The following is a 71,608-nucleotide window of genomic DNA, read 5'->3' on the forward strand; positions in this document are numbered from 1 at the left end:
CCTCTGTTTTGGTTGTGTTTTTTGTGTTTAATTAGTGTTTGTGCCAAGTAGAACCGTTGGGAAGACTTGGGGAAAGTCTTGTTGAACTTGCTGTAAAAAAACAGAAACTTTAGCGCTCACGAGAACTGCTGTCATTTTTATTTGAAGAGTGATATTTAGTTAATTCCTTTTTCATATGATTAATAGATAAATTACTCACGTCCATAAATTTATTTTAGAATTTTTGGGGTTCCGGATCTTGCGCTAGCTACAGATTACTACAGAATGTTCTGTTTTTGACAGATTCTGTTTTTCGTGTGTTGTTTGCTTATTTTGATGAATCTATGGCTAGTAAAATAGTTTATAATCCATATAGAAGTTGGAATACAGTGGGTTTAACACCAATATAAATAAAGAATGAGTTCATTACAGTACCTTGAAGTGGTCTTTTGTTTTATTTCGCTAACGGAGCTCACGAGTTTTCTATTTTCAATTTTGTGTTGTGAAGTTTTCAAGTTTTGGGTGAATTCTTTTGATGGATCATGGAACAAGGAGTGTCAAGAGCCTAAGCTTGGGGATGCCCATGGCACCCCCAAAATAATACAAGGACACCAAAAAGTCAAAGGTTGGGGATGCCCCGGAAGGCATCCCCTCTTTCGTCCACTTCCATCGGTAATTTACTTGGAGCTATATTTTTATTCACCAACATGATATGTGTTTTGCTTGGAGCGTCTTGTATTATTTGTGTCTTTGTTTGTTAGTATGCCACAATCATTCTTGCTGTACACATCTTTTGAGAGATCCATACATGAATTAAAATTTGATAGAATGCTCTATGTGCTTCACTTATATCTTTTGAGCTAGATAATTTTGCTATATGTGCTTCACTTATATCCTTTGAGCTAGATAATTTTGCTCTATGTGCTTCACTTATATCTTTTGAGCTAGATAATTTTGCTCTATGTGCTTCACTTAGATCTTTTAGAGCACGGTGGTGGATTCATTTTAAAGAAACTATTGATCTCTCATGCTTCACTTAAATTAATTTGAGAGTCTCTTAATAGCATGGTAATTTGCCTAATAATAATATGCTTGGTATTCAAGATTTGTGAAACTTTCCTTTGAGTGTGTTGAATACTAAGAAAAGATTGGAGCATGATAATTGTTTTGAGATATGGAGGTGATAATATTAAAGTCATGCTAGTTGAGTAGTTGTGAATTTAAAGAATACTTGTGTTGAAGTTTGTGATTCCCGTAGCATGCACGTATGGTGAACCGTTATGTGATGAAGTCGGAGCATGATTTATTTATTGATTGTCTTCCTTATGAGTGGCGGTCGGGGACGAGCAATGGTCTTTTCCTACCAATCTATCCCCCTAGGAGCATGCGCGTAATACTTTGCTTTGATAACTTCTAAATTTTTGCAATAAGTATATGAGTTATGACTAATGTTGAGTCCATGGATTATACGCACTCCCACCCTTCCACCCTTGCTAGCCTCTCTAATACCGCACAACTTTCACCGGTATCATACACCTACCATATACCTTCCTCAAAACAGCCACCATACCTACCTATTATGGCATTTCCATAGCCATTCCAAGATATATTTCCATGCAACTTTCCACCATCTAGTTCATCATGACACATCCATCATTGTCATATTGCTTAGCATGATCATGTAGTTGACATAGTATTTGTGGCAAAGCCACCGTTCATAATTCTTTCATACTTGTCACTCTTGATTCATTGCATATCCCGGTACACCGTCGGAGGCATTCATATAGAGTCATACTTTGTTTTAGTATCGAGTTGTAATCATTGAGTTGTAAATAAATAGAAGTGTGATGATCATCATTCAATAGAGCATTGTCCCAAAAAAAGGAAAGGCTAAAGAAAAAAAAGAAGGCCCAAATAAATAAGGGGCAATGCTACTATCCTTTTTTTCCACACTTGTGCTTCAAAGTAGCACCATGTTCTTCATATAGAGAGTCTCATATGTTGTCACTTTCATATACTAGTGGGAATTTTTCATTATAGAACTTGGCTTGTATATTCCAATGATGGGCTTCCTCAAATTGCCCTAGGTCTTCGTGAGCAAGCAAGTTGGATGCACACCCACTAGTTTCTTTTGTTGAGCTTTCATACATTTATAGCTCTAGTGCATCCGTTGCATGGCAATCCCTACTCACTCACATTGATATCTATTGATGGGCATCTCCATAGCTCGTTGATACGCCTAGTCGATGTGAGACTATCTTCTCCTTTTTATCTTCTCCACAACCACCATTCTATTCCACCTATAGTGCTATATCCATGGCTCACGCTCATGTAGTGCGTGAAGATTGAAAAAGTTTTGAAAAAGTTAGAGTATGAAACAATTGCTTGGCTTGTCATCGGGGTTGTGCATGATTTAAATACTTTGTGTGGGGAAGATGGAGCATAGCAAGACTATATGATTTTGTAGGGATAACTTTCTTTGGCCATGTTATTTTGAGAAGACATAATTGCTTTGTTAGTATGCTTGAAGTATTATTATTTTTATGTCAATATAAAATTTTGTCTTGAATCTTTCTAATCTGAATATTCATACCACAATTAAGAAGATTTGCATTGAAATTATGCCAAGTAGCACTCCGCATCAAAAATTCTCTTTTTATCATTTACCTACTCGAGGACGAGCAGGAATTAAGCTTGGGGATGCCTGATACGTCTCCAACGTATCTATAGTTTTTGATTGCTCCATGCTATATTATCTACTGTTCTGGACAATATTGGGCTTTATTTTCCACTTTATATTATTTTTGGGACTAACCTATTAACCGGAGGCCCAGCCCAGAATTGCTGTTTTTGCCTATTTCAGTGTTTCGGATAAACAGAATATCAAACGGAGTCCAAACAAAATAAAATCTTCGGAAACGTGATTTTCTCACCAGACGTGATCCAGGAGACTTGGACCCTAATGCAAGGGATCAAAGAGGTGGTCACGAGGGTGGGGGCGCCCCCCTAGGGCGCGCCCCCTGCCTCGTGGGCCCCTCGGTGCTCCACCGACGTACTCCTTCCTCCTATATATACACACGTATCCCTAAACGATCAGAACAGGAGCCAAAAACCTAATTCCACCGCCGCAACTTTCTGTATCCATGAGATCCCATCTTGGGGCCTGTTCCGGAGCTCTGCCGGAAGAGGTCCGTCATCACGGAGGGCTTCTACATCATCCTAGCCCCTCCGATGAAGTGTGAGTAGTTTACCTCAGACCTTCGGGTCCATAGTTAGTAGCTAGATGGCTTCTTCTCTCTCTTTGAATCTCAATACAAAGTTCTCCCCCTCTCTTGTGGAGATCTATTCGATGTAATCTTCTTTTTGCGGTGTGTTTGTTGAGACCGATGAATTGTGGGTTTATGATCAAGTCTATTTATGAATAATATTTGAATCTTCTCTGAATTCTTTTATGCATGATTGGTTATCTTTGCAAGTCTCTTCGAATTATCCGTTTGGTTTGGCCAACTAGATTGGTAGTTCTTGCCATGGGAGAAGTGCTTAGCTTTGGGTTCGATCTTGCGGTGTCCTTACCCAGTGACAGAAGGGGCAGCAAGGCACGTGTTGTATTGTTGCCATCAAGGATAACAAGATGGGGTTTATTTCATATTGCTTGAATTTATCTCTGTACATCATGTCATCTTGCTTAAGGCATTACTCTGTTTTTAACTTAATACTCTAGATGCATGCTGGATAACGGTCGATGAGTGGAGTAATAGTAGTAGATGCAGAATCGTTTCGATCTACTTATCACAGACGTGATGCCTATATACATGATCATGCCTAGATATTCTCATAATTATGCTCAATTCTATCAATTGCTCAACAGTAATTTGTTCACCCACCATAGAATACTTATGCTCTTGAGAGAATCCACTAGTGAAACCTATGGCCCCCGGGTCTATTCTCATCATATCAATCTCCATCACTTTTATATTGTTTTACTATTTACTTTGCTTTTACTTTTTTACTTTGCATCTTTATATCAAAAATACCAAAAATATTCTATCTATCAGATCTCACTCTCGTAAGTGACCTGAAGGGCTTCACAACCCCTAATCGCGTTGGTTGCGAGTAGCTATCACTTTGTGCAGGTACGGGGGACTTGAGCGTGAGCTCCTACTGGATTGATACCTTGGTTCTCAAAAACTGAGGGAAATACTTACGCTACTTTGCTACATCATCCCTTCCTCTTCGGGGAAAACCAACGCAAGCTCAAGACGTAGCAGGGCGCGTCCCCCTGCCTCGTGGGCCCCTCGTTGCTCCTCCGGTGTACTTCTTCCTCCTATATATACACACGTACCCCCAAACAATTAGAACAGGAGCCAAAAACCTAATTCCACCGCCGCAACTTTCTGTATCCACGAGATCCCATCTTGGGGCCTGTTCCGGAGCTCCGCCGGAAGAGGGCCGTCATCACGAAGGGCTTATACGTCATCCTAGCCTCTCCGATGAAGTGTGAGTAGTTTACCTCAGACCTTCGGGTCCATAGTTAGTAGATAGATGGCTTCTTCTCTCTCTTTGAATCTCAATACAAAGTTCTCCCCCTCTCTTGTGGAGATCTATTCGATGTAATCTTCTTTTTGCAGTTTGTTTGTTGAGATTGATGAATTGTGGGTTTATGATCAAGTCTATTTATGAATAATATTTGTATCTTCTCTGAATTCTTTTATGTATGATTGGTTATCTTTGCAAGTCTCTTCGAATTATCCGTTTGGTTTGGCCAACTAGATTGGTAGTTCTTGCCATGGGAGAAGTGCTTAGCTTTGGGTTCGATCTTGCGGTGTCCTTACCCAGTGACAGAAGGGGCAGCAAGGGACGTATTGTATCGTTGCCATCGAGGATAACAAGATGGGTTTATTTCATATTGCATGAATTTATCTCTCTACATCATGTCATCTTGCTTAAGGCGTTACTCTGTTTTTAACTTAATACTCTAGATGCATGCTGGATAGTGGTCGATGAGTGGAGTAATAGTAGTAGATGCAGAATCGTTTCGATCTACTTGTCACAGACGTGATGCCTATATACATGATCATGCCTAGATATTCTCATAACTATGCTCAATTCTGTCAATTGCTCAACAGTAATTTTTTCACCCACCGTAGAATACTTATGCTCCTGAGAGAAGCCACTAGTGAAACCTATGGCCCCCGGGTCTATTCTCATCATATCAATCTCCATCACTTTAATCTTGCTTTGCTTTTTACTTTGCTTTTACTTTTTACTTTGCATATTTATACCAAAAATACCAAAAATATTATATCTATCAGATCTCACTCTCGTAACTGACCGTGAAGGGATTGACAACCCCTAATCGCGTTGGTTGCAAGTAGCTATCGCTTTGTGCAGGTCCGAGGGACTTGAGCGTGGGCTCCTACTGGATTGATACCTTGGTTCTCAAAAACTGAGGGAAATACTTACGCTACTCTGCTGCATCATCCCTTCCTCTTCGGGGAAACCAATGCAAGCTCAAGACGTAGCACACCCCCAGGTGCAACCAGGGCCCATTGCCTTCTTCTGGCCCATAAAAAATCTCTGTAAAGTTTCGTGGCATTTGGACTCTGTTTGATATAGATTTTCTGTGATGTAAAAAACATGAAAAAAAATAGCAACTGGCACTTGGCACTATGTCAATAGGTTAGTACCAAAAATGATATAAAATGATTATAAAACATCCAAGATTGATAATAAAATAGCATGGAATAATCAAAAATTATAAATACGTTGGAGACGTATCAGCATCCCCAAGCTTAACTCCTACTCGTCCTTGAGTACGTAAGTGATAAAAACAGAATTTTTGATGTGGAGTGTTGTTCATCAAGTCATATCATATTCTTTTCTTTATAGCATGGACATTTGGACTTTTATGTGATTCAAAGCAATAGTCTAGTTTTGACATAATAATTTAGATACTCAAGCTTATCAACAAACAACCATCATGCTAAAACGTTGATCCATTCATGCTAAAACAAGTTATCCCTAGCCCATCATGCTAAAACGTTGATCCATTCATGAAACACACCCGAATATTAACTACACCCAATACTTGAGAACGATCATATTGCCTCCTTGTTGGTGCTTTTATGAGAGAAGATGGGGACTCAAATTTCAAAATAAAAATTGCATAAAGTAAAAGAAAGTCCCTTCGCAGAGGGAAGTAGGGATTTGTAGAGGTGCCAGAGCTCAAAAATGAAAAATTTGAGATAAAAACATTTTGGGAGGTGTATCCATCCCACCAATGAAAATGACTTACTGTTCCCAATACTTTCCATTAATAGATATATCACAGACAGTTCCCAAATAGAAAATAAAGTTTATTCCTTTTTCCAGCATAACTTTCACTTTCTATGGCTAACCGTATGCATGGGTGCCCTCCATACCAACACTTTCCAAAGAATTTATTATTTGTCAATATAAAGTAAGTTCATTTCTTTTTGCATTTCGGTACTGGGCATCCCTAATACCTTTGCCTTACTCTCGTGCAATGACAAGTGCATAAACACTCATCTTGAGAATAACACATCTAGCATGGAAAATATTAGCCACCCCTCACCGCTCCGCGAGCAAAACAAACACACAAAAGAGAAGTTTATTTTGAAAATTAGAGATGGCACATGCAAATTTTCTTAGAACGGCAAAATAATACCGCATATAGGTAGATATAGTGGACTCATGTGGCAAAACTGGTTTATGGTTTTTGGATGCACAAGTAGAGGTCATACTTAGTTCAAAATGAAGGCTAGCGAAAGATTGGGAAGCGACCAACCAAGAAACGAACAATCTCATAAGCAAGCATTAAGCATAATTAACACCGAATAATGCACCATAAGTAGGATATAATTTTCATTGCATGATTATTGACTTTCGTGCATGCATAGGGAATCACAAACCTTAACACCAATATTCTTACTAGAACACAATTACTCATCAACATAACTCACATATCACATCATCATATCTCAAAACTATTACTAAGAATCAAGTTTATTTTGTCCAATGATCTTCATGACATTTTCTTTTCTTTATCATTCTTGGATATCTATCACTCTGGCACTAATTTTCATGTGTTGCTTTTCATAAGCTCGAACAAATATAAGTGAAGATCATGAGCATAACAAATTTTCTTTCTCTCAAAATAATTTAAGTGAAGCAAGAGAGAATTTCTTAAAAAATTTACTAACTTTCAAACAAATCAAAGTGAAGCAAGAGAGCATTTCTTCAAAAATACTAAGCACACCATGCTCAAAAAGATATAAGTGAAGCACTAGAGCAAGTCCTAGCTCATAAAAGATTTAAGTGAAGCATAGAGAGCAATTCTAACAAGTCATGACATAATTTTGGGTCTCCCAAATAGGCGCGTCCAGCAATGATTGATGACTTAAAACACAAAATAAAACAAGCAAAGATACATATCATACAAGACGCTCCAAGCAAAACACATATCATGTGACGAATAAAAATATAGTCTCGAGTAAAATATCGATAGTTGTTGGAAGAAAGCGGGGATGCCACTCGGGGGCATCCCCAAGCTTAGTTGGTTACTTATTCTTGGATAATAGCTTGTGATGCCGGGGCATCCCCAAGCTTAGGCTCTTACATCCTACCTTCATCCATCGTAAGATAACCCAAAACATGAAAACTTCAATCACCCAAAACTCAACAAAGCCTTCATGAGATCCATTAGTATAAAAATAATAAACCACTACTATAAGTGTTGTATCAAACCAATTCATATTTTTCTTGTATTATATCTACTGTATTCCAACTTTTCTATGGCAAAAACTCATCAAGGAAAACCATAGAGCCATCAAAATAAGCACACAACACAAAGAAAACATAATCTGTCAAAACAGAACAGTCTGTAGCAATCTGACTATTTCAAATACTTATGTAACTCAACAAACTCTGAAAAATTAGGACGACCTAAAAAATTTGTATATTGATCTACTGCAATTGTAATGGGTATTTTATTGCTCTCTAGTAAAAAATGAAAATTAATTTCGTGAGCGTAAAAGTTTCTGTTTTTTCAGCAAGATCAAACAACTATTGCCCAAGAAGATCCTAAAGGCTTTACTTGGCACAAACACTAATTAAAACATAAAAACACAATCATAACAGTAGCATAATTGTGCTAACACTCAAGAACAGAAAGAAAAAAGCAAAAATTAATTTTATTCATTGGGTTGCCTCCCAACAAGCGTTATAGTTTTACGCCCTTAGCTAGGCATAAAGCAAGGTTCTAAGTTTTGTCATCTTTGGTTCAAGATCCATAAGATGCCCTCATGATTGATTCATAAGGTGGCTTAATTCTAGTTCTAGGAAAGTGTTCCATACCCTTCCTCAAAGGAAATTGGAACTTAATATTGCCTATTTCATATCAATCATGGCATCGATAGTGCGTAAAAACGGTCTACCAAGAATAATTGGACAAGACGGATTGCAATCAATATCAAGAACAATAAAATCTATGGGCATATAATTCCTATTTGCAAGAATAAGAACACACTACCAGGGAAAAGGCTAGCAGCAGCGCGGGTTCTAGGTATATCAGTAGCGCGGGGACTGGCGCTATTAATAAGGCGCTACAGCTAACCCGTAGCAGTAGCGCGTGCACAACCGCGCAACTGCTATACAAGTGTAGCAGCAGCGCGCTTCGTGGAAGCTCGCTACTGCTCATATCTCTAGCGCGCTTTGCCTGGACACGCTACTGCTACTGTGGCGCTGCTGCTAACTTTTCTCCAATCGCTACTGCTAATTTTAGTAGTTTTTGTTTTTTTGCATATTTATTTTGTATTTGAATAGGCTTGATACAATAATCTTTAGCATATGATACACATACAAATGGAATCATAGCATATGCATACAAATAGTCTCATCAAATCATGTCATCATCATAATGATCATCCAACACAAAGTGGTCTCTCGTCATCATCTCGAAAATAGCGATACAAATCTCGATTACTTGCAACTACATCGTCATCCATCTAAACAATGATATACGCGAGAAGAGCTATCACTTTGCGTGAACCTAAACTAACTATTGGCTGTCGCTCGGAAACCGGAAACCGGTACACCTAGGCCTGACATTCCGGCCACTCATCGTATACTCCTGGTGTAGCACTTCTTCACCATCGATGATCTATACACCTGCGTCGTCACATGAGACGATGATATGCAGCATATATAGTTGAGCAACAGAAAGAGACAGACTTGGCAAAAATAGAAGCAACATATCATAAGCATAAATAACAAAGTTCATCGTACCCAAAATGCCCTAACTAGAGTGATCTTCGCTAGTCGGTCTCAGTCCCCGATGCGACCGGTGGGCCCAGCAACAACATCGGTTGATCGCCGGCAAGGCTCAAAAATTCGTCTGCCGCCAGGTAGTCGTCATCGCAATCACCAGAACCCTGTCCTTCATCATTGCTAGCCATGTTTCCTACGATTAAATCTAGTCAATTAATTCTAAACCTAATAAAATGAATAATGACATAAAGAGGCCTATGTTTTGCAGGTACATTGACTCCTTCCCAGTGCGGCAAATCCCGGACACTCGATATGCCCTAGTTTGTAGCACAAGTCATGCCGAAATCACGAAAAAATTCGGCATGACTTTTGCTAAAAAGTGGACAAATCGAGAACCTGATATTTGCCGGAACGGAAATGAATCAACATTGCGGCAAAACATAGGCCACTCAGCTTCATTCCCTGGAAACAACAAAGCCACTTGGGCACAATCAAACCACTTCAATGAAAAGATATAACATGAGAAAACACTATTGAGGAATTTGCATATAACATGGCCACTTTAATGAAAAGATATAATCAACAATAATGGAATATGCAAATGAACATCAATGACATATATCATATAACAACAATCTTGTTTTCTTTTTACATAGCAACAATTAGTTTAACCAAGTTTTTGAAAAGAAAAACAATTCTGTTGTTTGTTTATAGCTAAATGCCATAGCTACTATTTTTTATTTATAGCTAAATACTTTTGTTTTTTGTCTAAAGCTAAAACTCTAGGAACTCCATTTTCTCTAACCCTTCTGACCTCACCGAAATTTCCACAGCAAGACCTTAGTACCTACATCCAATTTATTCAAAAATATTCAGGTCCATAGTCCAAATAATTCAAATTTCATTTGAATGAAATTTGGAACAGATTCAGGTCCATAGTCCAAATATTTTTTATAGCTAAGTGTTTTTTGTTTATAGCCTCTGTTAATTTAAATAAATGCTACTATTATTTACATACCCTTTATTAATTTAAAGCTAAATGGAATTACTATTTAGGCATTTTCATAAAAAAATTGCCCTAGCTAATTTCCTAAAAAATTGCTAATCATTTTTCCTAAATGCTAAAAAATGCCTACCGCCCTAAACAAATCTAGGGTTCATATGAACACCTAGGGTTCATATGAACATCAACACAACGTCAACATATATATGAATTGCCCTAGCAGAGAGAGAGAGGAGGGTAGGAGAGAGGAGAGGCAGAGCCTTACGGTCGGCGGCGAGGGCAGGCTCTGGCTCGGGCGGCGGAGGTCCTGGGCGGGCTCGGGCGGCGGTGGTGAGCTCGAGGGAGGCGACGGTGAGGTCGACGACGGCCTCGGGCGGCGGCTGTGAGGTCGAGGGCGGCCTCGAGCGGCGGCGGTGTGGTCGAAGGCGGCCTCGGGCGGCGGCGGTGTGGTCGAAGGCGGCAGGGCGACGACGGCGATGGAGCAGTTGGGGGAGAGGGGGAGTGGAGGGGGAAGGACTTAGCGAAATTTTGAGCCCGCGCGCCGGGGGTTAAGTCAAACTAGCAGTAGCGCGTTTTGCCGAAACGCGCTATAGCTAAGTTAGCTATAGTGTTTTCCAGCGAAACGCGCTATAGCTATTCCTTTCTGTTTTATTTTTATTTTTATTTTGTTTTCTTTACATTTTGTTTTTTATTTCTCCTTTTTATATTTCTTTCATTTTCATTTACTTTTCTATTTATTTTATTTTCCATAGCAGTAGTGCTCTACAGCATAAATGCGCTGCTACAAAGTTTTTAGCAGTAGCGTGCTTCTGGAAGAACCGCTACTACTATTCCTAGCCTACCGCCACCAACAAGGGAATTATAGTAGTAGCGCTTTTCCGCGCAGACGTGCTACTGCTACAACAATGGTTGTAGCGTGCTTTTGTAACAAGCGCTACTAATAAGTAGCAATAGCACCGTGTTTTGACCAGCGCTACAGCTATACCTCTGTGTATAAGGTTTTCCCTAGTAGTGTACATCATTAATTCTTCCCATAGGGTTTTTAATAGTAGAATCCTCCAAGTGCAAATTCAAAGAACATGATTCAGGATCGCTAAGACCAAGCACATCACATAAAGATTTCGGAATTGTAGAAAAACTAGCACCCAAGTCACACAAAGCAAAACATTCATAATTTTTAATCTTGACTTTGATAGTAGGTTCCCAAATCATCATGCAATATTCTAGGAATTGAAACTTTTAATTCCAATTTCTCTTCAAGAGCTTTCATCATAGCATCAACAATATGTTTAGTAAAAGCTTTATTTTGTTCATAAGCATGTGGTGAATTTACCATGGATTGGAACAAAGAAATACAATCAATCAAAGAGCAACTATCATAATTAAAGTCTTTGTAATCCAAAAGAGTGGGTACATCACTAGCTAAAGTTTTGACCTCTCCAAACCCACTTTCATCAATTTTCTCAACAAGATTTTCACCCTCCAAAATATTGGGACGCCTTCTGATACGTCTCCGTCGTATCTATAATTTTTGATTGTTCCATGCCAATATTATTCAACTTTCATATACTTTTGGCAACTTCTTATACTATTTTTGGGACTAACATATTGATCCAGTGCCCAGTGTCAGTTCCTGTTTGTTGCATGTTTTTTGTTTCGCAGAATATCCATATCAAACGGAGTCCAAACGGAATAAAAACTGACGGGGATTTTTTTTGGAATATATATGATTTTTGGGAAGAAGGATCCACGCGAGACGATGCTCGAGGGGCCCACGATGTAGGGGGGCGCGCCCCAGGGTGTCAGGCGCGCCCCTGACCCTCGTGGCCACCACGTAAGGCGGTTGGTGTCCTTCTTTCGCCGCAAGAAAGCTAATTTCCGGATAGAGATTGTGTCAAAATTTCAGCCCAATCGGAGTTACGGATCTCCGGGAATATAAGAAACGGTGAAAGGGAAGAATCTGAGAACGCAGAAACAGAGAGAGACAGAGAGACAGATCCAATCTCGGAGGGGCTCTCGCCCCTCCCGTGCCATGGAGGCCATGGACCAGAGGAGAAACCCTTCTCCCATCTAGGGAGAAGGTCAAGGAAGAAGAAGAAGGAGGGGGGCTCTCTCCCCCTCGCTTCCGGTGGCGCCGGAACGCCGCCGGGGGCCATCATCATCACCGCGATCTACACCAACACCTCCGCCATCTTCACCAACATCTCCATCACCTTCCCCCCTCTATCTACAGCGGTCCACTCTCCCGCAACCCGCTGTACCCTCTACTTGAACATGGTGCTTTATGCTTCATATTATTATCCAATGATGTGTTGCCATCCTATGATGTCTGAGTAGATTTTCGTCGTCCTATCGGTGGTTGATGAATTGCTATGATTGATTTAATTTGCTTGTGGTTATGTTGATGTACTTTGGTGCCCATCATATGATTGCGCGCGTGGATCACACCCTAGGGTTAGTTGTATGTTGATAGGACTATGTATTGGAGGGCAAGAGTGACAGAAGCTTCAACCTAGCATAGAAATTGATGCATACGAGATTGAAGGGGGACCAATATATCTTAATGCTATGGTTGGGTTTTACCTTAATGAACATTAGTAGTTGCGGATGCTTGCTAATAGTTCCAATCATAAGTGCATAGAATTCCAAGTCAGGGATGACATGATAGCAGTGGCCTATCCCACATAATACTTGCTATCGGTCTAGTAAAGTAGTCAATTTCTTAGGGCCAATTTCGCAACTCCTACCACCACTTTTCCACACTCGCTATATTTACTTTAGTTGCTTCTTTACCTTAACAGCCCCTAGTTTTATTTTCGTGCTCTTTACTTTCTTGCAAACCTATCCAACAACACCTACAAAGTACTTCTAGTTTCATACTTGTTCTAGGTAAAGCGAACGTCAAGCGTGCGTAGAGTTGTATCGGTGGTCGATAGAACTTTAGGGAATATTTGTTCTACCTTTAGCTCCTCGTTGGGTTCGACACTCTTACTTATCGAAAATTGTTGCGATCCCCTATACTTGTGGGTTATCACCTTCAACCTAATGTTGGCTCTTCTCCAGTCCCTTCTTCATCAATATTAACTTTACTAAACAAGGAATCAATAGAAGAAACACCAATCATTTTAAGATCTTCATCACTTTTGCAAGAATAATCACTAGAAAAAGGCTTTTCTAAAAATTCTCTTTTAGCTCTAAGAATAGCAGTTCTTTTCTTACTTTCATCCATAGAAACATAAAGAGCTTTAATTGATTCATCTACTTTAGGAACAAAAAATTTCATCTTGAGATTTTCCACATCATGAGCAATTCTATCAACACTTCTAGACAAATCATCAATCTTATTCAACTTTTCTTCTATGGAAGTGTTGAAAACTTTTTGTGTATTGATAAATTCTTTAATATTATTCTCAAGATCAGAGGTGTTCTTATTATTATTGTAAGATTGATTTCCATAGGAATTACCATAATTGTTAGAGGAATTACTAGGAAAGGGCCTAGGATTAAAATTTTCTCTATAAGCATTGTTGTTGAAATTATTGCGAGAAATAAAATTCACATCAATGGCATCACTATTTTGCTCAATCCAAGTAGACAAAGGCATATCATTAAAATCAATAGGAGCACTTTTAATAGCAACCAATTTCATAAGAGCATCAACTTTATCACTCAAAGAAGAAATTTCTTCAACCGAATGAACTTTTTTACTAGTAGGAGTACTTTCGGTATGCCATTGTGAATAATTTGCCATGATAGTATCAAGCAATTTGGTGGCTTCGCCCAAAGTAATTTCCATAAAAGTAGCACCCGCGGCGGAATCTAAAAGATTATGAAAAACAAAATTCAATCCCGCATATGATCATCCAAAGATTTAACCCATGAGTCAGGCAATTCCTTACCATCATTTTCATCTTTTCCCAAGATTGCGCGAAATGCTCATGTTCAAGTTTCTAGAAGTTCATGATCTGGGTTCTAAGGGAAATAATTTTTGCGGGAGGAAAATACTTAGTGATAAAAGCATCTTTGCACCTATTCCAAGAATCGATACTATTGCGAGGCAAAGAAGAGAACCAATTTTTTGCAGAACCACGCGGAGAAAAATGAAATAATTTAATTTTGACCACATCATTGTCCACATCTTTTTTTTCTTTTGCATATCACATAGTTCCACGAAGGTATTAAGATGGGGCGCGGCATCCTCATTAGGAGTACCGGAAAATTGGTCTTTCATAACAAGATTCAGCAAAGCAGTATTAATATCACAAGTCTCCACACTAGTGGCGGGAGGAGCAAGCGGGGTGCCAATAAAATCATTGTAGTTGGTATTTGAGAAATCACATAACTTGGTGTTCTCTTGAGTCATGATGACCACACAACAAGATTGCACTCAAAAACAGATCCGGCAAGAAAACAGCGAACGGAACAAGAGGGGCGAATAAAACAGCAAATTTTTGTGAAGTGGGGGAGAGGAAAATGAGAGGCAAATGGCAATTAATGTAAATTGCAAGGAGATGAGATTTGTGATTAGGAACCTGGTTATGTTGAAGATCCTCCCCGGCAACGGCGCCAGAAATTCTCCTTGCTGGTAGCTGGAACTACGTCGGTATTTCCCTGGAGAGGGATGGATGATGTAGCACAGTGATGGTAGGTATTTTCCTCAGTTATGAAACCAAGGTTATTGAACCAGTAGGAGAACCAAGCAACACAACATAAACGGCCCCTGCACACAAATAACAAGACCTCGCAACCCCACGTGTTAAAGGGGTTGTCAATCCCTTTCGGGGTACGGCACCAGAAATTGCGTGTTGACGGGAGAAGGTTGTAATAGATTGAAATAATAGATCGCAAATAAAATAAAGTGCAGCAAAGTGTTTTTGGATTTTTGGTTTAATAGATCTGAATAAAAATGCGAAGGAAAAGTAGATCGCAAGGCAAATATATGAGAAAGAAGACCCGAGGGACGTAGGTTTCACTAGTGGCTTCTGTCGAGAAAAATAGCAAACGATGGGTAAAAAAATTACTGTTGGGCAATTGATAGAATTTCAAATAATTATGACGATATCTAGGCAATGATCATTACATAGGCATCACGTCCAAGAGTAGTAGACCGACTCCTGCTTGCATCTACTACAATTACTCCACACATCGACCGCTATCCAGCATGCATCTAGTGTATTAAATTCATGGAAAATGGAGTAATGCAATAAGAATGATGACATGATGTAGACAAGATCCGTTTATCTATATGACGGTAGATATAGATCTCATCTTTTTATCCTTAGTAGCAACGATACATACGTGTCGGTTCCCTTTGTGTCACTGGGATCAAGCACCGTAAGATCGAACCCACTACCGGGCACCTCTTCCCATTGCAAGATAAATAGATCAAGTTGGCCAAAGAAAACCCAAATATCGGAGAATAAATACGAGGCTATAAGAGATCATGCATAAAAGATATAAAAGAAACTCAAATACTTCCATGGATATAAAAAGATAGATCTGATCATAAACTCAAAGTTCATCGATCCCAACAAACACACCACAAAAGAGTTACATCATATGGATCTCCAAGAGACCATTGTATTGAGAATCAAGAGAGAGAGATGAAGCCATCTAGCTACTAACTACGGACCCGAAGGTCTACAAAGAACTACTCATGCATCATCAGAGAGGCACCAATGGAGGTGGTGAACCCCATCCGAGATGGTGTCTAGATTGGATCTGGTGGTTCTAGACTCTGCGGCGGCTGGATGAATATTTCATCGACTCCCCTAGGGTTCTGGTATTTTGGGGGTATTTATAGAGCAAGAGGCGGTCCGGGGGGCACCCGAGGTGGGCACAACCCACCAGGGCGCACCTGGGCCTCCTGGCGCGCCCTAGTGGGTTGTGCCCCCCTTGGGGCACCCCCCGGGTACAACCAGGGCCCATTGCCTTCCTTTTGGCCCATAAAAAATCTCCATAAAGTTTCGTGGCATTTGGACTCTGTTTGATATTGATTTTCTGCGATGTAAAAAACATGAAAAAAACAGCAACTGGCACTTGGCACTATGCCAATAGGTTAGTACCAAAAAATGATAGAAAATAATTATAAAACATCCAAGATTGATAATAAAATAGCATGGAACAATCAAAAATTATTGATACGTTGGAGACGTATCAGGGAGCATCTTGGAATTGGCGATGGAGAAGGGTTGGTTATGACGAAGAACGAAGATCCCCCTCTCCAGAGCCCCAAATGGACTCCAGATCTGCCCTCCCGAGGAAGAACAGGGCTTGGCGGCGGCTCCGTCTCGTGGATCACGATAATTCTATCTCCCTCATTTTTTCTCCAAAAATAGGAATTTATAGCATTGGTTTTAGGGTCAGCGGGGCCACCAGGTGGGGACAACCCACATGGGTGTGCCAGGAGAGGGGGCACGCCCTGGTGGGTTGTTCCCACCTAGGGGGCCCTCTCCAGTAGGTCTTGGCTCCAGAAATTCTTATATATTATATAAAAATTCCTCGCAAAATTTCATTCCATCCCGAGAACTTTTATTTCTGCACAAAAACAACACCATTGTAGTTCTGCTGAAAATAGCGTCAGTTCGGGGTTAGTTTCATTCAAATCATGCAAATTAGAGTCCAAAACAAGAGGAAAAGTGTTAGGAAAAGTAGATACGCTGGACACGTATCACTCACGTGATGATCGGACATGGTTTAGTTGATATGGATCACATGATCATTTAGATGACTAGAGGGATGTCTATGTAAGTGGGAGTTCTTAAGTAATATGATTAATTGAACTTTAATTTATCATGAACTTAGTACCTGATAGTATTTGCATGTTTGTGTTGTTGTAGATCAATGGCCCGTGCTACCGTGCCCTTGAATTTTAATGCGTTCCTGGAGAAAGCTAAGTTGAAAGATGATGGTAGCAACTACACGGACTGGGTTCATAACTTGAGGACTATCCTCATTGATGCACAGAAGAATTACATCCTGGAAGCACCGCTAGGTGCAAGACCCATCGCAGGAGCAACTTCAGACATTATGAACGTCTGGCAGAGCAAAGCTAATGATTACTTGATAGTTCAGTGTGCCATGCTTTACGGCTTAGAATCGGGACTTCAAAGACGTTTTGAATGTCATGGAGCATATGAGATGTTCCAAGAGTTGAAGTTAATATTTCAAGCAAATGCCCGAGTTGAGAGATATGAAGTCTCCAACAAGTTCTATAGCTGGAAAATGGAGGAGAATAGTTCTGTCAGCGAACACATACTCAGAATGTCTGGGTACCACAACCACTTGACTCAACTGGGAGTTAATCTTCCTGATAATAGTGTCATTGACAGAGTTCTTCAATCACTGCCACCAAGCTATAAAGGCTTCGTGATGAACTATAATATGCAAGGGATGGAAAAGACTATTCCCAAGCTCTTCGCGATGCTAAAGGCTGCGGAGGTAGAAATCAAGAAGGAGCATCAAGTGTTGATGGTTAACAAGACCACTAGTTTGAAGAAAAAGGGCAAAGGGAAGAAGGGGAACTTCAAGAAGAATAGCAAGCCAGTTGCTGCTCAAGGGAAGAAGCCCAAGTCTGGACCTAAGCCTGAGACTGAGTGCTTCTACTGCAAAGGGACTGGTCACTGGAAGCAGAACTGCCCGAAGTATTTGGCGGATAAGAAGGATGGCAAAGTGAAAGGTATATTTGATATACATATTATTGATGTGTACCTTAGTAATGCTCGTAGTAGCGCCTGGGTATTTGATACTGGTTCTATTGCTCATATTTGCAACTCGAAACAGGGGCTACAGATTAAATGAAGATTGTCTAAGGATGAGGTGACGATGAGCGTGGGAAATGGTTCCAAAGTCGATGTGATCTCCGTCGGCACGCTACCTCTACATCTAATATCGGGATTAGTTTTAGACCTAAATAATTGTTATTTAATTTGGTGCCAGCATTGAGCATAAAAATTATATCTAGAACTTGTTTGATGCGAGACGGTTATTCATTTAAATCAGAGAATAATGGTTGTTCTATTTATATGAGTAATATCTTTTATGGTCACGCACCCTTGATGAGTGGTCTATTTTTGTTGAATCTCGATTGTAGCGATACACATATTCACAATATTGAAGCCAAAATATGCAAGGTTAATAATGATAGTGCAACTTATTTATGGCATTGCCATTTAGGTCATATTGGTGTAAAGCGCATGAAGAAACTCCATGCTGATGGGCTTTTGGAATCACTAGATTATGAATCACTTGATGCTTGCGAACCATGCCTCATGGGCAAGATGACTAAGACTCCGTTCTTCGGAACAATGGAGCGAGCAACTGACTTATTGGAAATAATACATACTGATGTGTGCGGTCCAATGAGTGTTGAGGCTCGCGGTGGGTATCGTTATTTTCTGACCTTCACAGATGATTTGAGTAGATATGGGTATGTCTACTTAATGAAACATAAGTCTGAAACATTTTAAAAGTTCAAAGAATTTCAGAGTGAAGTAGAAAATCATCGTAACAAGAAAATAAAGTTTCTACGATCTGATCATGGAGGTGAATATTTGAGTTATGAGTTTGGTCTTCATTTAAAACAATGTGGAATAGTTTCACAACTCACGCCACCTAGAACACCACAGCGTAATGGTGTGTCCGAACGTCGTAACCGTACTTTATTAGATATTGTGCGGTCTATGATGTCTCTTACTGATTTACCGCTATCGTTTTGGGGTTATGCTTTAGAGACGGCTGCATTCACGTTAAATAGGGCACCATCTAAATCCGTTGAGACGACACCATATGAACTGTGGTTTGGCAAGAAACCTAAACTGACGTTTCTTAAAGTTTGGGGTTGCGATGCTTATGTGAAAAAGCTTCAACCTGATAAGCTCGAATCCAAATCGGAGAAATGTGTCTTCATAGGATACCCAAAAGAGACTATTGGGTATACCTTATATCACAGATCCGAAGGCAAGATATTTGTTGCTAAGAATGGATCCTTTCTAGAGAAAGAGTTTCTCTCGAAAGAAGCGATGATGAGCCCAGATTCCACGAAATGGCTTGAGTCCATGAAATCTGAGATGGGATGCATGTATGAGAACAAAGTGTGGACTTTGGTTGACTTGCCCGATGATTGGCAAGCAATAGAGAATAAATGGATCTTCAAGAAGAAGACTGATGCTGACGGTAATGTTACTGTCTACAAAGCTTGACTTGTTGCGAAAGGTTTTTGACAAGTTCAAGGAGTTGACTACGATGAGACCTTCTCACCCGTAGCGATGCTTAAGTCTATCCGAATCATGTTAGCAATTGCCGCATTTTATGATTATGAAATTTGGCAAATGGATGTCAAAATTGCATTCCTTAATGGATATCTTAAAGAAGAGTTGTATATGATGCAACCAGAAGGTTTTGTCGATCCAAAAGGTGCTAACAAAGTGTGCAAGCTCCAGCGATCCATTTATGGACTGGTGCAAGCATCTCGGAGTTGGAATATATGCTTTCATAGTGTGATCAAAGCATATGGTTTTATATAGACTTTTGGAGAAGCCTATATTTATAAAAAAGTGAGTGAGAGCTCTGTAGAATTTCTAATATTATATGTGGATGACATATTGTTGATTGGAAATAATACAAAAATTTTGGATAGCATAAAAGGATACTTGAATAAGAATTTTTCAATGAAAGACCTCGGTGAAGCTGCTTATATATTGGGCATCAAGATCTATAGAGATAGATCAAGAAGCTTAATTGGACTTTCACAAAGCACATACCTTGATAAAGTTTTGAGGAAGTTCAAAATGGATCAGTCAAAGAAAGGGTTCTTGCCTGTGTTACAAGGTGTGAAGTTGAGTCAGACTCAATGCCCGACCACTGCAGAAGATAGAGAGAAAATGAAAGTCATTCCCTATGCCTCAGCCATAGGTTCTATCATGTATGCAATGTTATGTACCAGACCTGATATGTGCCTTGCTATAAGTATAGCAGGGAGGTACCAAAGTAATCCAGGAGTGGATCACTGGACAACGGTCAAGAACATCCTGAAATACCTGAAAAGGACTAAGGATATGTTTCTCGTTTATGGAGGTGACAAAGAGCTCATCGTAAATGAAGGAAATATGCCCTAGAGGCAATAATAAAGTTATTATTTATTTCCTTATATCATGATAAATGTTTATTATTCATGCTAGAATTGTATTAACCGGAAACATAATACATGTGTGAATACATAGACAAACAGAGTGTCACTAGTATGCCTCTACTTGACTAGCTCGTTAATCAAAGATGGTTATGTTTCCTAACCATGAACAAAGAGTTGTTATTTGATTAACGGGATCACATCATTAGGTGAATGATCTGATTGACATGACCCATTCTATTAGCTTAGCACCCGATCGTTTAGTATGTTGCTACTGCTTTCTTCATGACTTATACATGTTCCTATGACTATGAGATTATGCAACTCCCGTTTACCGGAGGAACACTTTGTGTGCTACCAAACGTCACAACGTAAATGGGTGATTATAAAGGTGCTCTACAGGTGTCTCCAAAGGTACATGTTGGGTTGGCGTATTTCGAGATTAGGATTTGTCACTCCGATTGTCGGAGAGGTATCTCTGGGCCCTCTCGGTAATACACATCACATAAGCCTTGCAAGCATTGCAACTAATGAGTTAGTTGTGAGATGATGTATTACGGAACGAGTAAAGAGACTTTCCGGTAACGAGATTGAACTAGGTATGGGATACTGACGATCGAATCTCGGGCAAGTAACATACCGATGACAAAGGGAACAACGTATGTTGTTATGCGGTCTGACCGATAAAGATCTTCGTAGAATATGTAGGAGCCAATATGAGCATCCAGGTTCCGCTATTGGTTATTGACCGGACACGTGTCTCGGTCATGTCTACATTGTTCTCAAACCCGTAGGGTCCGCACGCTTAAGGTTTCGATGACAGTTATATTATGAGTTTATGAGTTTTGATGTACCAAAGTTAGTTCGGAGTCCCGGATGTGATCACGGACATAACGAGGAGTCTCGAAATGGTCGAGACATAAAGATTGATATATTGGACGGCTATATTCGGACACCGGAAGTGTTCCGGGGAAGTTTCGGATAAAACCGGAGCACCGGGGGTTACCGGAACCCCCGGGAGGTTAATGGGCCTCATGGGCCTAAAGTGGAGAAGAGGAGGGGCTGCCAGGGCAGGCCGCGCGCCCCCTCTCCCCCTAGTCCGAATTGGACAAGGAGGGAGGGGCGGCGCCCCCCCTTTTTCCTTCTCTCCTTCCCCCTCTCCTACTTGGACAAGGAAAGGGAGGGGAGTCCTACTCCCGGTAGGAGTAGGACTCCTCCTGCGCGCCTCCTACTAGGGCCGGCCGCACCCCCCCCCCTTGGATCCTTTATATACGGAGGCAAGGGGCACCCCTAGACACACAAGTTGATCCACATGATCATATTCTTAGCCGTGTGCGGTGCCCCCTTCCACCATAGTCCTCGATAATATTGTAGCGGTGCTTAGGCGAAGCCCTGCGACAGTAGAACATCAAGATCGTCACCACGCCGTCGTGCTGACGGAACTCTTCCCCGACACTTTGCTGGATCGGAGTCCGGGGATCGTCATCGAGCTGAACGTGTGCTAGAACTCGGAGGTGCCGTAGTTTTGGTGCTTGATCGGTTGGGCCGTGGAGACGTACGACTACATCAACCAAGTTAACGCTTCCATTGTCGATCTACAAGGGTACGTAGATCACACTCTCCCCCTCTCGTTGCTATACATCACCATGATCTTGCGTGTGCGTAGGAATTTTTTTGAAATTACTACGAAACCCAACAGTAAATGGTTACGTCGATGCAAGCTTTGACACTGATCTAGATGACTCTAAGTCACAAACCAGATACGTATTTATATTGAATGGTGGAGCTGTCAGTTGGTGCAGTTCCAAGCAGAGCGTCGTGGCGGGATCTACGTGTGAAGCGGAGTACATAGATGCTTCGGAAGCAGCAAATGAAGGAGTCTAGATGAAGGAGTTCATATTCGATCTAGGTGTACTACCTAGTGCATCGGGTCCAATGAAAATCTTTTATGACGATACTGGAGCAACTGCCTTGGCAAAGGAATCCAGATTTCACAAGAGAACCAAACACATCAAGAGACGTTTCAATTCCATCCGCGATCAAGTCAAGGAGGGAGACATAGGGATTTACAAGATACACACGGATCTGAATGTTGCAGACCCATTGACTAAGCCTCTCTCATGAGCAAAACATGATCAGCACCAAGACTCCATGGGTGTTAGAATCATTACTGTGTAATCTAGATTATTGACTCTAGTGCAAGTGGGAGACTGAAGGAAATATGCCCTAGAGGCAATAATGAAGTTGTTATTTATATTTCCTTATATCATGATAAATGTTTATTATTCATGCTAGAATTGTATTAACCGGAAACTTAGTACATGTGTGAATACATAGACAAACAGAGTGTTCCTAGTATGCCTCTACTTGACTAGCTCGTTAATCAAAGATGGTTAAGTTTCCTGACCATAGACATGTGTTGTCATTTGATGAACGGGATCACATCATTAGAGAATGATGTGATGGACAAGACCCATCCGTTATCTTAGCATAATGATCGTTTAGTTTTATTGCTATTGCTTTCTTCATGACTTATACATGTTCCTCTGACTGTGAGATTATGCAACTCCCGAATACCGAGGAACACTTTGTGTGCTATCAAACGTCACAACGTAACTGGGTGATTATAAAGACGCTCTACATGTGTCTCCGATGGTGTTTGTTGAGTTGGCATAGATCGAGATTAGGATTTGTCACTCCGTGTATCGGAGAGGTATCTCTGGGCCCTCTCGGTAATGCACATCACTATAAGCCTTGCAAGCAATGTGACTAATGAGTTAGTTACGAGATGATGCATTATGGAACGAGTAAAGAGACTTGATGGTAACGATATTGAACTAGGTATGATGATACCAACGATCGAATCTCGGGCAAGTAACATGCTGATGACAAAGGGAATGACGTGTGTTGTTATGCGGTTTGACCGATAAAGATCTTCGTTGAATATGTAGGAGCCAATATGAGCATCCAGGTTCTGCAATTGGTTATTGACCGGAGATGTGTCTCGGTCATGTCTACATAGTTCTCGAACCCATAGGGTCCGCACGCTTAACGTTTGATGATGATTTGTATTATGAGTTATGTGATTTGATGACCGAAGTTTGTTCGGAGTCCCGAATGAGATCACGTACATGATGAGGAGTCTCTAAATGATCGAGATGTAAAGATTCATATATTGGAAGGTTGCATTTGGACATCGGAATGGTTCCGAGTAGTTCGGGCATTTTTTTGGAGTACCGGGAGGTTACCGGGACCCCCCGAGGAAGTTAATGGGCCTTAGTGGGCTTTAGTGGAGAGAGGGAAGAATGGCCACGAGGTGGCACGTGCCTCCCCCCTACCCAAACCGAATTGGACAAGGGGTGGGGGTGCGGCCCCCTCCTTCCTTCTCCTTCTCCCCTCCTTCCTTTCCCTCCGGTGGAAGAAAGGAAAAGGGAGGAGGGGCGAATCCTACTTGGACTAGGAGTCCAAGTAGGACTCCCTGCCTTGGCACGCCCCTCCTGGCCGGCTTCCTCTCTCCCTCCTTCCTTTATATACGTGGCCAGGGGGCACCCCAATAGCACAACAGACAATCTCTTAGCCGTGTGCGGTGCCCCCCTCCACAGTTCAACACCTTGGTCATATCGTCGTAGTGCTTAGGTGAAGCCCTGCGCCGATAACTTCATCATCACCGTCACCACGCCATCATGCTGATGGAACTCTCCCTCATCCTCAACTGGATAAAGAGCTCGAGGGACGTCATCATGCTGAACGTGTGCTGAACACTAAGGTGCCGTGCGTTCGGTACATGGATCGGTTGGACCATGAAGACATTCGACTACATCAACCGCGTTACTAAACGCTTCTGCTTTCGGTCTATGAGGGTACGTGGACACACTCTCCCATCTCGTTGCTATGCATCTCCTAGATAGATCTTGCGTGATCGTAGGAATATTTTTGAAACTGCGTTCCCCAACACTCACGAGCAGTTAAAGGAAGATTTGATTGAGCATCAGTGGGCAGTTAAAGGGGACAACGATGTTGGAATGTAATATTTGAACTTCTTTAAAATTTGAACTAGTGTTACATGCAGCTATTTGAACGTTTGTACTCTATGTATGCGGCTATTTGAACGTGTGGACTTAAAAAAAAGAGAAGCCGGATGTATGCGGGAAGTGTTGGATGGCCGCCTCCCGCATCCATGTCCGCAGACTGGTCCCCCTGACTGCGAACAGATGCGGGAGGAGATTTGCGGGTCACCGTTGGAGATGCCCTTGGACTTGCAAGAAAAAGGCTATAAACTTGACCACTTTGCTCCCATGCTTTGCTTTCTCGCATGTCAACATCATCTATTCAGCTAGCAGCGTGTGTGCAAGGGTCAGGGGTGATTAATTTTGTTGATTCCATTCATGTCACGTTGGCACTTTGCTTAACCTCTCTTTGCCATCAACTTTTTCATTATGGAAAACATAATCAGGAACCTAGTTTAATTCTTTGTTGGTAGCTTACCAAGCAATCAGGAACTTAGTTAACATATGTGTGTGCTTCTTGCTTCAAACAAGGTCATGCATTGGTAATTTGTGACCGCAATAGACAATCATACCAATTTTTTGATCACAGAAAACTCAAACCGGGTCATTTTATGGTACTTCTAATCGACATGGGCTATCCATTTCAGTCGAACAATAGACCAGATCAACCAATACTAGAGGAGTACAACACATTTCTTTAGTATTTAGACTCAGAACAAATCTTGCGACCCTAAAAGGTATTATGGAAAGCGAAAAACATGGAGTTTTGTACTACGAATGAAGGAGACTTGAGACTCCAGCGAATTGCCAGATCATTTTCCTAAGTAGACACCAACTCCACTAGTTACCTAAGCGAGATATTGGCTACACTTGGTTTCATCATGGTGACGACGTGGCGCCCATCTCCTTTGCGCCCTTTGTCCTCCGTCTGGTTAGACCGTCCCATCCCTCATCGTTCCAGGCTTGGCTTCTAGATCTCCAATGACGAGAGCATACCAATATTTGAACCCAACAACATATGTTCATAAATAGAAGGAAGCTGATCTACGAATACAAAGACCATTGCTTCACATTCACACATTCAGGGGAGACAAGAGACCTCATCTACATGAATCAATGAATCATGCTTGAAAAAACTGAATCAAACTGGTCATGCTTCAAGAATATAATGATTCAAGCCACGACCTTCTTTTAACACTGCAAATAATAAAAATAAACTGTGTGGTTTCAATTATGTGAAATGCCGACCAAGTTGTGGAAGGCAAACGACTGGCCGCATATATGCAGATGAAGGCGAAGTACGTAAAAAGTGGGGGAGCGCGATTGCGGCCTACGAACACAATAAAAAGAACTCCAAACACTGATGGAAAAATTACCCCTATTGAACCAAACATAAATACCTAAACCTCTCGACAAAATTAACCGTTATACTAAACTAATACTACACACTGATTTAGTAATAAGATGTATAGTAAAAAAATCTGTTTTTTTTTGGATGGTTTGCCAAATTTCTAGTATGAATGCGCCCTATTTTATACTCCCCCATTCCAAAATATAGTGCGGCTGCACTTCCCGAGGTTCAACTTTGACCATAAATTTAACCAATATATAATTGAAAACTTCTTTTGAATAAGAATTCACTGGTATAACTTTTGCTCCCGCCGTAGTCGGTCTCATTGGTTAAATTTATGGTCAAAACTGAAGCACGGGAATAGAGGAAGCACTATATTTTGAAACGGAGGGAGTACTAGTTTAGTTTACTTGCAAAATATTGGCACAATCATGGACCGACAAATCCTTCACTGAAATTCCGGTTGGCCACATGTCCAAGTCATTTGACTCAAGCTAGACACACCCTAAAATCTAAATGTGTACTTCATAATTAGCCTTTTGTGTATTACTACCAATATATAGGCGGTTGGCTGGAAAAAGGTTGATCTCTAATGTATATGTGGAAATGGAAGCGTAAAGCAGTGGTCCTTGAAGTTTGAGTGGCCCATGCAAGGATTGCTAGATTCCACTTGTCTATTCAGCTACGTGTGTGCATATGAGTAATTAATTTTGTTGATTCCATTCATGTCACATTACCACTTTTCTTAACCACTCTCTGCAACCAACTTATTGTTATGGAAAACAGAATTAGGGACCTAGTTAACATATGTTGTGCTTATCGCTTCAAACAGGGTTATGTGTTGGTAATTGTGACTTTAATAGACTACCATACAAAATAAAAAGTCACAAGAAAAAAATATGGTCCTTTTACAGTACATCTAATTTACATGGGCTATCCATTTTAGTGGGCGAATGAACCAGAACAACCAATACTACAACACATTTTGCATAGTATCTTCGCTCGGAACAAAATTTTCTACCCCAAAGGGTATTATGGGAAGCGAAAAACGTGGAGTTGGGACTACATGTGAAGATGGATACTCAAGACTCGACAAATCGCCAGATCAATTTTCTAACTAGACACCAGCTCTACTAGTTATTTACTCTCTCCGTTCGGAATTACTTGTCTCGAATATGGATGTATCTAGAACTAAAATACATCTAGATACATCTATTTCTGCGACAAGTAATTCCGAACAAAGGAAGTAGTAAAGAATTGAATCAAACCAGTCATGGTTCAACTAGCTGGAAAGAACTACGTGATTTCAATTATGTGAAATATCACCCGAGCTATGAAAGGCAAATGAGTGGTCGCGTATGCAGATGGAGGCGAAGTAGAAAATTGGGAAGCATGATTGCGACCTATGAGCACAAGGAAGGGTCAATAAAAAAGAATTTCAAACACCAATGGACAAAACACCCCTACTGAACCAAATAGGAAATATCTAAATTGCCCTACAAAATCAATTGTTATATCAAACAAATAGTACACATTGATTCAGTAGTAAGATGTACCATAAAAAAATCGCGTTTGGATGGTTTGCAAATTTCAAGTATGTCCGCGCCTATTGCACACTAGATTAGTTTTCTTGCAAAATAATGGGCCGACAAAACCTTCACCAAAATTCTAGCTGGCCAGGTATCCCAGTCATACGACTTAAATCATACACACCCTAAAGTCAAAATATGTACTTCTTCATTTAGCCTTTTGTGTATGTACTACCAATATATAGGCGGTTGGCTAGAAAAAAAAAACGGAAATGTTAACACCCACATGTGTGGGCGTTTGCATCTCGCCCACACGCGTGGATCCGCGTTCGTTCGTGAGTGCACGAATCTTGGCATGTTTCTAGTGCCACGTAGGATTGGCCTGGTGTGTGGGCGTTCAGCCGGTCGCCCACACGGCCGTTTCACCACACAGGAGGGGCTGCTGTGTGGGCGTTCAGCAGTTCGCCCACACGCCATTTTGCACGCACACACAAGGGCTAGTGTGTGGGCATTTGACATCTTGCCCACACGCCCTTCTCCTCTCCCATACCCAAGCTGCTAGTTGCCATGTGTTTTTGCACTGCACATGGCAACTGCCCCTAGTGTGCTTTTATAAGTAGGTGACAACTCTCTATTTTTACCCGAGTTTGCCATGTGTTTTGCAGGGTACACGGCAACTTCTAGTGTGCACGTAAGCAGATGGCAACTCTCTTTTACCGAGTTGCCATATGTTTTTGCATGATACATGGCAACTGCCCTAACGTGCATGTACATGGCAACTGCCCTAACGTGCACGTAAGCAGATGGCAACTCTTCTTTTTTACATGGCAACTGCCCTAGCATGCTTGTGAGCACATGGCAACTCTCTCAACTGCCTAGTGTTAGTATGTGGCAACTCCTAAAGTTATGAAATCATGGCAACTACATTAGATCAGACCATACATGGCAACTGCAGTTGAGCAACCATGGCAACTGCAGTTGTCCGACATGGCAACCGTAGTTCAGCGACATGGCAACTGCAATTAAACGAACATGGACGAGGGTCTGGACCATGGCAACTGCGGGCGCGCGGTGACCGTCACGCGTGGTGTGCGGGACCAGGAGGTACGAGGCCTGACATACGGGCGTGTGGGCGTTATCAACTTCGCCCACACGCACGCGTGTGAGAGGGATCGGGAGGAAAAAAAGAGGCGTGTGGGCGCTAATTGTTTTGCCCACACGTAGGATTGTGGGTTGTTCATCTTATACACCACACAAAATGTGTGGGCGGATTTCCTAACGCCTACATGTGTGGCACTTATCGGCGTTCAAAAAAAAGCTTGATCTCTATGTATATGTAGAAATGGAAACTTAAAGTAGTGGTCCTTGAAGTTTGAGTGGCCCGTGAAAAGATTGCTAGATTCCATGATGCCTCTACAATCTACTATATGATAGGACAAGGATTTTTCTGGTAAGATTTAGTATATTCGCGAGGCAATCATGCACAAGGAAGAATTCTTTGAAGCTAAGGTTGCAAGGTGTTCTACACAATCATGGCCGTTGATCATGTAATCCGATGATTAAGAGCAAGATGCCCGCGATTCATGGTTAGTGAATTTCCCTCTTGCTTTATAGTACTCATTCCGTTTTTGAATATAAGTCTTTCTAAAGATTTCACTACAGACTACATGCGGAATCAAATGAGTGAATCTACACTCTAAAATACGTCTATATACATCTGTATGTGGTCTGCATTGAAATCTCTAAAAAGAACTTATATTTAGGAACGGAGAAATAAAAAGAAAAGATGCTTTAGTTCCATTTAGCTAGGTAGTAGACAAGCACACACCAGCAAGTGTAGTGATCCTAACACACCCTCGATCATCCCGAAACTAAAAGGAATATTGTAACACATGGTCAAGAAAAAATAGATTGAGATCAACTCAATGCGTTGTATTCCCTTCGTTCCAAATTACTCGTCGCAGAAATAGATGTATCTAAAACTAAAATACATATAAATACATCTATACCTGTGACAAGTAATTCGGAACGAGGGGGCACCTCCATTTGTTGGGATATGACCGAAGGTGACGGCACTATTTTTTAGAGGATAAGAAAGTTAGACAGCACAAGGGTCATTACTTTGGTGGATAATATAATATGTCTCTACAACAAGAACCTTTTGAGAAAGTTATGGCCGGATTTATTATTCATTTTGCATCATGACATGCATGATATGACTATTCATTGGGACCATCTATACGTCGCGTGCCTAAAAGAAATAGTTGCATCAGTTACTTTCATTCTCGCCCATTAGATCTTCATCCAATGGTCAAAAACAGATTGGGGCACTGTTCACCTTCCAATTTCTTCTCCCGCACGTAGCCGCCGGCTAACTCAGCCCTAACCGCCTGCCTCCGCCCCTTGCGGTCGGCGGCTATCGCCACCTCGCCCCTTGCCCTTCCCTCGTCCTCCTCTCTCCCCCGCCCCGGTCCTGACCATCGCTGGCCACAACTTTAAGTCCCGCATCATCAGTGAACAATTCTGGCGATCACCTGCATCCCCCATCCCCTAAGATAGATAGTGGGTTGCTTCTTCTGCAGCGAGGTCCGGCCTCCCCCAGAAAAGTGACTGGGGCAACGATGATTTCTTTGTATCTGAAAAATAGCGAAGCCGCTATTCATTGCATGTAAAACTAGTGGCGCAAGAGTTGTACTAGTGTTGATGTAGAGAAACTGATGTGATAATCCAACCAAAAGGCTGACAAGACCGTATTGTAACTCCTATAGTTGTTCGCTGGCCTAGGAAATGGCACTTAATTCGCAAAAAAGAAAAGGAAATGGCAGTTAATCTCTTTTGATGAGAACATGGTTGGTGTGAGTAGGGTTCACCAATAGTAGACTGGTTGCAAGGACAATGTGCACGGCCGGATGACTAATACAGTACAGTTGCAGCGTCCAAGTCAGTCTATGATTATCGTCCAAATTAACAAAGTGCGCACGGGTGGAAGAGTCGGGCACTAGCTCTAGATTGATGTTCTAAATTTTGGCCAGTTTAACTAGGATATAATCTGTTGAAAAAACGAAAAGGGAGAAACCAACAAAGGAATGCGCACGTACGCGGCAAAGAGTTGTTAATTGCGGTGGCGGCGCCGCGACGATCACGAGCACACGACACGGCGACCCAATAATGCATGCGACCTCCGGCCACACGTACGTACACTCGAGAGAAGATGAGAGAGAAAGTGCGAACGTTTGGTAACAAATCGGAGCTGTCCCCCATCTACCTGATCACGGTTTTCATGTAGTATATCATTAGCCAGGAGACCACCAATCCATCAAGCGGAATAGTTTGACCATGATAGAAAGTGTGGAGCGATCGCAACCATGATCGATAAAAGTATGGACTGTAGCAAGGAGAGGCAAAGTGCAGATATCTTCTGGTAGAGTGGTGGTGGTGGCGACCGGCCGAAGGAAGGAGGGCAGGGACGTGGCGGCACGGGGAAAAGAGAGCCGATGGGGCAGACCACACTGTTGTCTGTTCTGTACTTCTGTTAAACTGTTGTTAATATCTCAAGACAACTTACCCGCAAAGTTTTTTAAGACAACTTCTCTAAAAAATAAATCTCAAGACAACTCGTCGAGTGGCTGCAGACAGTACTCCCGGTCGCATCAACATTTGTTCTCTGGGTGCACGCGATGCATGGGTGGATGAAACTCGAGAGACACCAAGGATTTTTTTTAAAAGGCACCACTTTTAGAAATCCTAGTTCATTTGATGGAGCCAAGTAGGGTCAGAGCCTCAGAGGACAATCAATCAGTCTGCATCCCTAGTCAGCTCACCGTGAATCAAAGCATCGGTCGGCCTGTCAAGGACGAATCAAGGCGAAAGCGAGCGTGGACACCCTCAAAAAAAAAAAAAAGCGAGCGTGGACGAAGAGACTGACTCATGAACCAACCGCCTAGACGCTCGCGAGCAATATCAGTCGATGGAGGAGAAGGCCAGAAAAGGCTACGCTCAGTTCCAGTAAGCCATCGCTTCACGGGAATCGATGACCTCGACGGCCTGAAACCGCAGGCGAAAACGGCGACACCCAGCCCCGGGTCAGCCGTGCCAGCAATGGCGACGTTGCTGCTGCCGCTGTGCCAGCACCGTCCGGGCTAGTGGCAGTGGGATTCGCAGCCTTCATGGCGCCCATGTAGATCGATGGCATGCTTGTGTGCGTGCGTGCGTTCGTGTACAGTGCTTGCTCCTCTAGAGTTCCCGTCCAAAGCAGTATGATAAGAGCTTCTCCAATAGAAGATGCAAATTTAGAGATGTAAAACAAAACATGTAAAAATTTACATCTCAAAAAGTGTGTTTTACATCTTAAAATAAGAGGCAACTTCAATAGATGATGTTTATTGGAGATGCAAAAGAGCATCTCCAATAGGTGATGCAAAAATGAAGATGTAAAAACTAGTGGGCGGCGGCACGGCAGCGCGATGCGGTTCAGGGCGGCGGCGTCGGGGCGGCGAAGGTGCTGAATCAGGACGGCGCCGTCATGAATTGGGGCGGCGATTCGAGGCGGAGAGAGAACGAGCGGCATAGGGCCGGCGGAAGAGCATCAAAGGGGCGGCCGGCTTCGCGTGGCGGGAAGAACGGTGGAGGCGGGTGGTGTGGCGCGCCTCCCCTACATTCTGCGATGGGTGCAGGTTAGGAACAAGCCCAACCCGTCCACGACCATGCCATGGAAGCCATTACGGCAGCCGAAGAAGCTTTGATTTGAAGCGACGACCGAAATCGAATTAGCAGCCATGGGGGGCAGTCGTAGCTACTCTAGTGAGGCAAGCGGCGGGCGACAGGCGGGCGGAGTTACGACAAGGTCAGAGGTAGGCAAGCGGGCGGCGGAGTCACGACAGGGTGGGACCAGGTTAGGAACAAGCCCAACCCGTCCACGACCGTGCCATGGAAGCCATTACGACAGCTGAAGAAAGCTTTGATTTGAAGCGACGGCCGGAATCGAATTAGCAGGGCAGTCGTCGCTACTCTAGTGAGGCAAGCGACGGGCGGCGGAGTCACGACAGGGGTGGGACCAGGTTAGGAACAATCCCAACCCGTCCACGACCGTGCCATGGAAGCCATTACGACAACCGAAGAAAGCTTTGATTTGAAGCGACGGCCGGAATCGAATTAGCAGGGCAGTCATCGCTACTCTAGTAAGGCAAGCGGCGGGCGGAGTCACAACAGGGTCAGAGGTAGGCAGGCGGGCGGTGGCGTCATCGATTTTGGATGAAATCGGCCGGCAGCGGAGTTGGGCTCCGGGTGAAAGCCGAATGAAGGCAGTTGGGCAGTTGACATGTGACCGTTATTTTTACATCTCCTATAGGTGAAGACGTATATTTGCATCGTGAGGTGTTGTATTTTACATTTTCGAAAGATGTAATTTTTTTCATCTACATTATTTGTTGAAAAGGGGGTTTTGGGGCCTCAGATATTCAAAAATTAGTTAATTTTTGCATCTACATCTTCTATTGTAGATGATCTAAGCCTTCCAAAGCTATGAACAGGGCACTAGAGAAGAGTGTACAGTGCTTGCTTGTCGATGGCGCGTCTACCCTCAACACTCAACTCAAAAATACATAAGCATTGACCCTGAACGCTCGACTCAAAAATGCATACGCATCCTCGGAAACGCTCAGCAACTCTAGGAACACACAAACGTCAGTGGAGAAAGTAACCGTGGAAACCCGGAAACCAAATTTTGTCCCTGGAAAAAGCAGAGTAATCCTACGGAAGTGCATCGACCCGGAAGCTCTTTTTTTTTTCTACAACGGATGTAAATAAAACCAAACTGAAAAAGAACGAGACATACAAACATACAGACACTGGACTGTGCGTTTTGCACGTGTGGTCACAAGGTAGAGAGGCCCTGTCAGCTGACGCACTTCCGGGCGTGAACGAACAGGGCAAGTACCTACTCCTACTTGGGCCATAAGTAGGCGAAACGGACAGCCCATCTCCCCAGACCGCCTGCCTCTTCACTAGCTCAGGCATACGCTGACCGGAGACGCCGCTCAACCTGCAGCGCCACGGTACAGAGGCCAGCAGGACAGCTCCCCGCTCTCCAGTTCCGGCGTGGTCCAGATCGATGCTGCACGAACACTGCAAGGACGGTCAATCAGATTGTCGCAAATGAGTACATCCGCTGCCATAGGAGCGAGATCATGAACGCTGCACAGTATGCATAGATGGAGTGAAACAGGGTAAATCTGGAGGCCACTTACCTTGGAGTAAGGCGGTGGCAAGTCTTGATGAATTCATGTTCATGGTGTCCACATGAGCCACCGTTCCGTCAAGTGCTTTGCCGCGTGCGCCATGAAGCAGACACCAACACAGTGGGCCTTTGGGAACCGCGTCACCACTGAAAAAAACAGCAGGACATTCAGTCTTCACAGCATTGTGATCTGTTAGAGAAGACAGTGGGCTTGGGTCCTTTTCAGTGTTATATAGTAGTAGGAATGGGAAGAAATTTGAACTACAAACATTGAAAGGAAATTAACCAGTTTCAGTTTCAGTACAATCCGTCGTCTCTCGCCGCATTCAGTACTGAAAGCTAGAGCAAACCAACAAATCTAGTACACCTGTGCACGCATATACCAAGCATGTATTGACAGGCGCTCTGCATTGAAGGTGGCGCTTTGAGAAATTCTAGAAGTTGGGCATGATCAAGCTGAGGCCTAGATCTATCAATCAATTCCGTAGGATACAATGAGAATGTGACACAACTCAATCATGTGCTGCAGAGCTTGGGGCATCTGTCTGGTCCAGTCGCAGGAGATGGTCACCACATAGATGCCTCTTTAATACAACCATCTTATAAATGTTCAAATACTGCCACAGCTACTTCTTATAAATGGCATAACTAGATGTTTATTCATATGTTGATTTGTGCTCAACAACCATGAATCTTACATTCTTATTGATTATTTATATGTTAATTTGTGCTCAACAACCATGAATCTTACATTCTTATTGATGTGGAAGAATCCTAATAGCTAGAAAATGTGAAGACTAAGAAAGTACACATAGAAAGGGTAACAAAAAACTCATGAGAGAAATGAGCAGTGCTTACCTCTCAGGGCTACAACATTTGATGAGAGAACAAATGTTTCGACAATGAATATAGCAGATGATGGGAACTCCCAAACCTGCAAATTCAGTAATCAGCTAGAAAGAAAACATTTGATAGATAAATTCACAGGAAATCGTCGACATAAGATTCTTCTATACCATCATTGTCAGAAGAAATAACTTGAAATAGCTTGAAATGATGACGGCTAACAGAATCTCTCGATACCTGAGTAATGAAGAATGCAACAGTGAGCCAAGTATAACACACAGATGTAGAACTATGACATGATTTAACCCTCTTTTTTTCATACGAAAACTGTAGGGGAGGCCCAACAGTAAACTCTTATATGATCTCATCCTCTTCGAAGATAGAAATGTACTACTATTACAGAATTCCTACTGGATAAATGATACTCCCTCTGTAAACTAATATAAGAGCGTTTAGATCACTAAAGTAGTGATCTAAACACTCTTATATTATTTTACGGAGGGAGTACATTGACAACACTTCACACAGAATGAAATAACAACAGGTGTATTTACTAGGAACGATAATTTTATTATGACAACTGAAAAGTACCACCTCAGAGGTATTCAGATATTTTAAAAAGGATACACGCATACAACGATACCTTGTAATGTCAAAAGAAAATTTGAGGATATATCGTACTCCCAGGAGTAACATGGCCGTAAATATGATGTTCCCTAACAATGCATCACCCAGAACCTGAAGAAAAGCAGAACACCCAATACACTGCTTAGTTGATGAGAAGTGGAAACATTTGTTATCTGAATGCAGTCAACTTTAATCACCTCGCTGCAATTGCAAATTGTGGACAATGTGCTCCTGGAAGAATCCCCATCAACTTTGTTGCTTTTTGAAACTGATATTCTGACTACATAGTTATGGGCAGCTTAGGTTGAATGTTGGAAACTACCAGAATTAAAATAAAAAATTTATAAATGAAAATGGATACAAGCGTCAAGAACGATATGCATCAGAATGAACTGGCACAGTATTCCCTGCAAACAAAACCAAAACAAGAGACATAAGAGAAAAGGCATATTTGGACTTGGCCACTGAATATAGTTGCGGAAGGCAGAAAGCAACATAGTATGACTTATGAGTGAGGAAAAAGTATACGAAGGCAGAAATTATTACAATATGAGTGCCAAGATGAAGTTTGAACTTAGATGAATTATGAATAGATAACTATATTTTCCATGTCATCAGATTATATGCTCTTGTTGGATGGACTGCCAAGGCATAAAAGGCTGAAGGTGTCGTATGATACAGGAACAATATTAACAAGAAAAATAACAGGCAGATCTAGGACAGATGAAACTTCAAATTCTCAAGCATCGGGACTCATAGGAAGTATTGAGTAAATCATGAAACTAGGAAAGTGTTGATGATGATAAATTGGTAACTGTTATCACCCTTTGTTGAGTAAAATGAGTAAAGTATATATGGCAAATGAAGTACTTGTGATATTAATGCAAAAGAGGAGCAGATTTATGATAGATGAAACTTCAAATTCTCAAGCATCAGGACTCATAGGAAGTATAGAGTAAATTGTAAAACTATAGGAAAGTATTGATGGTGCTAAATTGCTAATTGTTATCACCCTTTGCTGCTTCAAAGTAGATATGGAAAATGAAATACTTGTGCTATTAATGCAAAAGAGGAGCATCCAAGCAATTCAGCTTCCATATTTAGATAGAGTACACACTGAGTAAACTGCATAGTTTAACTCAAATGATGATAGCAACAAAAAGCATCACATCTATAACTTAACTGCTCTACATGCTTATAGCATTAGTATCTATTAAAAGCTCAGGAAAAAAGAAATATGTGGCGCAGAACGTTTTACGAGCTGAGTCGGCCTTAGGGAGTTTGAAAAGGCGGAACAGCACTTGTTTGAGGTTGCATGGTACCATAAGATTCGCACCTTGTCAATAGATGAACCAATGTGCAGCTTATTGAACAGTAGATGTCGGTATGCCCTGGTCTTGTGTAGAATCAGATCGATCAAGATAATCTACAGCGGGGTAAGAAGAGTAAGAGTTAAGGCCACGCAGCGCATCAGGCATGCAATAAATAGGTGTCCCAGGCATAGGAAAACGGCCCAATAAGGATGCAAGCGGCGCACACGCATAAGCCGCCAAATTGATCAGCCACTATAAAGTGAGCTAACCCCATCAAAACTAAAGCTGCAACTGATTTGGCCGATTTAGGACTACATAAGCAGCGCGCCACTTGCACCCCTACGGTCAAATCACACATATGGCAACAGTTTGAACCCATGCACCATTGATCATCATACCATACCATACCATGAATTCACACTCGATGTAGGGATCGGCGACAGCCTTGCAGACATCCTGCACACGAACAGCATCCAGGGTTAAAGCCGGCTTGCACGCAGGAGGCAAAAGGGCGACGCTGACGATGCGGCGGGAGGGGGCTGGGCTCTTACGCATTTCATCAAACGGATGTTGCCTGCGGAGTACTGCACGAAGAGCGTCCTCACGCGCCGGCCGCAGCCGACGCAGCGCGGCGCCTCCCCTTCCGCCCCGTCGTCCCCCATCACGCCGAACCCGTCCGCGCGAGCTCTGGAGACATCCAATCACAATTACAGCGAGAGCCGGGGACGACGGGAGTGGAGGCGGATCTAGGACGAGGAGAAAGTCGCCGGGGGTAAAACAGCGTGGCGTACCTGCAGCGCGCAGTGGGGGCAGGAGCCGCAGCTCGTAGGCGGCGACGGCGGCGGCGAGCAGAGCGGCGCTCGGAGGGGGAGAGGCGTGGCCGGCGGCGTCAGTGAGAAGCAGAGTGTGCTGCCGTCGTCCAACTGCGGAATGCAATCGATGAGCGGCCGGTGGCGATGCCAGGCAGCCTGGTGGGCTGGCCAGCAACAGAGCCCGATTTGTTTTCTAAGATGGGCCGTAATAGCCCAGACGGGCCTGGGTCTAGGGCTGGGCTGGGTTGGGCCGGCCGGCCGACGGGTCCTACCTGGGCACGCGGAGAAGATACTAGTCTCGGGTCGTTGGGTTTCGGTTCTGGTGTCTCCGACCTGCTCCGTCTCCGCCTCCGCCTCCGGCATCGGCACGGTGTCCTAAGGCGACGAGATCGCCGTGAGATCCAGAGCCGCCCGCCTGCGCCGCAGACGAATCCACTAGCGCGTCACTGCCTTCCGGCCCCCCTTCCCGGTGAGCAACTCATCTCGCCCGCCCGTTCCTTCCGTCCGATCTGGGGGAGGGTTGCCATCAGCCGGCTTAAATCCGACGGAGCTTGCCTCCTGCCCTCGCGCCCCGCGGCCGAGTCGTCGGGGCCTCTCCGCCGGACGCTTCGTAGGGGAGAATTTGGTACTGGTCTGTTGTATATTTGAAGAATCGCCGTCTTCTTAGGACTAGGAGTGCTTGTTCATGGAGAATTCCCGTCAAATCTGGAGTCTTCCGCTAGATTTTGTGCTGCCGCTTGCTGTGGCGTCTGACTGAGGTTGGTATGCTTTTGTGCCACAGCTGCAAAGATGGGGAGGATACCGTCTCTGAAGAACTTCAATGCGTTCCCGCACGCCGAAGACCACCTGCTGAAGAAGACTTACTCGGGTGCTATAGGTACATAGATTATGCTGCTTCGTGAACTGTTGTTCTCTGCTAATGGATGCTTATGTTTTTGGAGATTTGTGTTTAATTCGCGTCATCGTTGATATATGTTGGCAGTGACGATTCTCGGGCTAATTGTTATGGTTACACTTTTCGCGCATGAGCTCACGTTTTACCTTACAACCTATACGATGCATCAGGTACGTTTCGTTCTCGTTGACCTTTTCTTGTATGACTAGCATATGCAGCTTATTGTGATGTCTATGCTGTTCTGTCCATTCTTCCCCAACATTTATGATTGTAGTTTGTGTTGGGAATATGCCTGTGGATGATAGATATTTCTCCTGTTTAAGTTTATTCACTTCGACATACAAAACTAATCTGGCCAAGGAATTCTCATGATGACAAAGGATGCCTATGAATCGAACCGATCAATTACATTTATATAAAATAATTTGGTAGTTGTTATTTTCATATCATGGAAAACTCATTTGAACATGATAGTTTTATTTGCCTTGTTTTGGCTACCAGCATTAAGATCATGAACCTGTCTCAAGTTTTTCTTTTCAATGTCTGCAGATGTCTGTAGATCTGAAACGAGGAGAAACTCTACCAATTCATATAAATGTATCATTTCCTTCTTTACCATGTGAAGGTCAGTTATTGATTAAATATATCCAGTATCAGTTTTTTGTACAAGGTTCCATTTGGAGATCCCTTTGCTTAAGGTTCATGCTTTTGATATTTATTTCACTATCTTCTGTTGTCATACAGTCTTGAGTGTGGATGCAATCGACATGTCCGGCAAACATGAGGTTGACTTGCATACAAATATCTGGAAGGTACCATCTGATATCAAAATTTTGTTAATTTCAGTGGATGCAATTCAATATGGTATCGGATGCATATGCATGTATGCTCTACTATGACACTAGCTGCAGTAATAATTAATAGTTATGTCTATTGCTTGTGATTGAGAAACATTATGTAAATGCACATTCCTAGTTTCCTACCATCCGCGAAGCAGGCCCATACGCTAGCTTATTTTGGCCAGTTGTTTTCCTAGGTTAGTGTAGGTTGCAGGGAACATGCACTTTAAGCTGTGGTTCATGTCTTGCTCTTGTGCTGACAATGTTCTTCATACTTCCAAATATATTTTCTCAGTAAAGTTGCATTGTAGTTTCTTTAAATGGTGCATTTTTTAACTATTCAGTATATGTCTGTCATGTCTAATTATACTTTGCATCCTCCTTTTTCTGATGTATGCAGCTTCGTTTGGATAAGTATGGCCATATCATTGGTACTGAGTACTTGTCTGATCTAGTTGAAAAGGAGCATGGAACTCATGATCATGGTATATTCTGTTTCCTCTATAAAAGGAAAACCAAACGTAGCACTAGTACTAAGTTGTCATACAAAAGAGTCTCCTTTTCAATCCATATTATGCGTCCTTTTTCCTCACTATATAAAAACCGTGGCGGCTGCTAATCGTTAATTTCTGTTATAGTTATTATCCTTTGTATTATAATTTGGAAGTACTACCTCTGAAAAGAAATATAAGACTTTTTATAGGTCACTAAAGTATATAATTGAAATGGAAGAATGGATTATCGCTCACCAGTCTTGTTTATGATGAAAAAATGTCAATACAACAACATTGATTAATTTGATCAGCAAACATGTTGTGTAGTTAGAAATTTTATTTGTTGCCAACACATGATTTAACTAGAAGCCTAGAATATTCGATGTGTGCTGGAAGAAACCCAAACATGGGAATAGTAGTATCTCTGTATAGTTCTGGGCTTTGCCGCTATACTGTACACATGACCATGTACTGGAAAGATCAAAGATATACCAACAAATGGAGAAATGATTTCTGCAATGATCTCTCTCTCTCAGGTTATCATTGGTAGAACTAGGGCATCAGACATAGTTTCACACAGGACCAAAATGAGCAGTCAACTGTGTCCTGTACTTAGTAGTTGCAGCTTGTCGGCTTACTTCTTTGTTCATTCCGATTTTGATAAAATCACAAAGCTAATTGCTTTCTAGATTATTAAATAAGTACTTCCTGGGTTTTATGCGTTCTCAATGTGGTAGGTGTTGTTCTTTTTTCCTTCTGGAAAATTGGCTTGTTGTAAGATTATTTTTGTGTTTAGTTGTTCTGCATGTAATATGCTGATGCATTAAAGTTTAAATCAGACCATGGCCATGAGCATGATGTAGAAAAGAAGCCTGAGCACACCTTCAACGAAGATGCAGATAAAATGATTAAGAGTGTCAAACTTGCAATGGAAAATGGCGAAGGATGCCGAGTAAGTTTTTTCTCCACCAGTATTAGTTCATTTTACTAATGATATTAGTGCTGTGGTCATCAAGTATATTCTGGTGTTTTTAACGAGTTTTTGGCTTCAAACTTTACAGGTGTATGGTGCTTTGGACGTGCAGAGGGTTGCTGGCAACTTCCATATATCGGTGCATGGTTTAAATATTTTTGTTGCAAATCAGGTTATTCATCTAAAACTGCAGATACTTTAGTGCTGTTTTTTAAACTGTATATTTTCTGTTGTGAAGTATTTAAGCTTTTAGGAAACTAGCTAATTCGTAATGTATGAAACTGAGACAATTACTTACATTTTCTTCATAAGGTATCATTTAAGTTTTTAGTTGAGCATATATCCGAACTGTGGCTAGGTATAGTCATATAGGGAATTAGGCATCTAAATCCCTACAGAAATCACTGAAACAGGGCGTTCTCAATCTCATGGTAATTTTGCCAGTGGCATCATATGGTATTTCACATGGGCCTTTCATTGGTATATTCTGATGATAAGTTAGAATGGATCGATTTTCCTTGAGGTCTGTTTACATTTCTTTATGTAAGTGATTTTTCTTCTAATGAAACAAATCGTTGTTGTTCATTTTGATCTTTAAATGTTCACACACGGTCTTTGTTTTCTTCTCTTAAGTCTTGGTGCTGAGAATGCTCTCCCTGTGCTTTCTGTATATATTCTTGAATCTTTTCATTGCACTGTCCTTCAGCTTCCAGCTGATCATTTCCTATAGATGATTTTTATTCATCTGGTGCATGCAGATTTTTGATGGGTCAAGCCATGTCAATGTTAGCCATGTTATCCATCGACTGTCCTTTGGTCCAGAATACCCTGGAATTCATAATCCACTTGATGATACTTCAAGGATACTGCATGACACAAGTGGGACATTCAAATACTATATCAAGGTTAGTAGCCATTCATTCAGTAGTTTCCCCATTGTTGTCAATAATGTTCAGACGGCAGCTTGTGGTTGCAACATTTAGGGGAAATAATAAATAAGGCCCCTGCTGAAGAGAATATATCGATGAAATAAAATTGTACAAATATCCTTTTTATGCGAAGTCATCAGCAGGCCAAAAGGAAGTCTTCCTTTTTCCTGTCAACCTATATGAAGTTGGTTGACTGGATCTGATTTGTACACCAGATCAACGAAAAGATCATCTGCACCCCAGATGGAAATCTAACACTTGATATTCTCTGCAATCAGTTGCTTTTTGTGGGAGACAATGTTGCCATCTGTTATTCATATTTGATTGATATATGCAGGTTGTTCCAACCGAGTACAGATACCTCTCAAAGGGAGTGTTGCCAACAAATCAGTTTTCCGTGACAGAGTATTTTGTTCCCATTCGCCCAACTGATAGGTCCTGGCCAGGTAACCCCCCTCCCCATCTTGCTCTCGAAGTATGGTATGCTCATCTGGTTTTAGGCCTAATCTGTTTTCCTTTTGCAGCCGTTTACTTCCTGTATGATCTCTCACCAATCACAGTCACCATCAGAGAAGAAAGACGTAACTTCCTACATTTCATAACTCGCCTTTGTGCAGTTCTTGGGGGTACATTTGCAATGACAGGTTTGCATCCAGCACTACATGATTGTGCTTTTTATCTTATGCTGGTGTTAGGATTGGCTTCAGTAATACTTCTGTCGCATGATTTTCCGAGTTGCACACACGATGATCTGCACGTTACATGAACAAACAGCAAAATTGGCAAAATCTAGAGTGGCAAAAACAAAGTTTTCCCTTCTTCTAATTGGCATCGACTTTTCTGCCTTCGTGGTACAGGAATGCTTGACCGGTGGATGTACAGGATCATCGAGTCTATCTCGAGCTCAAAACCTAGAAGTGGGATGCGGTAACCGGGCATCCCATGCCGAAGGAGGCTACTAGCCAGCCTGGTGACCAGTCAATCAGTCGTCGACGATGTTGTTGTCTCAACCAAGTGATCAAAGCATGGTCACCCCCCTGCGGGCTTTCATGTTTTGTCCAGTCCATGCATCTATAACTTAAAAGATATGGTTTTAGTCTTATGATTAATCATGTTAGATTGGCACTAGTGGCAAGTATACAGTTTTGTTATGAATGATGCAACGGGAGGCGCCAACGATGTCATGTAGCTTGTACTTACCATGGTAAAAAGCATATCCTCAGTATGACAGTATGACAAATAGTATTAAATCAACTTTGAAAGGGAATTAAAAGCGTAAACGTTGGAGCTGTATTGCTATGTACTGACTGCATAATCTGTTAGCATCGGGGTGCGCTTGGTGGTTGGTCTAGGTCAAGTGGTTTTTGTTTCATTGTGTAACACTAACACCCTGGCCTGAATCCGCTTGATGCCCAAGTCCAACCCATCCGAGCGAATACCACATGGAACGCCCTCTCTTCATTTGCTCAAAGTCCAACCCATCTGTGGGTGGTACATAGTATCTGTATTAAACTTCCGTTTTCGCTTGTAGAAGGGTCGACTTGGAGATCCTACTCCCTCTGATTGGGTTTATAAGTTTGACACACGATTTTAGGTCTTCAATTTGACTACAAAACATGTTTTATATTTTATGAAAAATATATCTTTAGATTCATCGTCAAATGAAATTTCTAGCCATAGAATTTTTGTGGCTTATCATACATATTTTTATACTAGTCAAATCGAAGACATAAAACCCGTTGCTTGACCTATTTAAACCCAAAAGGAGGGAGTGTGACAGGCCCTAGAGGTGGCTGTCGCTGAATTTCTCACATGAACAGAGGAAAACAGACAATTTGTGTGGAATTTTGAGATCGATTCGTTCAGATCTGAAGCAAGGTAGCTAGGGTTTTGGCCAGCCGGAACACGGCGGCTACAAGGGCCAAGCCCGGAATAATCCCGAATGCCCTCTCCACAAGCCGGATGAGGGTTTATAAAGAGAAATTCAGAGCAAAAGTAGAAAGCGACATGTTCGACAGGTAAAAGTAAACGCGGTAACTTTTAAAAGTAAGTTATAATGATCTGAGCCATCCAGATGGAGATCAACGGTTGAGGGTGCCTCTCAGCAGCGAAGCGGTAAGTTCTTCCAATCGCCGTTGGATCGCAATTCGACGGCTGACACGCATCCAGGCAAAACGCAAAGGCACTGTGCCTCGTCAGGTGACCCACAACAGTTAACAGGCCTGACAATTGCCCCCGTCTAACAACAGACTTGCCCTCAAGGATGGAATTCAGGGAAGATCTTCTAAATGAAAGCCGCATCTTCCCAGGTTGCATTTTCCACTGGCAGATTGATCCACTTGATACGCCACTGCACCACTGGAATGCTAATGTCTCCCTGGACTCGTGGAATCAGTCTTCTTTCAAGCAGTGCTTCAGGCTGAATGAGAATGTGACCCTGTTCATCCAGGAGTGGCAACTTGGGGTTAGGTACAGCTTCAGGGCCAATGTGCTTCTTGAGTTGGCTGACATGAAAAGTGGGGTGAAGTTGACAGCCCTCAGGCAGGAGGAGCCGATAAGCCACAGCTCCAATTCTCTCCATTACTCTAAAAGGGCCATAGTACTTGGAATGAAGTTTTAGATGTATGTGTATACTCAAGTTGGTGTGCCTATATGGTTGCAATTTGACATAAACCATGTCCCCAACTGCAAGTTGTCTCTCAGATATCTTCTTTCTGCAAAAACTTCATTCTTTCTTGTGCTTTGAGCAAGTTGTCCTTAATTTGTTGGGCAATTATATCCCTGTCCAGTTGAGCTTGGTGATCTTCTCCTTCCACTGGTGGTAACATCAATTATGCAATCAGGGGAGGAGGTCTTGCATACAGAGCTTGAAAAGGGGTCATTTTAAGATATGTGTGGAATGTGGTGTTGTACAACCATTCAGCCATGGAAAGCCAAGTATGCCATTTCTTGGGATGTGAAAAAGTCATGCATCTTAAGTAGTTTTCCAGACACTGGTTCACTCTTTCTGTTTGACCATCTGATTGGGGTTGGTAGGAAGTACTCATGTGTAATTTGACTCCCATTTTGTTGAACAAATGCTGCCAGAGATGAATAGTAAATATGCTATCTCTGTCTGTCACTATGACAATGGGCAGGCCATGTAATCTGAATATGTTGTCAGTGAAAGCTTGTGCTACTGTCTTTACAGTAATGGGGTGTCTCATAGCAACAAAATGAGCATATTTGGTGAAACGATCAACCACCACTAGGATCATGTCCTCGTGTTCAGATTTGGGCAACCCTTCCACAAAGTCCATGCTAATGTGGGTCCAAGCAAAATCTGGAACTGGAAGTGGTTGTAACAAGCCAGGAGGATGCACATGTTGAGCTTTGTTCAGCTGACAGACAGGGCATTGCTGAACAAAAGTTTGCACAGCTTTCCTCATTCCAGGCCATGTGAAGAGGATTTTCAATCTGTGATAAGTTGCTCTTTCCCAGAGTGTCCTCCTAATTCGGACTTGTGAAAAGAAGTGAGCAAGGAATTTTTCAGTGCATTGTTGTTGCCAATCATGATTTTCCCCTTATACCTGAGCACTCCACTGGTAAGAGTGTATGGAGGCTGGGCAGCTGGATCTATTGCTAGTTTAGCAATTAAATCAGAACATTTAGTGTCACCCTTGTAATTGTTCAAAACTTTAGTAATCCAAGATGGAATTGCAGTACTAGAGCCCAAAGCATTTAGAGCATATTTAACTCTGGAAAGAGCATCGGCTACTCTATTTTCCTTGCCTTTCTTGTATTCCACTTTGAATTTGTAACCCATTAATTTAATGAGAAGTTTGTGCTAGATCCCTTCAGTTACTTTTTGCTCTTGTATGTATTTCAAACTCTGCTGGTTAGTTCTGATAATCAGAGAGGATGAAGCAAAGTAATGTCTCCATTTCTTAATTGCTTCAATGATTGCCAGTGCCTCTTTATCACAGGTGGACCAGCCAGCAGCTTTAGGGCCTAGGGCTTTGCTCATATACGCAATAGGTTGTCCTTTCTGCATTAGTACCGCTCCAATTCCATATCCAGAAGCATCAGCTTCTAAAACAAAGGGCAAGGAAAAATCAGGTAAAGCAAGGACTGGGGCAGAAGTCATCCTGTCCTTTAATTGCTGGAAAGCAGCCATTTGTGTGTCAGTCCATTGAAATCCTTCCTTTTTCAATGCTTCAAACAATGGCTTGCAAATCAGTCCATAATTCTGAACAAACCTCCCGTAGTACCCAGCTAATCCCAAAAAACTTCTCAAGTGTGTCACATTCTGAGGTGTTGGCCAGTTTATGATTGCTTCTACTGTACCAGGGTATGTGGATACTCCCTTGTCAGTGATCACATATCCCAAATACTCCACTTTGTTTTGTGCAAATGTGCACTTAGAGAGCTTTCCATATAATTGATGTTTCCTGAGTGCTTCCAATACCAGGGCCACATGTTCCAAATGTTCCTTGTATGTTTTACTAAAGATGAGGATATCATCAAAGAAAACTAGCACACAGTGTCTCAGAAGGGGCCCCAATACAGTATGCATAAGTTCCGTAAAGGTAGGAGGGCCATTTGTCACTCCAAAGGGCATTACCAGGAACTCAAACAGACCAATGTGTGTTCTAAAAGCAGTTTTTCTATATCTCCTTTCATTCTGATTTGATGATAACCACTTCCGAGGTCCAGTTTGGTGAAGATTTTTTCTCCATTAAGTTCATCCAGAAGATCCTCTATCGTGGGTATAGGATACTTGTTCTTGATTGTGTGTGCATTAAGTTTTCTATAGTCAATGCATAACCTCCAAGTCAGGTCCTTTTTCTTCACCAAGATAGCAGGAGAGGAGTATGGACTGTGACTTAATCTTATAATCCCTTTTTGGAGAAGGTCTTTAATGATTTCCTCTAAAGCATTTTTCTGGTGATGTGGCAACCTGTATCCTCTCTGATTTAGAACTGAGCTCCAGGTTCTAGGTTGATTGCATGGTCACAATCTCTCTGAGGAGGTAGACCAGTAGGCTCTGCAAAATCATCTTTGAAGTTCTCTAGGATTGTAGTTATTCCAGGTTTTTGCACAGAGTCATTTATGGTTTCCAGTTGCACTAGTTGCATCCACATTAGAGCTCCAGTGAGCATGTCATCCAATATATTTTCCATATCTTGTAGCAGAGGAGTGCAGGGGCTGGTTGGCAAGCTCTCATCCAGGAAGGTGATCTGTTTTCCATTGGGTTGTTTGATTCCCAACTTCATGTTAGGCAAATCAAATGTGACAGGGCTGTGCTTATACATCGAGTCAGCTCCAAGTATGATATCATATCCAGTGAGTTTCAACATCCTAAAATCAGACACCAATTCCACTCCTTGGATGTTGTATTTGGTGTTGTAGAGAGAAAAATCACTGTATAATTTGCCCCCATTTGCTACAGTCACTTGAACTTGTTTTAATAGTATGGAAGGGCATCCAGATTGCAAAGCTAGAGCAGGGGAAATGAAAGTAGTAGTGCTTCCACTATCCACTAAAGCAAGGCCCACTATATTTCCAATTTGGACTTGTAGAGTAACAGTGTGTTTTTTTATCTTCAGGAACTCCTGTAGCTGCATGCATTGAGATTTTGAGCTCTTGGTTATCAGGGGTTTCTTCATCCACATCTGATTGTACCTACTCTGCATCTACTATGTAGATAATGTCAGGATTTTCAACTTGCCCTTGCAGTGCTTGAATTTGAGCTTTTTGTGACATCTTGCACACCTGCTTGTGCCCTGGGAACCATGGTTCTCTGCATTTATAACAAATGCCCTTTTCTCTAGCTTGTTGTAGAACAGCAGCAGGAGATGTACTTGCAGAAATTACAGGTTTAGAAATTTCCCCTGGAGTTCCTCTTCTGTAGTTTGGCACATAGGGCTTTTGTGTAGTAGCAGGAGGACAAGATTTTTCAATTCTTCTGGCTAACCACATAGCTTTGGTCATGTCAGTAGGTTCTAAACATTCCAGGTGACTTTGGATATAAGGGTTTAGATCTGCAATGAAACTATGCATGTAGTAGTCATCTGGTACTGCAGGATTGTCCCTCCTCATTAAGTTCATATGTTGCTCAAACTCTGCTATATACTGAGCAACTGAAGTTTGCTGAGTTAACTTGTGGAATGCTTTCACATTTTCACACATAGATGTTATTGCAAATCTTTGTGTGATTGCAGTGCAGAACTTGTGCCAAGGAGTATGACAAGCAATGAACCCAATACCTCTCCACCATTGTATAGCTTCTCCTTTTAAATAAGAAACTGCTATCTCAGTTCTTTGCTCAATGGGAGTTCTTGCAGCTGAAAAATATTGTTCAATGTTCTGTATCCATGAGTCTGCATCTACTCCATCAAATTCAGCAATGTTTAACTTTGCGGGTTTGATACACAGGAGGTTTCTTCTGACTTCAGATGTATAAGGTTTGTTTCTTTCCCTTCTAACCTCTGCTTCAGGTAGTTCCTCCACTGTCATGAAGTGTTTTGTGACCAGACCTTGTTGTTGTTGAGGAGTGTGGAATTCCTGCTTGTTAGCAGTATGACTTGGGTGTCTATAGGGACCCTTTGGAGTGCCATCCATATTCAGTTCTTTGCCCGTTGCTTTGTCCACCAGAACAGCCGATCCCACAGTTGCAGGGTCATGTTTTTCAGTGGGAAATTGATTGTTAGGCAGTTGCTTTGGCCTCCCTGGAGGAACAGCAGTGCTTCCCTGCCCTGATAACGGGTCAGGCCTTTCTTCCTCCTCATCTTCTTCCACTGACTGTTCTGCAGTTAACTTCAGCAAGGTGGTTTGAATTTTCTTGAAATTCTTCTGTATGCTGGCAAAGTTCTTGTTCACCGAATCTGTGAAATGATAAAATTCCTTTCTATCTTCCTCTCATTCTTGCCGGAGTGTTTTGATGTCAAGTTGCAGAGATTCGAGCTCCAAACACTCAGTATCTTGCGTCTCACCTGCCATTTCGTCAGGGTTTTTGTTGGTCATTACTTGTAGATCCGGTCCAAGGACGAATTAGCGAGGGAAACGAAAGGAATTTTACACCGGTCACCCAGCAACCAATCGCCCATCAGTTCGTAGGAGAACCGCGTCGCCGGAGCAAACATCACTGAAAGGGAGGGTTGGGTGGGATTTTGCACTGAAGAATTTTTCTTCAGAAACCACTACTCCACCTTTCTGCTGCCGATCTATCCACCGCCGCCACACCAGATCGGATCCCAGATTGGATCTGGGGCTCAATTCTCGCCTCCAAGGACTACAACCTACGCTTTGTATACCACTTGGCAGGCCCTAGAGGTGGCTATCACTGAATTTCTCACATGAACAGAGGAAAACAGACAATTTGTGGGGAATTTTGAGATCGATTCGTTCAGATATGAAGCAAGGTAGCTAGGGTTTTCGCCAGCCGGAACACGGCGGCTACAAGGGCCAAGCCTAGAATAATCCTGAATGCCCTCTCCACAAGCCGGAGGAGGGTTTATAAAGAGAAATTCAGAGCAAAAGTAGAAAAGCGACATGTTCGACAGGTAAAAGTAAACGCGGTAACTTTTAAAAGTAAGTTACATTGATCTGAGCCGTCTAGATGGAGATCAACAGTTGAGGGCGCCTCTCAGCAGCGAAGCGGTAAGTTCTTCCAATCGCCGTTGGATCGCAATTCGACGGCTGACACGCATCCAGGCAAAACGCAAAGGCACTGTGCCTCGTCAGATGACCCGCAACAGTTAACAGGCCTGACAGTGTGTTTGGATCACAAGGGCATATATACGCTGGTCAAACTCTCTTCCTCTGATTCTCCATGCGGGATCAAACCCATCACACAACTCCACTTGAGCCACGTGGGCACCCCCACCTTGATGATTAGCGACTCAACAGATTATAAGTAATAAAATCATGTCATTCGTCGAACATCCAGTTTGTACCTTATTTCACCACTGATTTACCATCATATCAAGCTGTGGCGGATCCAAGATTTCATGCTTGGGTGTTCAAAAAAATTGTGGGTTTAATTTTTTGATCTAATATCTAAAATGTTCATGCATCGGTGACTTAATTCTTCATCAAAATGACAATACCTTATAGAAATGACGAAAGAAATACAGAGTATTTACTACATAATCATACATTTGGGGATCACATAGCCATTATTATACAATGCATCTAAATACAATGAGCAAGAAGAATGCTAATTGCCGGTGCAGACTAAGGCATAGCCTAGTGGTGGAAAGGGGTCGATGCCTTCCCACCTTCAATGCATGGTACTTGTAATTTGGGTTTATTGCACCAATTAAACTCCCTTACAATCTTTTTGTCAATTTTTTTTATATGTGCTGGTGACATGCGTAGGTGTAGGCTGTTGTGTAACTCGTGCTATAGGTAACAGCCGTACCATGGCACTAGCGAAAAAGGTCATTTGGGGGCTCAAAGTCTTAAAGTATACACTATGTATAAAAGTTTCTAGCCAATTTTTTTTAGTGTACATCTGTACACCCATGACCAACTGCGGATCTGCCCCTGACATCAAGACATATATCCACACTAAAACAATCACCAGACAGTTTTATCTGTCTTCCGCACTTAAATCCTTGAGGTTCATGATCTACAACTTCACACACATTTGCACCACCACCTTGTTTCGTACTCGTGCCCTTTGTGAGCTCATATTTACAATCATATTCACCAGATAATGTTGATGCTTTCTGCACAGGTGCCATTGTCTCAGCATTATGATGAAATATCATGGTGTTGTGTTGTGGATGTCATTGTCCTCAAGGCCGGGCTATATGCTGCACAAAAAGGGTGACCACATCGAGCCCCGAGGGCAGCCCCCCCCCCCCCCCCCCCCCCCTCTCACTCCTCTAAGTTGAGCCAGGTGGGAGCAAACCCACCACCCCAACTCCACTTGAGCCACACAGGCATCCGCATAACCCACATTTGATGGCTAGCAACACAACATATAAAATAATAAAGTCATACCATTCGCTGAACATCCAATTTATACCTCCATTCCGCCACTGATTTGCCATCATATCAAGACATATATCCACATTAAAGCAATCACCAGTTGTGCCTCTATCTTCTGCACCTCAATCCTTGAGATTCACAATCCATGGTTCACACGTATTTGCGACACCACCTTGGCTCGTATCCTTGAGCTTGCTGAACCATTGAAATTCATACTCACGAGATAATGTTGATGCATTGTGCTCAGGTGACACTGTCTCAACATACAATGAATTAGCATGGTATTGCTTCGTGGGTCAGCCACATGCCGAGCAAAAAGAGTGACCGCATTGGGCCCCGAGGGCCATAGCTCCCCACCCTCATCACACACACACAAAAAAAGAACATAATAATTGTGCATATCAATCACTACATTATTATCTCTTTGTTACGAGTACAAGGCTAGTAAATATAAATTAAATTACATATCTAGAAAAAAATGCTCAATTTGCAGTAGTGTGCAGCACGTACAAACAGATCAATCTGATTACTGGCGACTAGTTTAGGGTTTTCCTGTTTAGTTAGTTTGCTAGCCTCTCTTTGGTGAATGCCCTACTAGCCATACTCAATACTCCCGCAACATAACAAAATGCACTATATGCAAGACTTAACATTTCTTAAGTTGTTCCAAAGCTTATTTTCGAAGTGCCTAATTTACAACAGGAAAAAGAGAGACGAAGTCCCTTAAACATAACAAAAGGTGCTATAGGCAAGACTTAATATAGCATGCCAAAATTTCTGAAATTGTTACCCTTTGCAATCTTGGATTTTTTTTAGGATCCGCAATCTTGGATTATGACACAACCAAACAGGCTATAATGCACATACTCACCATGACACAACCAAAATTTCCAAGATTGTTACCCTCACCATGGAAAGCAGAAATTTCACATAATCCGACCTAACCATTACCCAACGGGGCCAATAATTCTAAATGATTATGAGCACCATGTGCACAATAAACAGCACTACATTCCCAACCTGTAACCACCCATGATCCACATCAAGGTGCTTATCTGGACCTATATATACTATATACAACTGCAGATCAGAAGTCAATCGCCGGTTCAATCGCTCAGAATAATATACAGGCATATGGAAAATCAAGTCTCATGCAGTGCTCCTGATATACTAGTACATCTCATCTACATCTGAAGAGTCACATGATTAAGAACGCGAGCCCATGCATCAGCTGCATCTACCTAGCATCATATCTTCTTCGGGGTCCTAAGCCAGGCTCAAGCAAATCCAAATCCCTGCATTGTCCATAACAACGCCATAGTTATTCAATAGTCAACAACAATGTTCCACAAGGAACAATGGACGAAACTATTACAAATGTCGAAACCAGGATGTAACCCTTTCTTAAGAAAAAATGGCAGTAAGGTTTTGATGATTTTCAAAAGAAATGCTACAGACAGCAAAGGCTTGCACTAGTCATTGTTCTGAAGTTTTTACTACTTGTGAGTTTTACCTACATCTTTCTAGTGAGGGTTGTCTCACCTAGCTGCACTCATCTATGCTATTTCGTCTTCATCATGTCGACTTCTCAAACCTGCAACAAGCTTGCATGTCTTCAAGAAAGCATCCAGCAACTGCATACGAAGTACGCATGTTAAAATTCAGCTGTTCTGACTGTTGCATATCAACACATGCAGGCATATGAATAACTTCTAGGAATGCCAAAAATTTCCAACATGCTGTCAAAAGGTTAAGCACCCAGACAGCAACTTACGATAGAGATAAGAACAATCGACACCTCACACCTGCGACATGGACTTGCAGTACTTACCCCTGTGTATTTTTGCAATGTAGGAGAGTAGTGATCAAGAGTTACATATATCTTTTCGAGAAGGCTCACATGCGTATTAACTTTGTCGCCCAAAATGACAACCTGAATCACGTAAGGAATAATGAGTTCATTGATATATCGCAAGTTATTGCAAGCACTACAAGTTTAATAAAATGAATGAACCTTTCATTGCTATGCATGTATATGACTTAATCTGTAAACAAGGAATACTGCACAAATGCTACTGTATAGGAAGAAGAAAATACAGTGTCTGAAAATGTAACCCAGGAGATAGACAGTGTAAACAAGGAATACCTTGGCTTCAGCCTTTTGGAGCTCAGAGCGCCTTGTTTCAAGCATTTGTTTGTACTAGAGGCCTACTTTTGTTAGAACCACGGCTTGTTTGACCATGTGACTGCAATGATCAGTCAAATCCTCTGATCTGAAATAAATAAATAATAACCACATCAAGTTATAATGGGGTGTGTTAAAAAGACGTTTCTCCCGAAGTTGCTGCCATGATCAGGATTTGGCAATGCCCAGTCTGTAGTCTTCGCAAGCAATTTATGACACATTCATGAGAATAAGATAAAAAATAGTTAAATATGTAGATTGGATCTGCATTTTAAATGCAAGGTGGACTAACCTGTTTTCAGTTTTTTCCGTTGACAATTTTTGCTCAATCTCCACAAACTCCTTTCGCAACTTCATATAGATACCAAAATGCACTCCAATTGCTTTTCTTGCCTGTTCTTAGTGAGAGCACCATCGTAATCCATAACTGAACCGTTCAGTTTGAGAAGTTCATTATACTGCAGACTTGCTTGGGAGTCTCATGTGATCTTCCTGGTGATGTGTTGTTAGGATCTACCTCGATGTCACGCAGAATCATTTCAGCACTCTCTTGCTTGATGACTTCCGGATCTTCCTGGTGCTCTTGGAACAAATGCTCTTTCTCTAGCGCTGCTAGCTTCAGGTGCTTTCTTCCCAGGTGACAGTCTCAACATTAGGATGAACTATCATGGCATTGTGTCGTGGATGCCATCGTCCTGAGGGTCCGGCTATATCCTGCGCAAAAAAGGGTGACCACATCGAGTCCCGAGGGCCATAGCCCCCCTCCCCACCCTCTAACTTGAGCCACATAGGCATCCGCAGAGCCCCTCGATGGGGCTCGGTGGCTTCGTTCCGGCGGCCAGCGAGGGCTGGATCCCGGGGCGGCGGCCCCGGATGGCGGAGGATGAGTCGGCGGCGGTGGACTCACGACGGGCGACGCGGCGGCCGCGGTGGTGGACGATCCGTGCACAAGACGCTTGATGGAGGCCATTGGAACAGATCTGGGTGAAGACCTGCTCGCGGCTGCTGCCGAGGCCGGCGATGGCGGCACTATTCGGTGTCGTTTCCTTGTTGAAGGCATCGCTGTTGAGAAGTTCCAGGCCACTATCTGCTACCTCCGGGGGAAACCCTAGATCAGTAGATCGGATGACGGTGGCATTATTGTGTCGTTTCCCTCTTGTGGCGTCATTCTTGGAGGTGTACACGGGCTCGAGGGACCCGTGGACGGAATAATTGGTGGAGCGGTGTTCCATCATGCACATTAATGGTGGCGTTTCTCGACGGCGTGGTGCAGTGGAGACTCGGCGCCCGATGTGTGGCGAGGGACTTGCGCAGGAGGGTGACGTTATCAGGCGTCGTGGTGGCGTCGATAGCAGAGAGGCCGGGCAAGGTGGTACAGCAGTACAACACTGAAGATGGATTGGTGACAGGTGGCTGCGGCGGCCTCATACCCGGCAGGCGTCCTGGTTGAGGAGTGTGCCAGACTGATAGGTGCCCCATACCCGGCAGACGTCCTGGTTGGGAGCTTAGGTCTTAGATGTTTAGGTTTGGCTACGATGTCTGTTTGGTATTGGGCCCAGACTATCAGCGCCCCTTCGTCATTTGGGTAGGAGTAGCGACAGTTGTTGCTTAGACGGTGGCTTTAGTCTTACTGTTGTATGACTTTTTAAGGTCTTGTGAGAATAATTAATAAAGTGGCCGTATGCATCGCCCAGATGCAGAGGCCGGGGTCCTCCTCCTTTTCTAGAAAAAAATGCAATGCAAGACTTAACATTTCTGAAGTTTTACAAAGATTATTTTCAAAGTGCCTGATTTACAACAGGAAAAAGAGAGACAAACTTCCACAAACATAACAAAAGGTGTTATAGGCAAGACTTAATATAGTATGTCAAAATTTCCGAAATTGTTACCCTTAGCAATCTTGGATTTTGAACCGACTATAATGCACACACTCACTATGAGTTGCATGTTGCTGGTGTAGTTGTATGTAAGAGCTTGTAAAAGAAGTGTCTGTTATTCTTTACCCTCACCATGGAAAGCAGAAATTTCACATAATCCAACCCAACCATTACCCAACGGGGCCAATAATTATAAATGATTATGAGCGCCATGTGCACAATAAACAGCTCTACGTTCCCAACCTGTAACCATCCATGATCCACATCAAGGTGCTTATCTGGACCTATATATACTATATACAACTGCAGATCAGAAGTCAAGCGCCGGTTCAATCGCTCTGAAAGTCTGAATTATGCAGGCATATGAAAAATCAAGTCTCAAGCACTGCTCTTGATATACACCTCATCTACATCTGGAGTCACATGATTAAGCACATGAGCCCATGCATCAGCTGCATCTACCTAGCATCTTCTGGGTCCTAAGCCAGGCTCAAGCAAATCCAAATCCCTGCATTGTCCATAACAACGCCATAGTTATTCAGTAGTCAACAACAATACACTATAATATTCCACAAGAACAATGTACGAAACTACTACAAATGTCGAAACCAGGATGTAACCCTTTTTAAAGAAAAAATGGCAGTAAGGTTTTGATGATTTTCAAAAGAAATGCTACAGACAGCAAAGGCTTGCACTAGTCATTGTTCTGAAGTTTTTACTACTTGTGAGTTTTACCTACATCTTTCTAGTGCGGGTTGTCTCACCAAGCTGCACTCATCTATGCTGTTTCATCTTCATCATGTCGACTTCTCAAACCTGCGACAAGCTTGCATGTCTTCAAGAAAGCATCCAGCAACTGCATACGAAGCACGCATGTTAAAATTCAGCTGTTCTGACTGTTGCATATCAACACATGCAGGCATATGAATAACTTCTAGGAATGCCAAAAATTTCCAACATGCTGTCAAAAGGGTAAGCACCCAGGCAGCAACTTACGACAGAGATAAGAACAATCAACACCTGCAACATGGACTTGCCGTACTTACCCCCGGGTATTTTTGCAATGTAGGAGAGTAGTGATCAAGAGTCACATATATCTTTTCGAGAAGGCTCAAATGCGTATTAACCTTGTCGCCCAAAATGACAACCTGAATCACGTAAGCAATAATGAGTTCATAATGATATATCGGAAGTTATTGCAAGCATTACAAGTTTAATAAAATGAATGAACCTTTCATTGCTATGCATGTCTATGACTTAATCTGTAAACAAGAAATACTCCACAAATGCTACTGTATAGGAAGAAGAAAATACAGTGTCTGAAAATATAACCCAGGAGATAGACAGTGTAAACAAGGAATACCTTGGCTTCAGCCTTTTGGAGCTCAGAGCGCCTTGTTTCAAGCATTTGTTTGTACCAGAGGCCTACTTTTGTTAGAACCACGGCTTGTTTGACCATGTGACTGCAATGATCAGTCAAATCCTCTGATCTGAAATAAATAAATAATAACCACATCAAGTTATAATGGGGTGTATTATAAAGACATTTCTCCGGAAGTTGCTGCCATGATCAGGATTTGGTAATGCTCAGTCTGTAGTCTTCGCAAGCAATTTATGAAACATTCATGAGAATGTGATAAAAAATAGTTAAATATGTTAGATTGGATCTGCATTTTAAATGCAAGATGGACTGACCTGTTTTCAGTTTTTTCCGTTGACAATTTTTGCTCAATCTCCACAAACTCCTTTGACAACTTCATGATAGATACCAAAATGCACTCCAATTGCTTTTCTTGCCCGTTCTTAGTGAGAGCACCATCGTAATCCATAACTGAACCGTGCAGTTTGAGAAGTTCATCACACTGCACATCTTGCTTGGGAGCCTCATGTGATCTTCCTGGTGATGTGTTGTTAGGCTCCACCTCGATGTCACGCAGAATCATTTCAGCACTCTCTTGCTTGATGACTTCCGGATCTTCCTGGTGCTCTTGGAACAAACGCTCTTTCTCTAGCGCTGCTAGCTTCTCCTTCAACTTCCGGTTTTCTTCATTCGACAGACACAGGGCCTTCTCCTTCTCAGAGATCACAGCTTCAAGTGAAGACAGTTTTGCATCAAAGCTCAGTGCAGCTTCATGCATGTCATCCATAGAATCATCAAGTAAACTTCTTGTAACAGTGCGGTATAGCCCATCCCTCACATCACCTTCGATTCGGAGGTCCTCCTGCTCTTCTCTGCTTTTCTCAATTTGCCTCAAGAGCTCTTCTTCTGAAGATAACTGAAGAGACATGTCTCTGCTGGCTTCAGACAGCTGAGATGATAATTCCTTAACATCCTTCATATTATCTGCAAGCAAACCTCTAAGATGCTGATTATCATAGTATAAGGAATCAATTTTGCTTGCCAGTCTGCAGCCTTCATCGAGTTCATCATGAGTCGTGTGAAGTGTGGGTGCCTTTATATTCTTGGACATGATTTGGTCCATTCTAGCGATGATCTGTGGGATTTTCTTTCTTAAAGGTTCAAATTCCACATCATTCTGAAGAGCAAGAGACCCCTTCTCTCGTTTCAATTTGAAGAGCTCCTCTGTCTTTTCTTGCAAGGCCAGTTCATGCGCCCTCTTCAATTTGCTTATTTCAGACTTAAAGTAGCTTATTGTTTCTTCCCTGGTCATAGCATTCAAATGGCGGAAGTCAGATTTTTCCGAGATAACCATGGATTTCTGTTTCCTAAAACTCTTCCTTTCCTCGGTGCGGGGTGAAGCATGATCCTCCTTTGTTTTCTTTCCAAATAAATACTTCCACTTATTGCTCTTGCTACCTGAACTTTCTTGCTTACTGTGAGAAATGTGTGATTCTGGTACTGAAGGCAACAGCAGCTTAGAAAGAGCACCCAGGTCCTCACGCATCGCGGCAAACTGAGATACTGCTTCCTGCCAATTCTTACTCATGATGTTTGTGACAGAAATTTGCTCATACAACTTCCTCTCTAGCTCCTCCTGCAAGCCAGCAATGCATTCTGCGACCGTAATGCCGATGATTTCCAGTTGCAACTCATGCTCCCACTGAAGATCAGTAACCAACGGGTTGGTCAGGCCAGGCATGTCCCTAGCTTGCCGGAACACGACGGCCAGCAGCAGCTTCAGTGCGTTGAACCTTTCATCTATCTCGATTAGCATCACATCAAGGGACATGCCCAGGTGTGTGCTGACTATGTAGCCAGTATCCGGTAAAGCGTAGTTTTCCAGACCTGTTACATCCCCCTTGAGCTTATCCAGATGTGCATCTACTTCCAGTTTCATCATATCTAAGTACTCCAAGTAGTTGGTCTCTGCATTTGGGGCGCAAATGTGTCGATTTGATCGTGACAGCGATCTTCCAGACCCTTCGAAGTAGCTCTCAGTGCTGGAGTTGGACTTGAAGGACAACCTTGGCGTCAGTGAATCTTCGGATGTTACAGACCAGCCGTCTGGAACGGTTGGTCTGTTGGGCAGAGAGGTCATTCTTTCACTAAACACCTGCAAACGGATTTTCAGATTTAGTTTAGCATCAGATGGGAAGGTTAACAGTTTGACACAAATTTTAATCTTCGAATTAAATTAAACTAGCTGACGGAGGAATAGTCTTAAACTTGAGCATAAGAATGATGATTTTACCTTCACTGGAAGTAAAATTGAAAAAACCGATAAATGAATATACTAGCATAATTTGTTTTCAGCATTACATTCACATATGTAAACAAATGGTACGGATCACACATGAATTCTTTGTTTCAAAGAGGAGAATATAGCACTCTGTTAGTTCTGTTGAACTTACCAACAGCCAATCGTTGGACACGGTTGTTTGAGAATATGCTCACTGGACACAAGAGAAAACTGATAACTAATTGTCGCATATTTCAGGAGTAGCACGACGATGTTAGATTATGACTGTGGCCCCAAGGCAGAGTGGGTGAAAATTGAAACACTGCTCAAACTGTATGGAAACTTTAAAATTGTTTGGTCCAAAGCACCAGATCACTGGACACAACAGAAAACTGATAACTAAACAGTGGAAGACAGTTGCTAATTCGTCAAATACTTGCTCAAAATTCCAAGTTCAAATTCAGTTCCCGTGGAGTGAAACTAAAAACAGAAATCCCTGGCATGATTCATGTTTATATAAGAAAAACTGACGAAATGGAGCGTACACAGATGTTTGATTGATTCAGAACAGAGGAAACACCTGACCTCGATATGCGAGAAAAGAACACATTTCATAATGATTATATCCGGTTCTTGGAAGAAATGAAAGTGTCCGAATCCTCGCCACCTTATGTGTGGAACGAGCAAGCACGCATGGACAGAAAAAACAGAGCATCGACATGGACGGCACAAGACTAGAGGCACGCATACCTTGGTGATCGGATGGCTCGCCGCCTGGATCGCCTCCATGGCCGCCGCGCCTGTGTCGCCGATGGCGGTTTAATCGGCTGACTTCCTGCGCGCGAACACCACAGCCTAGCGCTAATTCGCGGCTGCTCCGGCGTCCAGGTAGGCACTAACCGGCACTAACGAACGAACTACCCGGTCGTACAGGAGACAGGGGCCGCCATTATTGGACTGGTGACTTGGGGAGGAAGAGGATAGAGGGGATAGGCGGAAGACGGGAGGCGATGGCGACGGAGAAGGAAGGGAGTGAACTCGCGGGGTTAATGCGGGAGACAGCGACCGCCGCGGCCGGGGAGAAAGCGTATGAGGATAATACCGGGAGGGTGGGTAGCCCGGGGGGCGAACGGATCGCCGGCGCGTCGCCAGGTAGGTGGCGACGGACGGGGCTGGCGGCCGGGATGGGATGGTGGCAGCGGACGCCGGCGGGGCCCGCCTCCGGCGAGATGTAGACGGGAGGGAAACAGTCCACTGAGTGGTGCCCGTTCTGATTGGCGGGGGTTTCGGTTCCGTTTTCCACGGGACGCATCCGGTCGTACATCGCCACCACTTATTTAATCGTTGGTTAATTAGCTTTTGACCAACAATTAATCGTTGGTTAGAATTAGTGGTTAGAATTGGTACTCCCTTCGTCTAGGTGTGTAAGTCACCTTATAAAAATTAAATAATCCTAAAACACTTAGGCACGATACATTAATTCCTTTTTCGTTTCTTGTTTTGTGACATATCAACCAATAAAAGATGTAGGCGTGTTACCAAACATGACATGCAGTGGATAATTTATTGCATGCAATGTTATTAATTAGCAAAAAGACATTAAGTTTTTTTGTTTTTCTATCTGCCTTGGTCACGGTGCACAATCGTAAGATGACTTACGCACCTAGACGGAGGGAGTATAAAGGTTCACCATAGTTAGTAGTGCAAAAATTGATGGTGTTTGGTTAATTTAAAAACATTAGTAAACCAATAAAAATGTTATTGCTGGTCAATGTCTTGTTTCAACCAACCAAATAGCCCTTCGTAATCATTTCCGCACGGGTAAATCTAGAATTTATCCTAGTATACCTCATGGATCATGAGACAAGCGTTTTATTATCACTAAACACACAAAATGTGTGAATGCGATACACCGGTTTTTTTTGCGAAAATACCAGATCTATTACAGAGATTCATCAGACGTACAAAGCACCCTAAACATAATAAAAATTAGGGTTTGTCTAGGGTACATCTAGATGCCCCAGAGTTATTTGCACATCTAAGTGACTCAATTAAACTAGAAAGAAAAATGAAAAAAGACAAAATAAAATGCTTGCATGAATCTTAGCATTAAATCAATGACATATGACTTAGATGTGCAATACTTAGAGCACATCTAGATGTGCTTTAACAAAACTGTAAAAATTAAATCAAGGTCTATGGACAACCGAATGGCCATTGTCACCGCCAGAACGAGCCGTCGATACATCGTTGTTGCCGCTCTCAGACCGGAGCCGGCTTGAACTTGTCGATGACAGCCGAGAAGTCTTCGTGCACGTGCCCCTATGGACCATCGTTTGGGAGCCGCAGTCCTCGCCATTAAATCCTTGAATAAATCTGAAGAACCTGGCACCAAATCTTGTCGTTGCGTGCGCATGACAAGAACCCTAACCGAGGAGCTGGTAGGAATCTACTCCGGAGCTCTGTCTAATCCGTCCTGACGAACGAACTTGAGAATGATTGGAGTCCGGAAGACTGACTCGAAAAAGAAGCGCCGCCATCCGTCCGAGTGTCTCCCTTGTGAGAACAAAAATCCTACCTATCTAAGCCGATGTATCAGGAATACCCTCGCAGTCACCGGCCGCTAGAGCGGCGGGCGAAGGCGGAGATCGAAGGGAAGAAGGCTTTCCCTTGTCGCCTTAATGTGATACACCGTTGCATGCTCGATCCAAGGATTGAACTTGACGGGGCAGGCTGCGCAACATCGAGTCTTACCAATGAGCCGCGGATCAGTTGTGACAAAGATGATCCCAACACACGGCGCCGCTACAAAAGATCGTAGAGAGTCGTTCTACAATTTTGTGATAGTCATGATTTGACAGCAAGAAAAAATACGATTTAACCATATAAGAAAATTTATCAACATCTATGACATCGACTCATGATTTCATCATGAAATATACCTAAACGATGCATGCTAATTTTTTTTATTATTCTTCTGAAAAGAAAGGTCATCCTCTATAATTTTTATCTGACAAAACATGTTTATATAGAAATTCATGTTAAAGTGTAACTTTAAGAACTATATCATTCCAAAACGACATGAGTTTTTGGACGAATGTAGTACATCATCTCCTGTTGTTGGATGTGGAGACACGTATGTTAATGCAGTGCTGGCGTTTAGGTGAGGGAACAATAACAACCCATATAACCGATTCTACATGAGACAAAGCATGTGCGTAGAATGAAACGAACAGATATTCGTAATTTAAAAAGTTGGTAGTACATGTATAGGGCTCGATCTGAACAGTTGGCATTCGTCATTTTGACAATGTGGCCAGTGAGTTGTCACAGGAGGCAATCATAGAGCAGCAGCAAGGCAAGTCAATGATGGGAGCATTCTTGTCTGAGGAGGGATTTTGTTAGGTCAGAGAGAGAGACGCAGCGCTGCTGGCTTGCTCTCGCTCTTGTGACGGCCGGAAAGCGGCCGTCTGCTGTTTCGAGGATTAACTGAAACTAGAAGCATGATTTACAACGATGTTGCATGGTTGATTGGTATGTAGAAAAAATAAAGCATAACCTTGCTCGGTTGAGCGTGAGAAAGGAGTGCCAAAATAATGTGGTACTAGCACGGTGCTGTTGCGTTGCCACGGAACCATTGGCTTAGAGGTAGTGAAATAACGTTAGTGTCATTTATCAATGTCGTCAGAGAATTTTAAATGACCATATTAGTTTGGGGATAAAACTAAAATTAAGGGCGATTTTGGGTTCAAGTCACATTTTTATCTTGTTATTTATGCCTTTTACAAAATGTTAGTCTCACAAGAAAGTGATGTATTTGTTTATTTATGATAGATCCCACATGTGAGTAAATTACATTTGTTTATATGTCTCTTGGAGTCTCTTCGAGGATATCCGATAAAATATATGTCTTTTGAAAGGTTGCTAGTTTCAGGGACCCATATATGAACTCACTATCAACTTCAATCTTTATAAGTAGGAAAGAAGTTGAATTCAGAATCTCAAGGTCTGTCTTACAACCTGGTTCGGACCATGACACAAGGATATTCAAGGACACATTGGACAAGTACAAAGAGAAGTTTTATCATCCTTCGTCAGGTATTTCCTTAAAATAATCATGCAACTCAACTTGACAATGTATTATGTTACTGTTTGACATAAACATTCACTGTGTAGGAGAACACTATCTTGTTGTTTTTTCTCTACCTTGAACTTTGTATCGCAGGCATGACTTAGCACAACTAGGAAAGCAAGAGAAGATAAAGATACGCGAGACTAGAAAAATATTCGTCGGATACCCCAATCAGTTTGGTTAGCTAGCACCATTTCAGAGGAACAAAGTACCATCTACTTGAGTTTCTACTTGGCCCTATTGCAAGTGGTAGAGGAGTAGTATTCAATTATCTCCATTCTTCACTCTGAAATGTCACATAGCGTTTCTTTTGTGTGTTGAAGCAGAAATGGTGCATTTCTCAAACAAAAGCCTAGCTATCTCCCCACGAAGCAAGCAAGGATCATCGCTGCTCGTATGACATTGAAAAACTTCATAAGAGACAATAGTTTGTATGATTATCGGGCGCCGATGATAATCTAGTATCCTCCAGACCATGTGGTCAACACTATGTGGGAAGTGAAACTACGACCATGGACGCAACTTGGAACATGATTGCCGATGATGTGTTAGCGATAGAGAGTAGGATTGTCGTATAATTGATGATACTGAAAACCGTTAGTAGTCCCGATAGGATGGTGTGCAGGACCGGAAGTACCAGAGGGGATCGCACAAGGGGGGTTTACCTAGTTTTGGGTCCTCGTCATGGAGGTAAAACCCTACTCCTACTGTGAATTTGATTGATGAGGGAAACACCCCGTGTGAGGGGGTTACAATATGTGTGGAGATGTTGCTATCGATACTATGGCTATGATATCAGATATCTTGAAGTGCCCCTGATGAGGAACGTTACATGAAAATAAAAAAAATTCCTACGAACACCCAAGATCTAATCTGGGAGATGCATAGCAACAAGAGGGGAGTATGTCTACGTACCCCCGTTGACCGAAAGCGGGAGCGTATTTAACGCGGTTGATGTAGTCGTAATCTTCGCGATCCAATCACGATTCAACCGATCTAGTGCCGAACGGACGACACCTTGATGACCCACAAGTATAGGGGATCAATCGTAGTCATTTCGATAAGTAAGAGTGTCGAACCAAACGAGGAGCAGAAGAAAATGACAAGTGGTTTTCAGCAAGTATTCTTTGCAAGCACTGAAATGATCAGTAACAGATAGTTTGATAGCAAGATAATTTGTAACGAGCAAGTAACGATAACGGTAAATAATATGCAACAAGGAAGCCCAATCCTTTTGTGGCAAAGGGCAGGCCAAAACAGTCTCTTATGATAAGCAAAGCGTTCTTGAGGGTACAAGGGAATTTTATCTTGTCACTTACATCATGTTAGTTCGATTCGTGTTCGCTACTTTGATAATTTGATATGTGGGTGGACCGGTGCTTAGGTGCTGTTCTTACTTGAACGAACCTCCTACTTATGATTAACCCCCTCGCAAGCATCCACAACTACGAGAAAAGTATTAAGATAAAATCTAACCATAGAATTAAACTTTTGGATCCAAATCGGTCCCTTACGAAGTAGCGCATAAACTAGGGTCTAAGCTTCTGTCACTCTAGCAACCCATCATCTGATAACTACTCCACAATGCATTCCATTAGGCCCAAATATCGTGAAGTGCCATGTAGTCGACGTTCACATGACACCACTAAAGGAATCACAACATACATCTCATCAAAATATCGAACACATATCAAGTTCACATGATTACTTGCAACAAGATTTCTCCCGTGACCTCAAGAAAAAAAGTAACTACTCACAAATGATAATGCTCAAGATCAGAGGGGTATTAAATAGCATAATGGATCTGAACATATAATCTTCCACCAAATAAACCATATAGTAATCAACAACAAGATGTAATCAACACTACTAGTCACCCACAGGTACCAATCTGAGGTTCCGGTACAAAGATTGAAGACAAGAGATGAACTAGGGTTTGAGAGGAGATGGTGTCGTTGAAGATGTTGATGGAGATTGCCCTCCCCAAGATGGGAGAGTTGTTGGTGATGATGTTGACGATGATTTCCCCGTCCGGGAGGGAAGTTCCCCCGACGGAATCGCTCCGTCGGAGGGCAAAAGTGCTCCTGCCCAAGTTCCGCCTCGAGACGGCAGCGCTTCATCCCGAAAGTCCTCCCCTTATTTTTTCTAGATCAAAATGACTTATATACTAGAAGAGGGGCACCGGAGTTGGGATGACGAGGGCACAACCCACCAGGGCGTGCTAGGGCCCCCTCTAGTGATTATTTGCTCCAATATTCTTCATATATTTCAAAATAATTCTCTGCAAATTTTCAGCTCATTCGGAGATGTGCAGAATAGGTAACTCTGATGTAGCTTTTCCAGGTCCAGAATTTCAGCTGCCAGTATTCTCCCTCTTTGTGTGAACCTTGCATATTATGAGATAAAAGGCATTAGAATTACTCCAAAAGGCATTAGTATATATGCATAAAAAATAGTAAATAACCGTAGGTAAACATGATGCAAAATGGACGTATCAACTCCCCCAAGCTTTTAGAGAAGTCTTTAATAAACCTCCTACAGAAACTAGCATGACCAAGGAAACTACGAATACCTTTAATATCTTTAGGACATGGCATTTTCTCAATTGCATCAACGTTAGCTTTATCCACGTCAATACCTCATTCAGAAATTTTATGTCCCAAAACAATACCTTCATTAACCATAAAGTGGCACTTCTCCCAATTCAAGACAAGATTAGTTTGCTCGCATCTCTGCAAAACTCGATCAAAGTTGCGTAAGCAATCATCAAAAGAAGTCATGTAAACGGAAAAGTCATCCATGAAAACCTCAACAATCTTTTCACAAAAGTCAGAGAATATAGCAGTCATACATCTTTTAAAGGTAGCAGGCGCATTGCATAAACCAAAAGGCATACGTCTATAAGCATAAGTTCCAAAAAGGGTAAGTAAAGGTGGTTTTCTCTTGATCAGGTTGTGAAACATGTATTTGAGAAAAACCAGAATATCCATCAAGAAAGCAAAATGTGTGTGCTTTGATAATCTTTCTAGCATTTGACCAATAAAAGGCAGAGGGTAATGATCTTTTCTAGTTGCTTTATTTAATTTTATAAAATCAATTACCATTCTATAGCCAGTGACAATTCTTTGTGGAATAAGTTCATTTTTATCATTAGGAACAAAAATAATACCTCCCTTCTTAGGGACGCAGTGAACGGGACTTACCCATCTACTATCAGCTATGGGATAGATTATACCTGCTTCAAGAAGCTTTAATATTTCAGTTCTTACCATTTCTTTCATTTTAGGATTCAAACGTCATTGATGATCAATAACGGGTTTAGCATCAGGTTCCATATTAATCTTGTGCTGACATAGAGTGGGACTAATGCCCTTAAGATCATCAAGAGTATATCCAATAGAAGCTCAGTGCTTCTTCAGAATTTTCAATAATCTTTCTTCTTCTTGTTCTGAGAGGTTAGCACTAATAATAACATGATAAATCTTTTTTCTCATCAAGATAAGCATATTTCATAGTGTCTGGCAATTGTTTTAATTCAAACATAGGATCACCCTTAGGTGGAGGAGGACCTCCTAGAGTCTCAATGGGAAAATTGTGTTTAAGCAGAGGTCATTATTCAAATAATATTTTGTCTATTTCATTTCTTTCATGCATATGCATATCGTTCTCGTGATCTAGCAAATATTGTTCTAGTGGATCAGTAGGAGGCACGACAATAGAAGCAAGACCAAATATTTCATCTTTACTAGGTAAATCTTTCTTATGATGTTTTCTACTAAACTTAGAAAAATTAAACTCATGAGACTCATCACCAAAACTAACACCGACGGTTTGTTTCTCATAATCTATTTTAGCATTAACGGTGTTCAAGAAAGGTCTACCAAAGATAATGGGACAAAATTCATCTTGTGGGGAAACCAAGAACAATAAAATCAGTAGGATATTTATTTTCCCACACAAGACTTCAACATCTCTAACAATCCCAAGTGGTGTGATGGTGTCTCTATTAGCAAGTTGAATAGTAACATCTATGTCTTCTATTTCAGCTGGTGCTATGCCATTCATAATTTCTTGGTATAAGGTAAAAGGAATAACACTCACACTAGCACCTAAATCACATAAACCATGATAACAATGGTCTCCTATTTTAACTGAAACAATGGGCATGACAACAACAGTTCTATGTTTATCTTTCTCATTGGGTTTAGCAATTCTAGCAGCTTCATCACAGAAATAAATAAAATTCCCATCAATATTTTCTACCAATAGATCCTTAACCATAGCAACACTAGGTTCTACTTTGATTCGTTTCGATGGTTTATGTGCGCTAATATTGCTTTTATTGACCACGGTTGAAACCTCAGCATGTTCTTTTATCCTAACAGGGAAAGGTGGTCTTTCAATATAAGCAGTGGGAACAACTGGATCAACATTGTAAATGATAGTTTCATCTTTAACCACAACCGGTTCTTTAATTTATTCTTTAATAGGTGGATGATATTTAAACCACTTCTCTTTAGGGAGATTGATATGGATAGCAAATGATTCACAAAAAGAGGCTACTATCTCAGAGTCAAGTCCATATTTAGTGCTAAACTTGCGAAAAGCATCGGTATTCATAAAAGATTTAACACAATCAAACTTAAGCTTAATACCTGACTCTTTACCTTCGTCAAGTTACCAATATCCAGAGTTGCGTTTAATTCTTTCTAAAAGATCCCACCCGAATTCAATAGTCTTCTTCATAAAAGAACTAGTACAAGAAGTATCGAACATGGATTGGTCATCACGAGAAAGCCGAGCATAAAAATTCGGAATGATAATTTCCTCGAGAGCTCATGATTAGGGCATGAATATAACATTGACTTAAGCCTCCCCCAAGCTAGAGCGATACTTTCTCCTTCACGAGGCCAAAAATTATATATATAATTCCGATGATGATGAACTAGATGCATAGGGTAATTTTTTTTGGTGAAATTCCAATTTCAATCGATTCCAGTTCCAAGATCCAATATCATCACATAGCCTATACCATGTTGTAGGATCTAGAAGTAGTTGTGTCTAGAGGGGGGGTGATTAGACACTTAGTGCTAAAGTTGCAATTTTTAGGCCTTTTTGGTTTGAGTGGAGTTTTAGGCACAATTTCAACATACACAATACATATCAAGCAAGCATGCAAAGAGTATATGAGCAGCGGAATGTAAAGCATGCAACTTGCAAGAATGTAAGGGGAAGGGTTTGGAGAATTCAAACACAATTGGAGACACGGATGTTTTTCCCGTGGTTCTGATAGGTGGTGCTATCCTACATCCACATTGATGGAGACTTCAACCCACGAAGGGTAACGGTTGCGCGAGTCCATGGAGGGCTCCACCCACGAAGGGTAATGGTTGCGCGAGTCCACGGAGGGCTCCACCCATGAAGGGTCCACGAAGAAGCAACCACCCACGAAGGGTCCACGAAGAAGCAACCTTGTCTATCCCACCATGGCCATCGCCCACGAAGGACTTGCCTCACTAGCGGTAGGTCTTCACGAAGTAGGTGATCTCCTTGCCCTTACAAACTCCTTGGTTCAACTCCACAATCTTGTCGGAGGCTCCCAAGTGACACCTAGCCAATCTAGGAGACACCACTCTCCAAGAAGTAACAAATGGTGTGTTGATGATGAACTCCTTGCTCTTGTGCTTCAAATGATAGTCTCCCCAACACTCAACTCTCTCTCATAGGATTTGGATTTTGTGGAAAGAAGATTTGAGTGGAAAGCAACTTGGGGAAGGCTAGAGATCAAGATTCATATGGTAGGAATGGAATATCTTGGTCTCAACACATGAGTAGGTGGTTCTCTCTCAGAACATATGAGTTGGAATTGTGTATGTGTTCTGATGGCTCTCTCCACGAATGAAGAGGAGGTGGAGGGGTATATATAGCCTCCACACAAAATCCAACCGTTACACACAGTTTTCCAATCTCGGTGGGACCGAATCAACAAACTCGGTCGGACCGAAAAGGTAAACCTAGTGACCGTTAGAGATTTTCGGTGGGACTGACAAGCAACTCGGTAGGACCGATATGGTTAGGGTTTGGGCATAACGTATCTCGGTGAGACCGATTACACAAACTCGGTGAGACCGAGTTTGGTAATAAGCTAACCAGAGAGTTGGTCAGGCAAACTCGGTGGGACCGATTTGCTCTTTCAGTGAGACCGAAAAGTTACAAAAGGGAAACAAAGAGTTTACATTGCAATCTCGGTGGGACCGATTCGCTCTTTCGGTGAGACCGAAAAGTTACGAAAGGGAAACAGAGAGTTTGCAATCCTATCTCGGTGAGACCGAGATCCCTATCACCGAATTGCTAGGGTTTGGCAGTGGCTTATGACAAGTGAAACTCGGTGGCGCCGGATAGAAAGAATCAGTAGGACCGAGTTTGGCTTAGGGTTTAGGTCATATGTGGATATGGGAAAGTAGTTGAGGGTTTTGGAGCATATCACTAAGCACATGAAGCAAGAGGCTCATTAAGCAACACCTCATCCCTCCTTGATAGTATTGGCTTTTCCTATGGACTCAATGTGATCTTGGATCACTAAAATGTAAAATGAAGAGTCTTGAGCTTGAAGCTTTAGCCAATCCTTTGTCCTTAGCATCTTGAAGGAGTTCCCACAACCTTTAGTCCATGCCACTCCATTGTTGAACTTATCTGAAACATGCTAGATAGAAATGTTAGTCCAACAAGAGATATGTTGTCATCAATTATCAAAACCACCTAGGGAGCACTTGTGCTTTCACATGACAATGCTTTTCCCTTTAAAAATAAAGGGAAAAACTTCTTCTTAGCTTCATCTTCGGGTAAACCTGCAAGTTTAATAATCCACAAATTTCATCTACATATATCAAGTGCATATCAGGATGTCCGGTTCCATCTCCTGCATAAGGATTAGCTAGCAGTTTTGTTCTATCATACCCGAAGGAATTTCATAACCAATATTTTTAGTAGGTGTAGTAGGTTGAGGGGCAACTAATTGTGGTTTCGGTCGAGGTGAAGATACCCCGAACAAACCCCTCAAAGGATTGTTCTCCATAATAACAAGTGATAATAAATTTCAGCATATAGTAATAATTTTTCGTTACCAATTTCCACTTACCAAGAGCGCTTCACTCCCCGGCAATGGCACCAGAAAAGAGCCTTGATGGCCCACAAGTATAGGGGATCAATCGTAGTCCTTTCGATAAGTAAGAGTGTTGAACCCAACGAGGAGTAGAAGGAAATGACAAGTGGTTTTCAACAAGGTATCCTCTACAAGCACTGAAATTGCCGCTAACAGATAGTTTGGTAACAAGATAATTTGTAATGAGAAAGTAACGGTAACGGTAAATAATATGCAGCAAGGTAGCCCAATCCTTTTGTGGCAAAGTACAGACCAAAGCGGTCTCTTATGATAAGGAAAGCATTCTTGAGGGTACACGGGAATTTCATCTTGTCACTTTCACCATGTTGGTTCGATTCGTGTTCGCTACTTTGATAATTTGATATGTGGGTGGACCAGTGCTTAGGTGTTGTTCTTACTCTCCTACTTGTGATTAACCCCCACGCAAGCATCCACAACTATGATAAAATTATTAAGATAAAATCTAACCATACCATTAAACTTTTGGATCCAAATCGGTCCCTAATGAAGTAGCACATAAACTAGGGTTTAAACTTCTGTCATTCTAGCAAACCATCATCTAATAACTACTCCACAATGCATTCCCTTAGGCCCAAATATTGTGAAGTTCCATGTACGCGACGTTCATATGACACCACTAAGGGAATCACAACATACATATCATCAAAATATTGAACACATATCAAGTTCACATGATTACTTGCAACAAGATTTCTCCCGTGACCTCAAGAACAAAAGTAACTACTCACAAATGATAATCATGCTCAAGATCAGAGGGGTACTAAAATAGCATAATAGATCTCAACATATAATCTTCCACCAAATAAACCATATAGTAATCAACTACAAGATGTAATCAACACTACTAGTCACCCACAGGTACCAATCTAAGGTTCCGGTACAAAGATTGAACATAAGAGATGAACTAGGGTTTGAGAGGAGATGGTGCCGTTGAAGATGTTGATGGAGATTGCGCTCCCCAAGATGGGAGAGTTTTTGGTGATGATGTTGATGATGATTTCCACCTCCGGGAGGGAAGTTCCCCCGGCGGAATCGCTCCGCCGAAGGGCAAAAGTGCTCCTGCCCAAGTTCTGCCTCGAGACGGCGGCGCTTCATCCCGAAAGCCCTTCGACAAAACCTTCTAGTCGCATCATATACAACTCTTCTTTAATAAATCCATTAAGGAATGCAGTTTTGACGTCCATTTGCCAGATTTCATAATAATAAAATGCAGCAATTGCTAACATGATCCGGACAGACTTAAGCATCGCTACGTGTGATAAAGTCTCATCATAGTCAACTCCTTGAATTTGTCGAAAACCTTTCGCGGCAAGTCGAGCTTTGTAGATAGTAACATTACCATGAGCGGCAGTCTTCTTCTTGACGATCCATTTATTCTCTATGGCTTGCCGGTCATCGAGCAAGTCAACCAAAGCCCACACTTTGTTCTCATACATGGATCCTATCGCAGATTTCATGGCCTCAACCATTTATCGGAATCTGGTCTCATCATCGCTTCCTCATAGTTCGTGGGTTCGTCATGGTCAAGTAACATGACTTCCAGAACAGGATTACCGTACCACTCTGGTGTGGAACGTGCTATGGTTGACCTACGAGGTTCGGTAGTAACTTGATATGAAGTTTCATGATCATTATCATTAGCTTCCTCTCTAGTTGGTGTAGGCATTACTGGAACTGATTTCTGTGATGAGCTACTTTCCAATTCGAGAGAAGGTACCATTACCTCATCAAGTTCTACTTTCCTCCCACCCACTTCTTTCGAGAGAAACTCCTTCTCTAGAAGGGATCCATTCTTAGCAACAAAGATCTTGCCTTCGGATCTATGATAGAAGGTGTACCCAACAGTTTCTTTTTGGTATCCTATAAAGAGGCACTTCTCCAATTTGAGTTTGAGCTTATCAGGCTGAAGCTTTTTCACATAAGCATCGCAACCCCAAACTTTAAGAAACGACAACTTAGGTTTTTTTGCCAAATCACAGTTCATACGATGTCGTCTCAACGGATTTAGACGGTGCCCTATTTAAATTGAATGCATGTGGCTCTAATGCATAACCCCAAAATGATAGTTGTAAATCGGTAAGAGACATCATAGATCGCACCATATCTGTCGGATGTGGGGTTTCGGCAAACCCTTAAGGTTCGAACACTGGGGTGCGCGCGAAGTCTTTCCTTCCCACCAATCGACGCCCTAGCTCACTAAGATCTCGCGGACGAACTCAACGAACTCGCAACACAGAAAGACACAACATTTATACTGGTTCGGGCCACCGTTGTGGTGTAATACCCTACTCCAGTGTGGTGGTGGTGGATTGCCTCTAGGGCTGATGATGAACAGTACAAGGGAAGAACAGCCTCCTGAGGTTGA

At 42.2% G+C, this 71,608-nt stretch overlaps 3 protein-coding genes and 1 long non-coding RNA gene across 9 annotated transcripts; 1 reads left to right on the forward strand and 3 right to left on the reverse strand.

Moving 5' to 3' along the window:
• Positions 1–32,969: 32,969 nt before the first annotated feature.
• LOC125510831 (protein ARV 2-like) lies at positions 32,970–37,273 on the reverse strand. Of its 2 annotated transcripts, none has more exons than XM_048676097.1 (11): positions 37,096–37,273; positions 36,856–36,991; positions 36,703–36,760; positions 36,328–36,417; positions 35,353–35,398; positions 35,189–35,271; positions 35,008–35,102; positions 34,535–34,601; positions 34,377–34,452; positions 33,529–33,665; positions 32,970–33,406 (listed from the first exon to the last, which is right to left on the reverse strand). In XM_048676097.1, exons 3-10 carry the CDS (start codon positions 36,757–36,759, stop codon positions 33,568–33,570), a joined length of 612 nt encoding a protein of 203 aa, XP_048532054.1. In that variant the 5' UTR covers position 36,760; positions 36,856–36,991; positions 37,096–37,273; the 3' UTR covers positions 32,970–33,406; positions 33,529–33,567. The 2 variants fall into 2 exon arrangements, with proteins under 2 accessions (XP_048532054.1, XP_048532053.1); XM_048676096.1 differs by having other exon boundaries at positions 36,713–36,760; positions 37,096–37,270.
• A 139-nt stretch (positions 37,274–37,412) lies between these two features.
• On the forward strand, positions 37,413–42,539 carry LOC125510832 (endoplasmic reticulum-Golgi intermediate compartment protein 3). 3 transcript variants are annotated; one of them, XM_048676098.1, is made up of 12 exons: positions 37,413–37,585; positions 37,898–37,993; positions 38,099–38,181; positions 38,561–38,636; positions 38,756–38,823; positions 39,251–39,335; positions 40,184–40,296; positions 40,406–40,489; positions 41,076–41,222; positions 41,584–41,692; positions 41,771–41,890; positions 42,104–42,539. In XM_048676098.1, the coding sequence occupies exons 2-12, from the start codon at positions 37,906–37,908 to the stop codon at positions 42,175–42,177; spliced, it is 1,047 nt and encodes a 348-aa protein (XP_048532055.1). In that variant the 5' UTR covers positions 37,413–37,585; positions 37,898–37,905; the 3' UTR covers positions 42,178–42,539. The 3 variants fall into 3 exon arrangements, with proteins under 3 accessions (XP_048532055.1, XP_048532056.1, XP_048532057.1); XM_048676099.1 differs by having other exon boundaries at positions 37,415–37,741; XM_048676100.1 differs by lacking the exon at positions 37,413–37,585 and adding an exon at positions 37,723–37,747.
• A 9,233-nt stretch (positions 42,540–51,772) lies between these two features.
• LOC125510834 lies at positions 51,773–52,791 on the reverse strand. Its single transcript, XR_007284767.1, has 4 exons — positions 52,703–52,791; positions 52,372–52,498; positions 52,057–52,158; positions 51,773–51,859 (listed from the first exon to the last, which is right to left on the reverse strand). It is a non-coding gene; the product is annotated as an uncharacterized LOC125510834 (long non-coding RNA).
• A 1,666-nt stretch (positions 52,792–54,457) lies between these two features.
• On the reverse strand, positions 54,458–59,196 carry LOC125510833 (WPP domain-associated protein-like). 3 transcript variants are annotated; one of them, XM_048676104.1, is made up of 6 exons: positions 58,679–59,196; positions 55,983–57,802; positions 55,651–55,777; positions 55,334–55,435; positions 55,052–55,143; positions 54,458–54,795 (listed from the first exon to the last, which is right to left on the reverse strand). In XM_048676104.1, exons 1-5 carry the CDS (start codon positions 58,715–58,717, stop codon positions 55,066–55,068), a joined length of 2,166 nt encoding a protein of 721 aa, XP_048532061.1. In that variant the 5' UTR covers positions 58,718–59,196; the 3' UTR covers positions 54,458–54,795; positions 55,052–55,065. The 3 variants fall into 3 exon arrangements, with proteins under 3 accessions (XP_048532061.1, XP_048532060.1, XP_048532059.1); XM_048676103.1 differs by having other exon boundaries at positions 55,023–55,143; XM_048676102.1 differs by having other exon boundaries at positions 55,027–55,143; positions 58,679–59,195.
• Positions 59,197–71,608: the final 12,412 nt, after the last annotated feature.

The sequence above is a fragment of the Triticum urartu genome, chromosome 5 (assembly GCF_003073215.2).
Source record: "Triticum urartu cultivar G1812 chromosome 5, Tu2.1, whole genome shotgun sequence".
Classification (NCBI taxonomy): domain Eukaryota; kingdom Viridiplantae; phylum Streptophyta; class Magnoliopsida; order Poales; family Poaceae; genus Triticum; species Triticum urartu.

Bases quoted from the DNA above. Each gene is read 5' to 3' on its own strand.
- LOC125510833 (XM_048676104.1), bottom strand. From the start codon at position 58,717: ATGGAGGCGATCCAGGCGGCGAGCCATCCGATCACCAAG. The intron at 57,803-58,678 runs GTATGCGTGCCT...ATCCGTTTGCAG, and splicing joins CGAGCCATCCGATCACCAAG to GTGTTTAGTGAAAGAATGAC. The intron at 55,778-55,982 runs GTCAGTCCATCT...TATTTATTTCAG, and splicing joins ACGGAAAAAACTGAAAACAG to ATCAGAGGATTTGACTGATC.
- LOC125510832 (XM_048676098.1), top strand. From the start codon at position 37,906: ATGGGGAGGATACCGTCTCTGAAGAACTTCAATGCGTTCCCGCACGCC. The intron at 38,182-38,560 runs GTACGTTTCGTT...CAATGTCTGCAG, and splicing joins CAACCTATACGATGCATCAG to ATGTCTGTAGATCTGAAACG. The intron at 40,490-41,075 runs GTTATTCATCTA...TGGTGCATGCAG, and splicing joins ATATTTTTGTTGCAAATCAG to ATTTTTGATGGGTCAAGCCA.
- LOC125510831 (XM_048676096.1), bottom strand. From the start codon at position 36,966: ATGGGGGACGACGGGGCGGAAGGGGAGGCGCCGCGCTGCGTCGGCTGC. The intron at 36,761-36,855 runs GTAAGAGCCCAG...GTTCGTGTGCAG, and splicing joins ACATCCGTTTGATGAAATGC to GATGTCTGCAAGGCTGTCGC. The intron at 35,103-35,188 runs GTGATTAAAGTT...GCTTTTCTTCAG, and splicing joins CAATTTGCAATTGCAGCGAG to GTTCTGGGTGATGCATTGTT.